At 44.6% G+C, this 67,922-nt stretch overlaps 10 protein-coding genes, 1 long non-coding RNA gene and 2 pseudogenes across 20 annotated transcripts in view; 8 read left to right on the forward strand and 5 right to left on the reverse strand.

The window, feature by feature from the left end:
• The window catches only part of LOC8080370 (eukaryotic translation initiation factor 3 subunit L), a 3,516-nt gene extending 116 nt beyond the window's left edge, over positions 1-3,400 (forward strand). The window contains exons 1-7 of the mRNA XM_002454848.2: positions 1-493; positions 627-958; positions 1,402-1,741; positions 2,250-2,398; positions 2,482-2,575; positions 2,814-2,885; positions 2,997-3,400. The exon at positions 1-493 is cut by the window's left edge and continues 116 nt beyond it. Of these exons, the coding sequence (XP_002454893.1) occupies positions 1-493; positions 627-958; positions 1,402-1,741; positions 2,250-2,398; positions 2,482-2,575; positions 2,814-2,885; positions 2,997-3,041 (1,525 nt within the window). The 3' untranslated portion in view covers positions 3,042-3,400. The remainder of the gene's footprint in view (positions 494-626; positions 959-1,401; positions 1,742-2,249; positions 2,399-2,481; positions 2,576-2,813; positions 2,886-2,996) is intronic.
• On the reverse strand, positions 4,018-10,542 carry LOC8077571 (transcription factor MYB3R-1). 3 transcript variants are annotated; one of them, XM_021457159.1, is made up of 12 exons: positions 10,188-10,542; positions 9,606-9,723; positions 9,446-9,500; positions 9,290-9,347; positions 8,834-8,928; positions 8,565-8,668; positions 8,015-8,143; positions 5,980-7,603; positions 5,657-5,823; positions 5,426-5,516; positions 4,931-5,122; positions 4,018-4,441 (listed from the first exon to the last, which is right to left on the reverse strand). In XM_021457159.1, exons 2-12 carry the CDS (start codon positions 9,716-9,718, stop codon positions 4,295-4,297), a joined length of 2,775 nt encoding a protein of 924 aa, XP_021312834.1. In that variant the 5' UTR covers positions 9,719-9,723; positions 10,188-10,542; the 3' UTR covers positions 4,018-4,294. The 3 variants fall into 3 exon arrangements, with proteins under 3 accessions (XP_021312834.1, XP_021312833.1, XP_021312835.1); XM_021457158.1 differs by having other exon boundaries at positions 10,183-10,470; XM_021457160.1 differs by having other exon boundaries at positions 4,018-4,429; positions 10,183-10,469.
• On the forward strand, positions 17,018-21,973 carry LOC8081354. 2 transcript variants are annotated; one of them, XM_021457799.1, is made up of 6 exons: positions 17,018-17,299; positions 17,407-17,563; positions 18,665-18,752; positions 18,913-20,282; positions 20,770-20,899; positions 21,027-21,914. In XM_021457799.1, exons 4-6 carry the CDS (start codon positions 18,924-18,926, stop codon positions 21,671-21,673), a joined length of 2,136 nt encoding a protein of 711 aa, XP_021313474.1. In that variant the 5' UTR covers positions 17,018-17,299; positions 17,407-17,563; positions 18,665-18,752; positions 18,913-18,923; the 3' UTR covers positions 21,674-21,914. The 2 variants fall into 2 exon arrangements, with proteins under 2 accessions (XP_021313474.1, XP_002454894.2); XM_002454849.2 differs by having other exon boundaries at positions 17,018-17,563; positions 21,027-21,973.
• LOC8077572 (hydroxyphenylpyruvate reductase) lies at positions 23,490-26,204 on the forward strand. Its single transcript, XM_021457331.1, has 2 exons — positions 23,490-24,110; positions 25,280-26,204. Exons 1-2 carry the CDS (start codon positions 23,688-23,690, stop codon positions 25,796-25,798), a joined length of 942 nt encoding a protein of 313 aa, XP_021313006.1. The 5' UTR covers positions 23,490-23,687; the 3' UTR covers positions 25,799-26,204.
• Positions 26,490-26,807, reverse strand: LOC110433982 (annotated as a pseudogene).
• LOC8077573 lies at positions 27,515-30,843 on the forward strand. Its single transcript, XM_002454851.2, has 4 exons — positions 27,515-27,708; positions 29,257-29,905; positions 30,012-30,197; positions 30,309-30,843. The coding sequence occupies exons 2-4, from the start codon at positions 29,330-29,332 to the stop codon at positions 30,603-30,605; spliced, it is 1,059 nt and encodes a 352-aa protein (XP_002454896.2). The 5' UTR covers positions 27,515-27,708; positions 29,257-29,329; the 3' UTR covers positions 30,606-30,843.
• LOC8079385 (protein Mpv17) lies at positions 31,935-35,931 on the reverse strand. 3 transcript variants are annotated; one of them, XM_021457508.1, is made up of 3 exons: positions 35,598-35,931; positions 34,112-34,394; positions 31,935-32,636 (listed from the first exon to the last, which is right to left on the reverse strand). In XM_021457508.1, the coding sequence occupies exons 2-3, from the start codon at positions 34,312-34,314 to the stop codon at positions 32,237-32,239; spliced, it is 603 nt and encodes a 200-aa protein (XP_021313183.1). In that variant the 5' UTR covers positions 34,315-34,394; positions 35,598-35,931; the 3' UTR covers positions 31,935-32,236. The 3 variants fall into 3 exon arrangements, with proteins under 3 accessions (XP_021313183.1, XP_021313182.1, XP_002457081.1); XM_021457507.1 differs by having other exon boundaries at positions 34,112-34,441; XM_002457036.2 differs by having other exon boundaries at positions 34,112-34,215; positions 35,598-35,930.
• Positions 40,195-45,623, reverse strand: LOC8081355 (HIPL2 protein). 5 transcript variants are annotated; one of them, XM_021457334.1, is made up of 7 exons: positions 45,152-45,623; positions 44,988-45,061; positions 44,783-44,854; positions 42,999-43,500; positions 42,561-42,765; positions 41,143-41,452; positions 40,195-41,054 (listed from the first exon to the last, which is right to left on the reverse strand). In XM_021457334.1, the coding sequence occupies exons 4-7, from the start codon at positions 43,269-43,271 to the stop codon at positions 40,469-40,471; spliced, it is 1,374 nt and encodes a 457-aa protein (XP_021313009.1). In that variant the 5' UTR covers positions 43,272-43,500; positions 44,783-44,854; positions 44,988-45,061; positions 45,152-45,623; the 3' UTR covers positions 40,195-40,468. The 5 variants fall into 5 exon arrangements, with proteins under 5 accessions (XP_021313009.1, XP_021313010.1, XP_021313008.1 ...); XM_021457335.1 differs by lacking the exon at positions 44,783-44,854; XM_021457333.1 differs by having other exon boundaries at positions 44,783-45,061.
• Positions 45,998-49,208, reverse strand: LOC8081356 (2-methoxy-6-polyprenyl-1,4-benzoquinol methylase, mitochondrial). The gene is made up of 8 exons (XM_021457336.1): positions 48,792-49,208; positions 48,598-48,724; positions 48,413-48,474; positions 47,870-48,025; positions 47,638-47,782; positions 47,290-47,361; positions 46,501-46,609; positions 45,998-46,293 (listed from the first exon to the last, which is right to left on the reverse strand). The coding sequence occupies exons 1-8, from the start codon at positions 48,913-48,915 to the stop codon at positions 46,192-46,194; spliced, it is 897 nt and encodes a 298-aa protein (XP_021313011.1). The 5' UTR covers positions 48,916-49,208; the 3' UTR covers positions 45,998-46,191.
• On the forward strand, positions 50,684-52,313 carry LOC8081357 (annotated as a pseudogene).
• On the forward strand, positions 57,915-58,453 carry LOC110433413. Its single transcript, XR_002450826.1, has 2 exons — positions 57,915-58,055; positions 58,163-58,453. It is a non-coding gene; the product is annotated as an uncharacterized LOC110433413 (long non-coding RNA).
• Positions 61,698-63,649, forward strand: LOC8079465 (cytochrome P450 71A1). Its single transcript, XM_002454853.2, has 2 exons — positions 61,698-62,870; positions 62,957-63,649. Exons 1-2 carry the CDS (start codon positions 61,938-61,940, stop codon positions 63,584-63,586), a joined length of 1,563 nt encoding a protein of 520 aa, XP_002454898.2. The 5' UTR covers positions 61,698-61,937; the 3' UTR covers positions 63,587-63,649.
• On the forward strand, positions 66,264-67,205 carry LOC8079466 (pollen allergen Phl p 11). Its single transcript, XM_002454854.2, has one exon. The coding sequence runs from the start codon at positions 66,333-66,335 to the stop codon at positions 66,831-66,833; it is 501 nt and encodes a 166-aa protein (XP_002454899.1). The 5' UTR covers positions 66,264-66,332; the 3' UTR covers positions 66,834-67,205.

Below are 67,922 nucleotides of genomic sequence, written 5' to 3' on the forward strand. Positions count from 1 at the left end.
GTCGGTGCCGCCGCACGCGGCCGACGCGTACGACCCCAACTACGTGCCGGACTCCGTGAAGACGTTCGTGGTGCACCTGTACCGCCACATCCGGGACAAGAACGTGTACGAGATCCACCAGATGTACGAGGGCGGCTTCCAGCGCCTCTCCGACCGCCTCTTCCGCGACGCGCCCTGGCCCTCCGCGGAGGCCGTCGCCCCCTACTGCGACGGCGACCACGTCTTCCTCCTCCTCTACCGCGAGCTCTGGTACCGCCACGCCCACGCCCGCCTCTCCCCGCTCACCGCCGCGCACCGCGCCGAGTCATGGACCAACTACTGCGACCTCTTCAGCGTCGTCCTCCACGGCGTCGTCAACATGCAGCTGCCCAACCAGTGGCTCTGGGACATGGTCGACGAGTTCGTCTACCAGTTCCAGAGCTTCTGCCAGTACCGCGCCAAGCTCAAGACCAAGACGGAGGACGAGCTCAGCCAGCTCAAGCAGTTCGAAAAGGTTGCTTTATGCTTCCAAATTATTACTATGTTTCTTTTCTTGCCTGTTCTGCCAGTTGCTTGCCCCCCAACAAAGTCCCAAGAAGTGTCAGTGAATGACTGCTCTGCTCTCGCCAAATCGAACGTACGTGCAGGCCTGGAACGTCTACGGGGTCCTCAACTACCTGAAGGCGCTGGTCGAGAAGTCCATGATCACGCAGATCCTCGAGAGGGAGAAGGAGGGCCTGGAGCAGTTCACCGCCACAGATGGTTACGACTACGAGGGTGGCAGCAACGTGCTCAAAGTGCTCGGCTACTACAGCATGATTGGCCTCCTCAGGATACACTGCCTCCTCGGGGATTACCACACTGGCCTCAAGTGCCTCGCGCCCATCGACCTCAACCAGCAAGGGGTCTACACCATTGTCATTGGGAGCCACATCTCCACCATCTACCACTATGGCTTCGCCAACCTTATGATGCGCAGGTGTGGCAAACCTACTTTTCTGATCAACTATGCTTGGCCTAAGGATGTTTGGGACCTAGTGCATTGAGTTTGGCACATATAGCTTAGTTGACTAATTTAAAGGGATTGGTGTTACGCATCATATGGTTGCAACACTTTGAAGGTTTATATTACAGTCTGGTACTCAGAGCAATAACATCATCAGCTATTGTAGTTCATCTGCCTTACTACCCAATCAATGCTAAATGCTTTATTAATGACCATATTTACAATTGTCCATCTAGGCAAGGCAGCTAGATATTTGAACCTGTAAATTTAATTGCCTCCAAGATTTATTTATGCTTTCTTGGGTTGGAAATCTGACATCTGCACTTGTTTTAGATCTATTCTGCCATGAAATTACCCAAGATGTTAATTCCTTGTCCTCATATATGCAATGTTTGTTTTATGGGGGATAAATCTAGGTACGTTGAGGCCACTCGTGAATTCAACAAGATTCTTCTGTATATCCTCAAGTACAAGCAGTACCATCAGAAGTCCCCTCAGTATGATCAGATACTGAAGAAAAATGAGCAAATGTATGCATTGTTGGCAATTTGCCTATCTTTGTGCCCACAGAACAAGCTCATTGATGAAAATGTTAGCACCCAGCTGAAAGAAAAGTATAATGACAAGATGACAAAGATGCAGAGATATGATGATGAAGCATATGCTGCTTATGATGAGCTATTTTCTTATGCTTGCCCCAAGTTCATTACACCATCACCTCCAGTTCTGGACCAGCCACTAACAAACTATAACCAGGTAACTTTGCCTCATAATGTTGCTGTACCTGTACGTTTGCCTCATCAGTTTATGGTTGTTTTATAGGATCTTTCTGGTTCATTGCCAGACAGTAAATTTTGGGAACTTGTGCTAGTGCAGCTAGGTTTGCCTAGCCTTGCTTTACCAGACAAGCCTAACCTTGCTCCTGCAGGCGAGCTGAATCGCTAGCTTCTTTTAGCAAAGAAATTCTGGAAAGCACAGGTCCCAATGCATTACTGGCCAGAGAACCAAACACATATCTCATGCCAAGTTCTTAGCCAGGCAATATAGTAGCCAGCAGAGAATCCAAACACACCCTTTACTTTAGCTGATGGCCTACTGCAATTGTTGTATTATTGTACTCTTCTTTTACAGGATGCGATCTATCTATGCCCCTTCACTATTGCTGTTACTACTTTAATACTACTACTCCTTTTATGTTCTTCCCTTCATCTATAGGCTCTAGCCTACCACAAGGTTCTAAAAGGTTTTGTGGTTCCTGCAACAGGATGCATACCGCCTTCAGTTGAAGTTGTTTCTCTATGAAGTAAAGCAGCAGCAGTTGCTTTCTGGGATCCGGAGTTATCTAAAGCTATATTCAACAATAACAATTAGCAAACTTGCCCAATATATGGAAATGGATGAAGCAACACTAAGGTCTGTACAATATAATTTACACTTCTGTTGTTGATTCCTTTGGTGGTTTTGTGTATGATAAATTAGCTCAAATACTTGGACAGGTCAATCCTGATGACATACAAGCACAAAATGCATGCAGTTGACAGTGACGGGAAGATAGTATCGAGTGCAGACTTTGACTTCTACATTGTTGAGGTAATGCTGCTTGCTTACCCTTTGCTCACATCATTTTTCTGTAAGCAGTTAGAAAACTGTTAATATGTCGGAATATTTTCTCTTCACGATTTTAGCCTTTTTTGCTGTTTATTATTTATATTGCAGTATTTGGGATTAATTGCCACTTTTTTATGTCTGCAGCTTGTTCTTCCTCATCTAATTGTAATATTTGCTATTCACTAGACTTTACATACATATATGATGTGCAATTATGCAGGATGTTATTCATGTTGTGGAGTCCAAACCTACCAAGCGTCATGGTGATTACTTTTTGAGACAAATTTTGAAGGTATTCACAGAGCCCAGTTTCTGTCAGATTACTCCTCTAGGAGACCAATCCTTTTTTTAATATTTTCTTTGTTGCTGCCGTCGAATCTGACTTGATTCCCATTTATGGCAGTTTGAGGAAATGATTGGTGAACTGGAGAAAGTACAGCTTGACTGAACCTCATAGCGATCATGGAGAGAAATGCCACTGCTTCCTTTTTGCTAATATAGGAAGAAGTGTTTATGATGGATGTCATTAGCAAGTTATGTTTGTGCCTTTTGTACTCCATGCGACTTAGTTGGAAACCCTTTTTTTCTTTTTGCTGAAATCGACTTTGAAAGACCGTTGAGGCCATTAGCTGAGTCGTGATACTTATTTGGGTTGCCCAGTTGCCTGAATATTTCATATCCCATCACGGAGTGGCATGCAAATTGAGCTGTGCCAGCATGCCCTATAGGCTATAGCTAACAAGGATCGGTGCCAAGGTGAACAAATTTGTACCAATGGGAATTTAGATGCGTCTCTCGTCAGCACAACATTATTGACTCTCATCTACTTAGGGGGTGTTTAGTTCTGCTTTTATTCTAAAATTTTTTGGGTTTTGGTTCATCATTTTGTATAATGGAACTAAACACTATGCAATTTTTTTGGAAAAATAATGGTTATTCTCTATTTTGAATTTTGGCTTCAAGAGCCTAAAAAACCCAAAAGAGCCTCAAAAAGGCCCAATGAGGGCAATAAATTCTATATTTTGGATAAAACTAAATATAATCTTGAAACTTTTGGTATTTTGTATTTCACCGTTCTAAAGTAGTTGGCATTTACATTTTGCGTTCTATGGGGAACTAAACACCCTATTAGAACTCCTGCCAAATTTTTTCTCGTGATAAAATGCGATTTTTTTTCCTTGTGAAAGGCAAGACTCGATTGTCTCTAATACCTGATCAAACAAAGGGTCGGGTGACCACGGACAGGCCTAATTGTCTCTAATTTGCTAGTTATTGTCACAAGAAGCTACATGCATCAATCAAGTATACAAAACAAACTGTATCAATCAAGTATACAAAACAAAGTGAAATGGCTGAGTGCAAAATGCATGAACTCGAAAATCGCGAGGGCATTATCAGACTGATCTGCGCGCTGGACTCCGGAGTGACCAATTCACCATCACCATGTTTCATGTACAAATTAAGTGCCAGGAGACATCTCCAGTGTAAGCAACTAATCAATAATAATTTTAATTGAATGATAGGGAAGTTTCAACACTTCACTGATACTGCTGCCTTTTGGATGCTAGTTTCTGGGCTGACTGTACGCTGACATCATGGTAACATAGAGTAATGAAAGAACAATGCGCTCTAGGAACATATACATGTACATATGGCTAATGTATAATTATACCATATCTGGTGTATCTCTCAGAATTCTACCTATCGGAAACTTCTCAGGTTGGGGGAGGGAAGAATGGGTGAGCTAACAGATCTCCCGAGACAGCTGCCAAATTTCTTATCTGCTGTCCTTGCAGGTGTGGAAGATTCGTCGAAATCCAGGACTCGCGCCTCGGCCTGCATATTTACCTGGAATTAGAATGCTTGATCTTTAAAGACAAAAAAAAATACCATGCTGAGTTGCAATCACTGCTACTCCTCACACTTTGGCCTGAAATTGCTATATCCACATTTGTGATAATTCAGACAGATAGGCTATGCACATTATAAGGGAAATTGCTGGAAATGATAAACAGTAAACTATGGTTTCCAAGAGATATTGTTCCGTGCTAGTAAAATTACTCCCTCCATCCTAAATTATAAGGCATTCCAAGAATCTTGTTTTAAGTTTGACCAAATTTATGTGATAAGATAATAGCATTTTTGATATTAACTAAGTATCATTAGGTTCTTTATTAATTATATTTTCATAATATATTTAGTTGATGTCATAAGTTTTTATAATTTTTTCTATAATTTTGGTTAAATTTAAGATGTTTTGACTCTCCAAAATTCTTGGACTGTCTTATAATTTGCGATGGAAGGAGTACTAAACTATAACCAGTTGATGTTACGCACCATGATTTTGACCTGTGATTTTCTTGCCACTGGCTCCTTGCCATCAGTATTATCCTTGTTTTCCTTATCAGAAGTCCTGTTGCCACTTGCTAGCACCTCACAGGCCTCCACTGCAGCAGCAGCACTGTGCTTACTTAAATGCTTCACTAATCCTAATGCGTCATAAGTTCTGTCTGCTGGGCTGACAAAACCCTGGAAGGAGCATAGGAACACAATTAAAGATGTTAACCAAAACAAACATAACAAAAACAGCAGTTGCTAGTCGCTAATCACAGAAGATGCTTCTCTTGCACAGTTCAAAACTAAGAAACATAGGAACTTTTAGGATTTACTTCAAGTTTGAACTAAACCTAGAGATATGGATCAAATTCCCATATCCAATCAAGCCATTAGAGTTAATAATAATTTCCACCAGATTATAAGCTGACTGCAGAATGTTTATATATTTATGAGACAATGGCTAAAAAAGAATGTAAAGGAAAGAAATGAATTTACCTGAAAGTGCATGTGCATATCAATATACCAAGGAGACTTCCATGCAGAAGGAGATTCCAAACCTCTTTTGACACCTGGGGTATCAGCCAATCTAGCAAAAGCAGCAGTTCAGAAGAAAATTTGACAAAGCCCTTAGTTTCATATATATACACTGATGAAGCCTGAACTGATTAACTAACAAAAGAAAAAGATAATTCAAACAAAGGAACACTAGTGAGACCAGTATCTTACAAGTTCACATATTCGTAATCCGCATTGATACATGGTGATGATTTTTCAACAAGTAGTTCTGTAGGCTTTGATTTTGAACTAATTACTTCCTTACAAGATGGCTTTGCACCATGATCAGCAGCAATAAGGTTATTGCTGCTGTGCTCAACAAGAATCCGTACAGGTTGCTGCATTAAAAAATTACCGGTAAGAAGAAATCAAGTGGAAAAAGTACTTAGCCAGTTGGCATGTCATCAAGATGCATTTCTGGAGGCCCCAATCTATGTACGACTCAGAAAATATGGCTACTACCAATCTATGTAAGACTCAGAAAATGTACTTACTATATTGTCTTGCAGATCAGTGTTAGGATTTGCAACGTTTGGCGAGGACTCCTCCACGAGTCGTTTGTTCCCTGCATTTTGTGGATCTTTGGCCTGTTTAGATGCTCCATCAGAGTTTTCCATGTTGATATTAGAGAACTCAAGTTTCTTGTCTAGATGTTTAAAAGAAGGTTGCTCAGCACACACAACTGATTCAGTAACAATGTCTCCATCGTTGGTTGCATTCATGGAACATGTGGTCGTGATCATATAGGAGATATCTGTCACCCCCTTTGCAATCCCAGATTTCTTCTCAATTCTTTTATCTGGAGTAGGGGACAATAGACCTCTCTGTCTTTTCTTCATTATTGATGGTGTGCATGGGAAGCTTTCAGCAGCACTCTTTAGCAAATCTGGGCTTTCATCATGTGTTGGAGAGCCCCATAATCTTAAAGGAGTGGGGACATTCATGGTCGACCGCATCCACTGCCTAATCCCAAGGGGACTAAATTCTTGCAGATCAGCAGAAGTTACAAGATCGCAACTGATAAATGGGACATCCAAACCAGGGAATCGAGGAGGTTCATAGAATAGAGCTCCCTCACCCTTCTTTTCATCTGGCACAGTCTCAATGTCTTTCGATAACTGTTCTTTTGCTGTAGTGGCCATAGGTTCTTCGGCATCTGTTGACTGTTGACCCCCACAGTTTGTAATGCTCTCAGTCATCGTGAAAGCCTCTGGCCTGTCATCACTGCTGCCAGGTATAGCAGATTGATCGCCATCACAAAAAATGTTTGAGGATGTGGCCATCTGTGCTTCACAGTCTGGCATTTCTCTTGGCTCAGATCTATTTTCGGGTGCAACAGACAAACCATCTGAACATATAAAAGAGGGAGAGATTGTCTCCGACGGCATCGGTTCATACACAGTTTCCATCACACCGGATGGATTTGATGTGTGTAATGGGTAGGCCTGTGTCAAAAAATTGGTGTCCATTTTGGAAGAATCTGGATGATTTAATCTTGAAGCATCAGCGTCAACTGTAACTCCTGAAATAAGAGTTTGCAAAGAAACATCTTTCCAAAGTTCAGATTTCAAACTTTCAGCATCAGAGATTAAGTGCAGTTTCTGCTCAGCGCTAGAAACACCTGATAGCACAGAGACAGGCATTTCCTGTGCAACAACAAATGGCACCATAGACTTTTCTTGATTTGATGTGCTACAAAGAGTTTGATCATCTGCAAACATAGAATTTCCTGATCCTTCATCCATATCCATCTGCAGGTCCATTCTTTGAGAAAAAGATGAAGGAACATGGTGGTTCTCATCAGGCAAAACAGATCCTACAGCCTCTGTGGAAGGATAGCATGCCCCTTGACACAAGGACGAGTGAGAGTCTTGTGCTTCTCTCTTGTTGGCATCCACATTTACTTGTAAATCAGAGCTCAAGGCCATGCTAGTGTTCTGAGCATTGCAAACACTATCTCCGTTGTTTTCTTGGTCCATAGATGATAAAGAATCGCATTGTGCAGGATATTCAATCAGAGGGAGGCATGGGACTTGTGAAAGTAAGCCAGAAGATATGTATGAATCAACCTTTTTCTTTACTGAACTGTTCCAGTGATTTTTAATTGCATTATCCGTCCTGTAGGGGAAATAGAAATTACAAATTCAATGATTTTGGTAATCTAAAGAGTCCGTTGACTAACAACAAGAGTGGTTTTCCCCTAAAAAAAGAGTGATTTATGCAATAGTAACATGTAGCTCAACTATTATTTGGTTGTAAACTGAGAAGTGAGAACAGCTTTGTGTTATCAATTGGCAATAAAGCATAAGCAGTGTGCCCTCTATGCTTACTGTAAAAGTTCACCATTATTACTTGATACAGAAAAATACATGTCGATTTTCAGTTTTAACTAACACATATTGGTTTCCAAATTGTCACTGCACGGTATGACATTTACCAGAGATAAAATAGTTCCTGGAAAAAATAGGTATAGTTTTATAATCATATGTAAAGATTTACCGGTGGATATTAAGGAAAACATATAGTTACCTTCCAGGTAAAAATTTCGTCAGTTCAGCCCATTTATTTCCATACATCCGATGAGCATGAATAAGAGTAATCTCCTCTTCTTGCGTCCATGCCTCCTTGTTTATGGCTGGGTTAAGATGATTGTGCCACCTGAATCAGATAAGTTAGTCCATGGTTAGAGCAGCTACAGTTAACATATTTATAGTACCCATAATTGAGTGAATTTACAAAGGCATACTTTATGATGCCTAGAGCACAGTGTGTTAACAAGACATATTTGTAATATCAAAAGCTGAGATGGTTAAATAAGATTGTATTTTTATACACAGTTTAAAAGGTTAGTGTTTAGTAATGCTTCTACTATGGCGTCGCTGTTATTGGCTTGCAAAACAGCTAGTGCCAACAATCCTGTGAAAAGATATCAGAGGTCAAAGCAGCACTCATGAGCTAACATTTGCCATTTCTTTATTGAACACAAAGTATGGACTACGATTGCAAAGGGGGAAAATGTTTTTTCTTACATGCAAGCTTGATGAAACTTAAAGCAGACAAGAAATTTGCTGTGGCATACCGTTCTCGACATTGCTTTCCTATGCGTCCAGGCAAAGCTTGAGCAATGGCCGACCACTTCTTTGGCCCATATTTGTTTACCATCTGAACTATGATTTCATCTTCCTATAAACAGAAAGAGAACAGGTTGATATTAATATGTTGTGTTGAATAAGTGATCATAAGATGCCGAATCAACAAAGACAAAGCCATTTTATCCCAAGCAAGTTGGGGTAGGCTCAATATTAATAAGAAATAAAACCAAAATAGAAAAGCCAATAGGATGCTTACTTCTTTGGACCATGGCCCTTTGACCAATTCAGGGTTTAGAACCTTTTGCCACCTGTGCAAACATTGTACATCGGTTCTGTCTGGAAAACATTCCGCTGAAAAAGTAGAAGGCATTTTGTCAAAGCTTGGACTTAAGGCAAGAGGCAGAGAGAGATTCTTATTGACAGAAGTGGAAAAAAGAAGGCATATGCAATGAAGAAATGCTCTCTTTTTTCCATGAACATAGAGAAGTGAAATTTGAAGAATACGCAGCTTGGTAGATGTTGCGTCATTGCAACCTAAAGATAGTACCGAGCATAGATTTATATAGTCATTTCTGTTTGTGCATACAGAATTCCAAACAGGGACAGAAGCTCAATAGAAGTATAAATGATGAAATACAAGAATACGCAGCTTGACATGAAAGTGAGTAAACTGCTTCATCTTCTACATATAGCATCAATCCATAAAATGTACCTATCTTTTTCCAGTTTTTCCCTTGGTACGTCTGAACCGCGCGGGACAATATAGCATCCTACATTTGAATAGCAAACACGCACCATACTAGACATTCAGTAAATAAACCAAGCAAAAAGAATCTGTAAAAGCAGCATTAAAGTTTGTTTGGCATACCTCTTCGGGTGTCCAATTTCCTTTGGTCGAACGGCGGGTCGGACCAGTAGTCCTCCTGAAGGTAAAGGGCAGGTATCCATAAGAAAATATAGTACTACATACTGTGAATGCTTATATATATATATATATATAAAGGGAAAAAAAGCTATGAGGGCTTTACCCGTTGAGCGACCGTTGTCTCTGTGGCTCATGGCTAATTTCCCCTTCACAAGGAACTGGCGGAATTCCAGGATCCTCCCCACCCTTTGGAGCTTTTGCTTTACCACTCGGCATGATTACTACAAGAACGTTGCATTTGCACACGAAATAGGTTACCATCATATTATGGATTATCACAGACACAACAGCAGAATCAAAATAATCCCTAGATAGACAAGAAAATCCAAAGCCGGATCGCCTCAGGCAGCATCATGAACCTAATCCCGCATTTCAACAGCACGCTACCGACCCACCCCTCCCCTTCCTTCCTGGCTCCTGACATATGCAGGCTACCTCGAGATCCCTCTCTTAAAACTTAAGGCTATCATCATATTTACAGGATCTCCCTTGAGATCCCTCAAATCCGCGATCCCGTCAACCCACCCAACGCCCAGCGGCAGCGCCGATGAGCAAGCCGTCCGACGAATTCACGACCGCCTCCCTCCCTCCCCTCTTCCGAGCAAGAGGAACCAATCCCAGATCATCCTTCATCCTACCAAGAGAGAAATAAACGGAAAGGCTGCGGGATGGGATCTCACCTCACCTCGCCCACGGTCCCGGCGTGGCCGTCGCGACCAGGGAGCACCTCCGTCGGCCGAAGCCGGAGCCGCATCCAACCCCGCGCCCGAACGCGCGCCCAAGTGCGTGCAACCCCCGCGGGGCGCGGCGAGAGACGACGGAGTGGAAGGCGGCGGCGCGGTCGCCCAGACGGCCGTCTCGAATCTCGACCACCGACGCACGCCTTCGCGTCGCGTCCGCCTCGGAGGTTTCAAATTTGGGGGAGGCGGAGGCGATTGAGAGGATGGAGTGGAATGGATGCTTCCAGTTGCGGAGCCCTCGTGCCGCTTGCTTGCTTGGACGTGTTGGTGAGTGGGAGGGGACGGGGAGTCAGGATCGACGGCGGGAGATGGCCACCGGGAGGAGTGGACGCATCGGGGCCGTCCGTACCGCTGACTCGCCTGCCGCTTGGGCAATATTTGAATGCCAACGGGTGGGATACCGGCTGGGGCGGGTGGGCTGCCCGCGTGGCACTCATATTTAACTGGCGTTACCGGTTCTTTTTGGATTTTGGAAATAGGATTAAAAACCATGTCTATGGTGCGCTAAATTGTAAATAAATCTATCTATTATCTTTTATATCTAGTCTTTATATCTGTATCTATACTTATATCTATATCTATAATATCCATATTTATATTTATCTATCTATCTATATCTTTTTATATTTATCTATCTATCTATATCTTTTTATAATACCCAGACCCAGCTCATGAAAATACATGTCACCTAGTAAATTCCGACCTACCTCATGTAAAATTTAAAAATATATGCTGCCTAGTAAATTTCTACACATCTCAGGTATAGTTTAGATACTCTCGTATTTATCTCAATTCATATGTATTGGTGTAGATTAATATGTATTAAGCTAGTTTAAGTTTTATCTTAAATTGTTCTAGTATATGTGGATTGAGGTAGATACAATGATATCCAAATAAGGCCTAATGTCCAGAAATCATCCAACTATATATGTGATGAACAGGTATATATTGATATGGTTGATGGACGGGTCTAAATTCATATGATTGATAGACGGGTCTAGATGTAACCCAAAAATCATCCAACTATGTGCGACGTTGTTCTATTCGACCCATAATATTTTAAAAAATACCTAAAATTTTCCATACATCTTCTGATATCAAAGTTTTGACTAGGTTGACGCAACAACCAATTTGATCACTTCCATATTATAACTGTAATTATGCTGATTCATAGGAATTTTTCCTATGTGTCATTAGCTAAAAAAACATATATCTATTTTACCTGCCATTATAAAACAAAATTTCTGGTAATTCACTCTCCATGATTTTTAATCTCTTTCACATTATTATTGATTATTATATTCTGATAGTTTTAGTTAGCAGGCGTGATTAAAACCAGTTTACACATTTTCTTCCTTGGGCACGAATTTAGTTTCTCCATTTAATTCCCACCAACTAAGAACATTTCAGAGCAGCGACGCTCATTGTTGATCTTTCTTCGAGATTTGGGAATGACTAGTAATAAGGTCTTGTTTTGTTCACCTCAAAAACTAAAAACTTTTCAAAATTCTCCGTCACATCGAATCTTGCGGTACATGTATGGAGCATTAAATATAGACGAAAATAAAAACTAATTGTATAGTTTGCATGTAAATCGCGAGATGAATATTTTGAGCTAGTTAGTCCATGGTTGAATAATATTTGCCAAATAAAAACAAAATGCTACAGTACCTAAAACTAAAAATTTTAAGAACTAAGGCCTTGTTTAGATGAATTTTTTTTTGGATTTTGACACTGTAGCATTTTCGTTTTTATTTGACAAACATTGTCTAATTATGGAGTAACTAGGCTTAAAAGATTCGTCTCGTGATTTACATGTAAACTATGTAATTAATTATTCTTTTTATCTATATTTAATACTTCATGCATGTGCCGCAAGATTCGATGTGACGAAGAATCTTGTAAAGTTTTGGGTTTTTGAATGTATCTAAACAAGGTCTAAACAAGACCTAAGAGCAATACGCTGATGTTCATATATGTTCACTCAATCGTCAAACTCCTTGTTGGCACGTATGAGAACGGTGATACAATTTAGCACTAATAATGACATATGATAATCATGTTTTTTAGATGGCAGCCGAGGAATTCAGGTTTTATGTCATTGGCAAGTAAGATTTTTTTTAATATATCAATTAGTTGAGTTTGAGTGGCACCGTCTATTAACTTTGGAAACCTAGTTCATCGACGGTTCTCGTTGTTCACTTGGCAAAACTTTGTTACATATATATACCTCAGGAATATGATCATCATTGTAGCAAAACTCATAGGCTTCTCGAGAAACAGGGAGAGTGCATGCATGCGCGCTCACTAAACTGTCACGATAATGAACATCTTTGCGGTGACTGTCTGACTGATACACAAACATCTTGGATTTTGCGCGCTTAAATACAAGCATGCTGTATGCATGCATACACACGTGCATCATGGGAGGCTCGTGATCTGAGATTCTTACGAACATATTTATTTATTGGATACGTTCTCAGTTTCGAGACATGACGATAATAAAATTTAGAGTCTGTTTAGATTTGAAATTTTTTGGTCTAAAGAGAAAATTTTTTGTAGAATTGGGGCATGATAACTAAACGGTGCCAAAAAAAATTTTGGGGCCAAAATTTTGGGCTGCAACTGTGCACGCACTTCCATAGAAGCCCACCAATGACAACTTGAGCTGCATGCAGTTGCAGTTGTCATTGGTGGACTTCCATAGGAGTACGTGCACAGTTGCAGCCTAAAATTTTGGCCTCAAAATTTTTTAGCCCCGTTTAGTTATTAGCCCAATTCCACAAAAATTTTTCTCTTTTTTGCCAAAAAATTTCAAATCTAAACAGGTTATATTAAAAAAATGGCCTTCAGGGGCTGTCCCAGTCGCAGTGGGGACAAGCTGCCGATGGCGCCCGCGGCGGCAGCCGGCGGTGACGGGTGGTCGCCTGCTGTGCTGGCGCTCCGATCCGTCGCCGTCGGCCGCCTGCCTCGTTCATCAGTCTCAGAATCGGACCTCCATGGGCCCGCCATCCATGCGTGCTGTGCTGGTGTGCTGCTCCTACGTGGGCTGGGCTGGATTTCACCTGGACGAGAACTGGGCCTGACCTGGCTTCTCTTTAGTCTTCGTGCAAGCAACACAGCATGCAGAAGCGTCGCGGCACTTGGTCCATTTAACATGGGCTGTCTCTACTTAAAAAAAATAACATGGGCTGTCTGACCCACCCATTATTATTTGTTTTTTTCTGGTTTTCTGATATGATTTTATTTTTACGGGACCCGATTACAGACGCAGACGCTTAAAAATATAAGTACATACTTATTCCTATAAACGCACACAAGCACACCTTACACCTATGGATATCTTCTTCGAAGAACCGAGTATTTAAAAAATATATAAATAAAAGTGAAAAATGGAGAGCTAGCTTGTCCCGACCGATCCCTTTGTTTGTTTTCCTCGTTAATGTCAGTGCACACGGTGCGAGTGGTAGGAGGAAACAGGACAGTAGTATACTGGTGTAATAATTCTATTTTTTGAGAAATCAAACGATTTAATTAAAGCTTAACCAAAGTTATTCAAAAAAATATTAATATTTACTATACAAAATAAGTATCACTAAATTGTTATGAAATATATTTTTATAGTAAACTTAGTTTAGGAACATAAATGTTAGAGATTCTCCAACAGTTTTGCATATTGCTTTTGTATTCTTGATTTTTGCCAAAATTCATAAAAACACCTCTCTAACAGTTTACATATTGGTTTTGCATTTTTGAAAACTTGGCAAATTCCAGAAGGGGCTTGGCATTTATGCAAGTCCATCCGCGACTTAGCAAATACCGATCTGCCGCGACTCCTGCGCATGACCACGACTCCCGCACGCGATCGCGATTCCCACGCGCGATCGGAAAACACCGATCACACGGCAGCAGCAAGATGGATCAGCGATCGTGGCTCAGCGGCCACCGGCTAGCGGCGATCGTAGACTACTTGCCAATCTCCAGGGAAACTTGAACTGCTTGCCGATCTCCATGCACTTCTTCCAACGACCAACCGTGGACTTGCCGATCTCTAGAGAGCAGCTACCGAGCCGCGGGACAAAGCAACTGGCGGCGGACCTCCTCAACGCGAGTGGTGGCGAACTTGCTGAACGCGCGAAGGAAGTCAGCGAACAGACCGAGACCGCGCGCGTGCTGAACTTTTGGTAGTTGGATCCACATTTTGGTAAATGGCAAGTTAGATTTGCAAAACTCTTGGAGATGTTTTGTTTTTCTCCTTCTCATTTGCTCATTTGCTTTTCAGAGTTGGTAAACTCCATCAAATGGCAAAAGAGAAAATGTCAAACTGTTGGAGATGCTTGCTGTTTACTACAAACTTGATTGATCAAATATGAGTTAGTTTGACTCGCACAGAGGGAGTAGTATAGAGGGACAGAACCTAATCTTGTTTGCCAAATCAAACGAAAAATTAAACTTGAGAGACGGTGGCAGCGACGTGCTTGCATTGCAAAAGTTGCAGGATCCTATGTATATCCTTGTCGCCTGTGGACGACGTGCAGTGCATGGATGACTGTTAATAAACTGAGAGTCTGAAAGCGAGGGGAGGGCGGAGGGGCAATGCACAGTCTCGTCACCGGCGCCGCCGCAGGAGCCTCTCCGATCCGGAATTCGTGTGCCGGCCAACCACCACAACACATGCGCATGTGCATGCATGGTCGTCGCGCCCCACTGGATCTCGTTCAATTCGGTTTGACCAGACTCTCTAGCTAGTTATTACAAACGAACGTGCTGCGTGCTGCATGCGCGCGGATACACAAACAAACGCAACGTGCTGGCAAGTGTTGTTTCTCGTCCATTCTTAGATTCGATCACTCGGTCCATCAATGACGACAAAAGGGTCGCTACTCGATCGCTACCCGGCCGGCCGGCCGGCCGGAATCGCTAAAAGTCAGTCAGCACCGACAGACGGTCCATTGAGAGAAATACTCCACAGGCTGTGTCATTAGTAGGGATAAAAACAGATTAAATACGGACAGATATTACCGATATTGTATTTATTTTTATATTTTTTTGTTGGATTCGGATTCAAAATACAGATAATGTAAATTATATTGGAAAAGATACGATAGATGTCGACATCACAAATATACGATTATGGTATCAGATATTGAATATTCGAACTCGGATACGGACAAATCAGAATCCCTCTCTCGAATTCGGTCGAAAAATATCCGTACAGTCGCGAAATTCAAAAAGTTTTCGCATCTAAACCAGACTTTTATTTCTCTTTTTTTTAAGAAAAGGAACAATAGATTTATTTTAGGGCGACGGTAAATGTAAATACATTTACCTTAGTTGGCAAAGTAATCGTGAGGGGCATAAAACTATAAGTCTGTACATGCATGTCGATCTGCTGTAGAGCATCAGTGCTGGCCATCTCGGAAAAAGAATTTGGAAAAACAAGTTTGAATTGAAACTGAGGGACTGTGCAGTGTATATATAAGCAAAGTAGCAAACGTGTCTGATACTATTGTTGCGTTGTGTTGCATGCGTTATCTTATCATCAAGTACAGCAGGAGTACGTCCGCTAGCTTGGATTGGTATGGGGATGGGGGCCAGCCATGGATCTGGAATGGTACTGTGCTGCTAAGCTGGGCATTTTAAAAAAAAGTTTTGTCAAAAAGTTTTAGATTCTCTATCACATCGAATCCTACGGTGTATGCATAAAATATTAAATATAAACGAAAATAAAAACTAATTATACAGTTTACCTATAATTTGTGAGACGAATCTTTTGAACCTAGTTAGTTCATGATTGGACAATATTTGTCAAATACAAACGAAATTGCTACGATATCAAAAACCTAAATTTTTGCCAAAACAAGGTCTCAGCGGCTGAGCCACGCACGGAGTTTAGTTCGCGAAAGTTTTTGGATTTCGCAACTGTAGTCTTGTTTAGTTCGCGACCTCTTTCGTTTGTATTTGACAAATATTATCCAATCATAGACTAACTAGTCTCAAAAGATTCGTCTCGCAAATTACAGATAAACTGTGTAATTAGTTATTTTTTTGTCTATATTTAATGCTTCATTCATGTGCCGCAAGATTTGATATGATGGAGAATGTGAAATTTTTTTGCAAAATATTTAGGCCCTGTTTAGATTGGAGATGAAATTTTTTTGGGTGTCACATCAGATGTGTCAGAAGGATGTCGGGAGAGGTTTTTAGAAACTAATAAAAAAACAAATTACATAGCTCATCAGGAAACTACAAGACAAATCTATTAAACATAATTAATCTATCATTAGCACATATGAGTTACTGTAGCACTTAAAGCTAATCATGAAGTAACTAGGCTTAAAAGATTCGTCTCACGTTTTTTAATCAAACTGTATAATTAGTTTATTTTTTTATGTATATTTAATGTTTTGTATATGTGTCCAAAGATTTGATGGTATGGACGAAAAAATTTTAGGTGGGAACTAAATAGGGCCTTAGAGAACTAAACAAAGCCCATATCTGCCAACTGCAACGCATCTGTAAATGTTTTTACTATTTCAGCAAGGTAGTACTAGTAGTACTAACAACAGTAATTAATCCCCCCGTTAATTTATACTCCTACCTAAGATTTTCAGAGCCTATCCTCGAAAGATTTCACACGCTAGTACACGTACATTCTGAATTGATGATCCCTCGTCTTGCTTCCCGTGGTCCGCCCTGCCGTACTTGTCTAGCCTTTATGAGCTCATCATCATCGGATACAATGGCATGGCAATGGCACCCGCCACCTCTAGAGGATGACTGGCCTCATAACCGGACGCGTCTTCTTCATCATCATCCACCAGACCACCATGCCTGTTGCCTGGTCAAAGTAATGAACTCACACTCACACCGAAGGAGCCCCGTGCCATCAAAAGCCGGACGCGGCTGAGCTTTCGCGGCCGCTGTTACTGTAGCAGATCGAGGCGCCAGCGCCCAGAGGTTAAAGGCAAAGCGAGTTTCCTGTACCTGTACTAGGGTATGTGTGTCGCTCAAGGAGGCCACATGCAGATGCAGTTGCAGTACCAGTAGACTAGCAGTAGCTCTCTGCTCCTCTCTCTCTCTCTCTCTCTCTCTCTCTCTCTACTGCTTCCATTCCTCGCCTCATTGGCCATTTGGCCTGCTTGCTACTTCTCCCTCCCACAGATCTTGGCTTCCTTCTCCTACCTGCAGCACAATCACAAGCACTTGCAGCTGCAGGCAGCCAGCAACCTCGCGGACTCGGAGGGAGGGAGGCAGCCGTCGAGAGCGCCGCTTCAGGCGGCTTCAAGTTCAGTTCAGTCCCGCCAAGAGGCGGCAAAAGGTGCCTTTTTTTTTTACTTCTGCTTAGAATTTTTGCAGTTTGGGGGCCGGGAACCCACGCAGCCTGTGCTTCCCCTCAGTTCTTGCCCCTCCACCGTAGCTTGCTTTGGGATTCTTCAGTCGGCGTATGTCAGGGGAAGTGTTCTGTCCATTCAGGCTTCAGATTCAGAGAGGCCAACCAATGTGCAGTTTTGTTGCGATTTCAGGTCGTCTCCTGTTGCCAGTTTAGCTACGATTTTCAGCTGTCTCCTGTTGCTAGTTGGTCCAGGTCCAAGTATAGTAGTACAGTTGGAGTTCATGGCAGGAGAGCTTGCTGCAACTTTGTGAATTAGGGGAGGGTGGTGGACCGGCTGTGTTAGGTTTAGGATCTTGTCCCAATCCAATCTGATAGCAGCAGCAGGCAGAGGGCCCTTCCTTCACTTCTCTGCCTGCCTAGTTTCAAGGAGATCAATCAATGGTCTCTAACCACCACCCTCCTGTACTCCTTCCTGCTGCATCTTGGCGAAAGCAGTGCTCGTGAGCATCTGCTCATCTTTGAGACTTTAACAACATGTCCCATGTGAAATTCCAGCAATCATGGTCATGGATACCTCAGGTGGCTACTGAATGCACAGTGGAACCAGTTCCTCAACTGCTTTCTGTCCTATCCTTGCTTTGCCTGTTTATTTATTCAGCGGTCAACGGCCTGGCTGTTCCTTGCAAATGGCCTTGTTTAGTTCCGAAAACTGAAAAGTTTTCGGAACTGTAGCACTTTCGTTTGTTTGCGGTAAATATTGTCCAATCATAGACTAACTAGAGTCAAAAGATTCGTCTCGTGATTTACAGTTAAACTGTGTGATTAGTTTTTGTTTTCGTCTATATTTAATGCTTCATGCATGTGTCGCAATATTCGATGTGACAGGGAATCTTGAAAACTTTTTGGATTTCGTGGTGAACTAAACAAGGCCTTATTATTTATTGAATGCACAGATATGTTTTTTTTTTGTTGAGCGTGCGACATCATAATTTATTTTTATACCAAACTGCTTCCCCCTCTGATTTTTTCCTTTTTTTTTAAGAATAAGAATTGTCTAGTCTTATCTTCTCCCTTTGATACTGGCAGTTTCCTCTTGAGTTGGTATCATTCGGTCGAATCTTCAGAGCCTAGACAGACACCATCTCCTGAAGCAACCAAGTTGTCTGAAGATAATGCAAGTTTCTACCTTCTTATTGACCAAAATATCATTTCTTTAATTCCATTTTCCGACTCCTGAAAAGACAAGATCACATTTCCTCACATGGAATATTTAAGTGTTCACTAGTATCTGACTATTTCAGTCTATCTATTCCTCCATATTCTGTTTGCTCCAGAAAATACAGTGATGCATCAAGACAGTTTCAGATCAGTGGTTTGCAGATCCCTCTCAAAGAGCCTTCCCCCCAGAAGCAAAGATGGCAGCTGTCCTGAAACAGTCCAGTGTGTTGTCCCTTGTATTGTCACACTGCAACCTTCAGTCTGTCGGAACTGCCAAGGCCAGGAACAGAACACATCGCAAAGCTACAGGGAGGAAAGATCCATGTCATTCCATGGGGACTACCATATGGCTCCCTCTGTATCCAAGCATTTTGCTGAGGACCTCCTAAGAGGCGCCATGGATCTCCAGGAGTCCCTTGTGATGCTTGAGAGATTCCAAGCTGCATCACAGAGCATGAGGCTACCCAACAAGAAGAGAAGACCAGAAACAGGTGAAAAGTCTCCTAAAATAGACACCATAATCCGTGAAGTTCTCCTCAGACCATCAAATGCCAAGCAGGTACTAACTGTAAGTGCTAATGATGGATCAAAACAGCAGTTAAGAAATTCTACGGATGAGTTGAAGAATGTGGTCAAGGATAGTTTCTACAGGAAGAACCACTTGTCGGTGCCCAATAATGAGCAGGCCTCTTTGAGCCAGTCAGCACGGTACTTGCCGAGCAATTATCTCATGTCCAAGCCTACTCAGCAGAAGAAAGTGGTGCCCAGGTCATTGCCATCTTGTGCAGCAGTACAACCTGAAAAGTCCAAAGGCCCAAGCTTAGTAGCCAAGCTCATGGGTCTTGATGGATTGCCCTCACCGAAAGGCAACTCTACCATGAAAGACGATAAGATTAAGACAGCGAGTTCACCAAGAGCACTGTTTGATATTGAGAGGCCCAAGTCACAAAGGCTACTGCCACAATTATTCAAAGAGGAGTCTGGTTTTGATACAGAGATGCCTAGGTCAGAAAAGCTGCCACCAAAGCAATATAATGTTCAAAAGAATTCTACTAGTTCACAGAAGGGCATCGGCACTTCATATAATACCAGAGCCATTAATGAGATTGCATCGATGAAATCGATTCACAGAGAGACAAATGTTGAACAAGCTCGACCAAAATCCCCGAAAGAAATCAAGATAGTCTCTCCTACAAGCAGAAAGCAACAAGCAAAAGAGAACACTGAGGTTAATAGGACCATGGAGAAACAAATACCTTATTTAAGTGAAAGAAACAGACAAGGGAGGAATGTCACAAAGGCGAAAGCAGGATCGGTATCTCGTAATGCAGAAGTAGTGAAACGGCGTGATAGGAAATCAGTTGCATCAAGAAGCAGTCGTACTTGTGACTCAGTGAAGCCCAACGTATCGAAACAATCTAATAATTCCAGAGTGAAGAGAGTGCCCATGAGAAATGTTAAAAGCTCCACCATTGATGAATTAGTGGTATGCATCCTTTGTTATGAGTTTACAGCATTGCTTGGAGATTTTCCATTCAGTATTTGCATATTACACCTCTATATAGCATGCCAAATAATCAGTCACAAGCTAAGAAGTTATTGAAACTGAAATCACTGCTTTTGTCATATTCAGAAAATTAAGTAATTGAGCCTATTCTTAGGTTTAGAATATTTCAGCTAAATCATTTAGATATTAGTGTAGATGAAATCACCTGGATAGTGATTTGCATGCAAGTTAATACATGTGCATATTTTTTTTTCTCGAATACGCAAAAGGTTTGCGTATCATTGTATTAAGTAGAATGGGCGTTTACAAGTGCGCTTTGGCGCTGAGTACAGACGGCAAGGGTGGAGGGTGGTTTAACAGCATCCTACAGTACAATTCTCACCTCCCCCCTCGCAAATAACGCGGACTACATGTGCATATTTTGTTTAACTTGATTCCCTTAGTCATTCTTTTGCTCATAATGTAGGCTTATGAGATAGAAAGAGAGATATTTCATGCTCTGGACCAAATTGACGGTCCATCCACAGAACATAGCGCAACACCTAGTGACGAAGGCTGCCCAAGTGCTGAATGGGATGAAATATCTTCTGTGGGCGGTAAGGAACTGCGGATTCACACTCTTCTAAACACATTGTCTGTTTTTCTTCAAAAAAAACACATTGTCTGTTTCCACCTCTTTTAAAGCTCGACATTTTTGCACTGAACAACCACTTTCTGTTACAGACATCCTGAAAGATTCTGGTGAACCCAATGAAACTTTGCTATCTGCTATCCATGATTACAGAATGAGTTCAGCCGATGGAGAAGCTATTCACCCATCAACAGACAAAATCTCAACAAAGGAAGCTGAAATAAAAGATGATATCATTTTGCTTCTCCTAAGTGATAAATCATTCCTTAGCAGAGCAGCTAAACTCATAGGCATTGATGTGTGTGGGGATCTGAATGACCAATGTAGTAGGATTTCCAAGGTTGAACTGAAAAACCATAAGCTCTATTTGGACACAGCAGGAGAGCAATTGGAACTAAAACACTGCCAGCGAAACAGTCTGTGTTACACTGGATTGCAGGGCCAGAAATGCAGATCATCAGCATGCTTCTCACTGGAGGAATTACTGAGAGAGATCAGCAACGGGATTAGAAATCTGAGTGGATATTGCAGTGAAGATGCCCGTGGCAGCAAAGATAACCTAGACATGAAGCTGGAGAGGGATCTCAGCTGCATAGATGCATTGATCAGTAGTGTTTGGGACATGGGCTGGCAAGGTTTGGTTTGCATGGAAGAGACAGACTGCTTCGTCAGAGATGCTGGGGAAGAAATCCTGTCCTTGCTCATTGAGGAAGCTGTTCTGGACATGTGTCTGCACTGACGTATAAACATACAGTAATAAGTTGCTGCCACCGTGAAGATCTAACTTGTAGGAACTCATCGGCACAACTCGTGCTTGTAGTTGTATTTTATATTAGGTTTGAAAGTAGATTTCACCCATGTAATCATCCAGGTGGTAGCATAAGAACCGGTGAAGTTATGTCTTCATCAAGACATGATTGTAATCTGTGCAAAACAAAACTGTGCGGGAAATCAGAAGGAAAGAAAGAACATGTTTGCACAGTTGATAAATCTTGACATTTCAATTCCTCACATGCTCCAGAACCAACAACAACAACAACAACACAGTTCTGAAAGGTAACCTGGAGTCTATAGCCTGCTCTGATTGTGACATCGTTTAACAACATATTATCGTCAGGCTCTGCTAACGGCTACAGCCGTCTTTATTCTACGCCTCTGAATTTCGCCATCAAAGTGAGGTACTGCATGCCTTTCGCCGGCTCATTTTTTGGAACAAATCTATGAGCTTATCGGTGGCTGACCTCAGTTCGGCAGCGATACCTACTTCGTTGGCTGAGACGCCAAGTGTCCTGCATCAGGCTATTCAGGCACCACCTGCATCCAGTAGAGGAATTATACGCGGTCAAATTTACCAGGGGCTCTGAATGTTAAGGCATAATTCTAAAATTTATAGTGAAATCACCAAGGTTCGTTCTGAATATTTATCAGCTCAATCCATTTGAGCGGATTTCCAGATACCTCACGAAAATTCTGAGTGGCTCGTCCATTTGATCACGAAAAGAATTATGGTCAGCGTTGTCTAGTCTCATGACTTTCCAGATACCGATCAACACTAATGGGAGGGCCGCTTTGGCTATAGATGCGTAGTGACTTGTGAACGTGGGACCCTCAGATAATAACGTGGCTTATTAAGGAGAAGTCAGGAAAATAAGCTATTGGGGATCTCCTATGTATTAGTTATAGTTATACATATTCAGTATCGTAAATGGTTGTATTTTTTATTTTATAAAATCTAAAATTGTTTGACTCCACGCTAAACGAGAAATTCAAGGGGGAGTATATTATACATATATGTATATAAATAACCTGGACCTGGTCAAGAAGCACGATCCTGTAGAAGTCGGGGTCAAAGAATCTCCTCACTCCAGGCCCGTCTCCGGTACCACCGTGGAGGTGGAGGAACACCACCGGCTGCAAGATCGACGAGGCGAGAAGACAAACGATGGAAGCTCGTCTCAGAGGGTCAGCAAACTGGGATTCCCGGACTGCTCGTAGTATGGAGTGGACGCCAGAAACCTGGAGGAGGAACCCGGAGAGCGGCTCCATTGTCCTGCGCGGCAAAATCTACATTGTGAATGCCCTAAAACTATAGTGGTTTTTGCCAAACATTTTTTAAAACTGCTGAAGCTCCATTAAAGAAAAAAACTACTCCACAAACCAAAACCCTTTTTAAAGAAGTAAGAGTCCTACTAAACTAACCCTAACTTCTAGTTCATCATACAAAGATATACTCAATCCATATCAAATTATAAAAAATTTAACTTTTTTGACACTAAGTTTAACCACTCGTATTATTCAAAAAAATTACGTAAAATATCACTTTTTATTCGTGACTTGATTTATTAATAAAAGTTGTTTAAGAATGATTTAAATGTGACTATGTTTATATAATTTTTTGAATAAATTGAGTGGTCAAACATAAGGTTTAACAAGTTAAATGTGTTATAATTTAGGATGGAGGGAGTATATTTTGATTTCATGATAGCAACATTTACAGTACGGCCAACAGGTGAAGCCGGAGCTGACTCACGCCGTGCCAATGCCAAGTGCCCGGCTGCCGGCCGGCGTCTGGATCACTTGCGAGTTGTGACTTGTGAGCACCAACAAAAGGCACATCTCCGCAGATCACAGCCACAGGGGTCACACGGAGCCAATCCATCCTCGTCACGCCCCCAGCCACACCACACCACACCACGACCTCACCTGCCGCCGCCGCCGCCTCCTCCAGTCCTCCTCCAGCGCCCGCCGCGCCGATGGAGTCCCTGGGCGTGCTGCTGCTCCACCCCGTGAACGCGTACCTGGAGCAGGAGCTGGACCGCCGCTGCCGCCTGTACCGCTTCTGGGAGTCGCCCCGGGAGGAGTTCCTCCGCGCGCACGCGGGCGCCGTTCGCGCCGTCGTCGGCAACGCCAACTACGGCGCCGACGCCGCGCTCATCGACGCGCTCCCGGCGCTCGAGATCGTCGCATCCTTCTCCGTCGGCATCGACCGCGTCGACCTCGCCAAGTGCCGCGAGCGCGGGATCCGGGTCACCAACACCCCCGACGTCCTTACCGACGACGTCGCCGACCTCGCCGTTGGACTCGCCATCGCCGTCCTCCGCAGGATCCCGCAGGCCGACCGCTACGTCCGCGCCGGGCTATGGAAGTCCAGGGGCGACTACACCCTCACCACGCGGGTGCGTCGCCTTGTTTTCCCTGCTCCCCTCTTTCTTCTACTTCTTCTTATTAATCATTGTTTACTATATACCGAATTTCATCTCTTCCTTGCTGTACCACACATACTTATTACCTACATGTAGTATGCTTCGTTTTACGAATTTGAAAAAAAAAAGGAATTCAGTATTTGGTACTTCTGCGATATAGTAATATTTTTTAGGAGTGAACATGATAAATTGGGGCAGTATGAACCTCAGTTCCAAAATCTGTGTACTGTTAAGCGTCTATTTGGATAGATTAGTTAATTAAAAAGTGAGGATAGTACTCCCATGAGGACGAGGTTTATCGGGATCACAAGAGGGAGCATTTCACGGATTGTGACTGAACAAAAATAGAGAGAACTACCTGTCAATAAACTGGAGCGCAAGTTCTATGGCATCAAGGAAAAAATGATTTTGTTTTGAGTCATAGTCATATGTTGCCTTTCTCAAATTTGGTTCTCAAATTGAACATTTGTGAATGACATAGATTGACAGCACCTCAGTGGAAGGCGCCTTAAACACCACGTTAAACAGTCACATTTTCGGAACTGGCCTAGCCCTTGTGGGGCAGTAAAATTGAATTCTATCTTTCTGAAATTAAAGGGGTTGTTGAGCTTCGTATAGCCACAAACGTTGCTTGTTGGGATCACGTGCTTTTCAAGTGGAAAGCTTAGATGGGGAGGACCACATCCTTTTAATGTTGATGGTTCTAGTAGGTTGATAATTTTCTAGGGTCTAGAGATGGTTATCACATCTGCACATAAAAACACTGGATGCTGTGGTTTCAATTGAAATCACCTATCACTAGGAGAACCCTATCCGTAGGAACTTTTTTGGCATTGTTCCTGATGACATCACAAGTAATCAGTTAGTCATCTGTCAAACTTAAGCAACGTTCGGTAGGTTGCTTGTTTAGATCTGCATTGCATTCTCACTTGAACTATGCTTATATATGCTGAGGTAATAATCAAAATAGTGAATAATCTGTCCCATCATCTGAAACTACATTTTAGGCCATGCCAATCTGTCACGAGTTGCTTGGCACACTGGACACTGTTACTCTCTTCAGTAGCATCAGGATATATGCATAGGCTGCAGTAATGTGTGGTAGAATAGAAAAGGAAATGACTCCTGTTATCTTCCTGCAGTTCAGTGGCAAGAGAGTTGCTATTCTGGGGCTTGGCAGGATAGGCTTAGCGATAGCAAAAAGAGCCGAGTCATTCGGTTGTTCCATAAGCTATAACTCAAGATCAGAGAAGCCTTTCCCAAACTACAAGTTCTATGCGAACGTTGTTGACCTGGCAGCCAACTGTGATGTGCTTATCGTGGCGTGCTCGCTCAATGCTGAGACCCATCACATCGTCAACCGTGAGGTCATCGATGCGTTGGGTCCAGAGGGCGTGCTCGTGAACGTTGGCCGCGGAGCACACGTGGACGAGCCCGAGCTCGTGTCTGCTCTCGTCGAGAAACGCTTGGGAGGAGCGGGCCTCGATGTGTATGAGCACGAGCCTGTGGTTCCAGAGCGGCTTTTCGGTTTGGATAATGTCGTCGTAGTGCCTCATGTGGGCAGCGACACTGAAGAAACATGCAGGGCGATGGCTGACCTAGTGCTAGGAAATTTAGAGGCGCATGCGTCGAATGAGCCATTGCTCACTCCGGTTATCTGATTGTTGCTGGTAGGCACTTGGTCTGAGATTGGTAGAAGAAGAACATGACACGGTGGTTTGTAATCCCAACTCTGCACTCTGCTATTTTTTGTTTTTGGTTTGCCAGTCAGCAAGCTGTTACTCAGATCAGCCATGATTAATAAGAGTAGCTATCTATGGAGATACTCTTGCGTTGACATATGATTGTCGTTAGCACTTGGTCTGTCAGGAGATTAGTTGAAGGACATGACACCATGATTTGTAATCCCAACTCTGCACTCTGCTATTTTTCGTTTGCTACTTACTAGTCAGGCTGCCATCACTAGGGACATGCTGTTCTCTTTTGTAAGTCAGGCTGTTACTCAGCTTGGCCTTGATTTTATGATTAATAAGAGTACCTATCTATGGAGATATTCACATTGACATATGATTTGGAGTTTCATGATTTCTTCTTATCTTTTGTTGTGTGGTGTGGCCAGAGCATATGATGCATTCTTCACTTTTTTATTGTCATGGATATTCCAACTCTGATTTCCCTGACTTAAAGAATCCTTCGTGTGGTCACTGCATTGCAGTTCAGCGGGAAACGAGTGGGCATCATCGGGCTGGGCAGGATCGGGCAGGCGGTGGCGAGGCGCGTGGAAGCCTTCGACTGCCCGGTGAGCTACTACCAGCGGACGGAGCAGGCGTCGGTGTACCCAAACTACACCTACTACCCGTCGGTGGTGGAGCTGGCGTCCAACAGCGACGTGCTGGTGGTGGCGTGCCCGCTGAACGCGTCGACCCGGCACATCGTGAGCCGCGAGGTGATGGAGGCGCTGGGCCCGAAGGGCGTGCTGATCAACATCGGGCGCGGCCCCCACGTCGACGAGCCGGAGATGGTGGCGGCGCTGGCGGACGGCCGGCTCGGCGGCGCCGGGCTGGACGTGTTCGAGGACGAGCCGAACGTGCCCGAGGCGCTGCTGGCGATGGACAACGTCGTGCTCGTGCCGCACGTCGGGAGCGGCACCTACGAGACGCGCAAGGCCATGGCGGACCTGGTGCTCGGGAACCTCGAGGCCCACGTGCTCAGCAAGCCGCTGCTGACGCCGGTGGTCTGACTGCGCGTGGTGGTGGACTGGTGGTGGTGTTTTACACGTACGTGTGTGTAGGAGAGGGGAATGGATGGTATGTTTCCGTTCGTTCCGATCCAGGGGAAGAAGTCGGGGTGGGGAGGAAGAAGCAGATGGGTGTGTTGCGGTTTCCTTGTTTTATGATGATGATTTACGAATAACAGCAGGTAGCGAGGCGCAGCAGCGCGCCAGCGCCTGATGATGAACTCTCTCTCTCTCTCTCTCAGCTAGTGGCGATTTGAAATGTATTTCTCGATCATCAACGGGGGATTCGAAATGTTTGGATGTGTCGAAATGATCGCATGTGAAACGAAACTGAAATGTTGTAGATTGTTCGTGACAACAATAACAATGAAAAAAAAAGATGTAGTGAGGTGACGAGACGAGAGAGTAGCCAGTGCACATGACTTTACACACGAATGAGGGGATGGAGCCTGGAGGAGATGCGGACAGCGGCGGTATCTGACGACCCGGGCCGACGACCAGCCGGTGTCTTGTACGGGCGGGCGGGCGGGCAAGTGGAGAAGAAGGCAAGAGAGTTCCACCCCCCACTGACGTGTGGGGTAGCATGCTAAGGGACGTGGGGACCCAACCGCCTAGCGGCCCACCACACCAGGACGTCTGTGCCGTGTGGTCACTCTGTGGATGACCCTGACCCTGAGCCTGACCTGAGCGACCCTCCATCTCCATTTGGGTTTCCTTCATCCGGGATCTGGCGGCGACCAAGACGAGACGACGCACCAACCACCAGAGAGGAGGAAGAGCTGTGTGTGTGTGTGATGGACAGAAGAAGACTGCAGGAAGGAGAACACGGGAGAGGTAACGCCCTCTTAATTCGTCCTCGTCCATGGATCCAGTACATTGTCCACATCATCCATGCATCTTCCTTGTTCCTCCCTCCTCTCCTCTGAGCCATGGCGGTTCTCCGATCCTGACTCGGCCGCATATATCTGATCCACACCACACCACACCACACACCACACGGCGGTGCGCCATCACCGGAGGAGCCTCCTCGTCGTCCGTCCACGGCCCAGCGATTGTTTGGTACGGTTCTTGCCGCATTGCATTCAATTGCATTCCAAGGTTCATCACTCATCAGCTGTGCATGCATGTCTCCTCCTCCTCTTTTGGCATTCATCTTGTCTTGGCGATCCAATGCCCACTGTGAATTTTGGTACAGTTACGACCTTTCTTTTCTTCAACTTTTTTTTTTTTACCTACGGCACGTACAACGTGCACCCGGAACAGAACATGCGATCCGTGATTCTGCACCTTCTCTTGTGTGCTCCACGGCCACACACGTTCCTCGAGGAAGCGTCCTGTGCCGACACGTGTCCGCCTCACCTAGCAGCGACGCCACGCTCCACTCGCCACCTGGCTCCTCCTATCTCTACTGCTCGCCACGTGCCTTTTCGGCCCTCCCCCCAGCCCACCTGGCTACAGTACAGGTGGTAACAGTGTGACTGCGGATCACCCTTTTCGTCCATTCTTCAGGCCTGTTTAGTTTCCACTTAAAAATTTTTACTTTATCACATCAAATATTTAAACATATGTATAAAATATTAAATATAAATAAGATAAAAAACTAATCGTATAAATTAATTGGATCTTGTTTAAACCTAATAATCTATGATTAAATACTAATTGCTACAATAAATATGTGCTAATGACGAATTAATTAGGTTTAATAATTTGTCTCACAACGAATTCTATAATTTATTTTTCTATTAGTATGAACACCCACAGAACACCCCTACATGACGTCCAAAAACTTTTCTCGAACTAAACCGGGCCTCATTGCAATGGCTTACAAGGTATCTCTCTTTTTTTTGGCAATGCAAGTCCAAACAAAGCACTTCTTGACGAATGACGACTATCATATCAATTTCTTTTTTTTTTTGCAATTTTCTTAGTCTGGAATTGACAAAAACACGGAGTTTCTCTGCCAAAAGCGGTGTGTGATTGCGGTATGGTTTCTATCTCTAGCAGCCTTAATCTCTTGGATTGGATGGACTTGATATCTCTAGCTACAATGCCTTTGCCTGCCCAGTTTCTATCTATAGCTTTGTGCATAAGTTGCAGGCATAATGCACATGCAATTTTCAACAAAACACAAACTGAAAAGAAAGGCATCAATGGCATTGCCTCACTTCTTTCAGAAAAAAAAAAATGGCATTGCCTCACCAATCTTATATCTCTTCTTCTTCCACAGTGTCTCCAAAACCCAGCTGGCTACCTTCCTTCCTTGTTCTTTCAGAATTCAGAGCGCAGATTTTGGCAAAGCTGTAGAGTGTAGTAGTAAATCTTCAGAGTTCATCCGAGATCAGACCACAGACCCATTTGTTTTTCTCAATTATTGTATTGCAGGTTGTTAGTCTCACTCTCAGCAAGAAGTCAAGAACGAACTGCGCGTCCGTCGGACCACCACCGGCGCGATACGATGAAGCGCGGGGCGTCGGAGTCGTCGGACGCGACGAGCCAGTCGACCACGACGCCGCCGCGGACGCCCAATACCCCGAACAACATGCGTCGGCCGGCGTACTACGTGCAGAGCCCGTCCCACGATGGCGGCGGCGACAAGTCGTCGTCGGCGACGACGGCGAACACGACGCCGGTGTACCACAGCCCGCTCGAGTCGCCGTCGCACGCTTCCTCCACGGGCCGCCACTCCAGGGTCTCCTCCTCCGCCACCCGCTTCTCGGGCACGCTGCTCGGCCGGTCCTCCTCGCCCGCCACCAGCAGGACCGCCGCCGGCGCTGGCGCCGGGCGGAAGCTGCACGGCGGCGGCTCCGGCCACAAGAAGAAGAAGAAGTGGCACGAGGTGAGCGGCGTCATTGACGAGGAGGCGGCGGACGACTACGACGAGGACGACCAGGAGCAGCAGGAGGACGAGGAGGAGGATGAGCTCCCGGTGTGCCTCGGAGTGGTCTTCTGCGCAGTGGTCGTCGTGTTCGCCGTCGTCTGCCTCATCGTCTGGGGAGTCGCTCGCCGCTACAAACCCAACGTCGTCGTCAAGGTACATTAATTACATCGATCATTGTGCATGTTCAGAGCAGAAATGAATTAATTCCAAGCTTGCTGTTGATGTTCCGGCCATGCATCGATATCATGTGTATGTGCAGAGCCTGACGGTGCACAACTTCTACGCCGGGGAAGGCACGGACAGCACCGGTGTGCCGACGAAGCTGGTGACGCTCAACTGCTCGCTGGCCATGTCCGTCCACAACCCTTCCACCATGTTCGGCATCCACGTCTCCTCCAGCTCCATCCGGCTCATGTACTCGGAGATCGCCATCGCCACCGGTCAGGTACCTATACGTGCTGCAACTGCAAACCATCTCTGTTTCCACCGTCGTATCAGCCCAGTCCCTAGCTTCCTGAATGCATGGCTCTGTCTGTTCTCTCTCTGATCCCTGCAGCTCCACAAGTTTTACCAGCCGAAGAAGAGCCACCGCGCCGCCGCCGCGATCCTACACGGCGAGAAGACGCCGCTGTACGGAGCCGGCGCCACGCTCGTGGTGACTAAAAACGCCGGAGCCGGAGGCAATAAGGTGCCGCTGACGCTGGAGCTGGCGGTGAGGACGAGAGGGCACGTGATCGGGAGGCTTGTGAGGGTGAAGCACGCCGTGCAAGTGAGGTGCCCCGTCGCCATCGACCCCGGCAGCTCCAGGCCGGTCAGGTTCCGTCGGAGCGATTGCAGTTACAGGCGACGATGAGCTGAGTTTGCAGCGGCTTGCATTGATCAGCTAGAGAAGAGAAGGAACTCGATTGCGATGCACACCAACACCTTCTTCTTCTTTGTTCGTCGTCGTCTTTGGCTGGATTAATAATGGTTGTCAGTCATCTTGTAGATAGTTGCGGCTATATATATGTGTAGGCTGTTGCATGTGTTCATGACCTGACTGTGGAGATCAACTAATAATCAGAGAAATAACGCTGCAGTTTTCTGGGATACCTTGAGATTTATAGTAGTGAACAGGAACGACGCCATCGCCATCCGGATAATTGAGCCGAGCGCGGATGCTCCGGTTGTGCAAATCAAGCTACCTCCCTGATGGCTGATGCTTCCGCGGCATGTTGCCTGGCCTGGAGATCACTTGAGCTGACTGAAGAAGAAAATGCGTGCAGTGCAGACTGTAAGACAAATTCGGGATGATCGGTGGACCATCATGGATGGAGGTGGAGCAGGCCGTCCCACTTTTTGGTTGTTCCCGCCGCCGGCCGGACCTGAGCAAAATAGGCCCGGCCCGGCCCGGCAACATGCTGGGTTTGGCCCAGCCCGCGTATGTTACTGGACAGGTCCTGGCCAGTGAGGGCCCAGGCCCTCGAAATGAGGAGCAACATGCATTGCGTTGAATATTGAACGACATTTACAGTCAACTGCTCTCATTCAGCTCATGCACAAACGTTTTGACTTGTGCAAGTGCTAGGACCTAGGAGAGAGCTGGCCTTTGATTGATCACCTCAGTTGGAGACGTGTGGTGTGAACGCAATCCATCACAAAATCGCATCTCACCAGTAAGACCTGGAAGTTACGGCCATAGTGTACATTCTAAATTCCTCGCCAAAAAAAAAAAAAAACTGTGTATTTTAAACTTTAAATTTAATACTAGCGCATGTAGCTGTTTCCATTTACAATTTAGCCGCTATAGCGTGAATTAGTCAACGATTAGCTATTTGAGGAAAGTCAAGGTATTTGCTCCCATTTACAATTGAGCCGCTATATATAAGCATGGTTTAGCCAACGATTAGCTAACTGAGAAGACAGGTCTCTTAATTGAAAAGACCGGTTGTAACTGATTTATTTCACTTCGTGCTTCGTTCAATCATTCATCATGGTCTAGTTAGTGCTCAGCACGCAATCAGATTGCCTCTCAGCAGGTGTTTTGACTGATCACCACTAAAATACATCCGCCTTATTAGATCAGGTGCCGGAAAGAAACGCTTAATATTTCACGGTTAAAGCTCTGCTTCACCAGCACCTGATACAGCAGAATGCAGACGGGCGTTTTCTCTAGCACTGCACAGTGCAGGTATGCCGCGAATTCAGAGCATCCCAAAGCATCTTCAGCTTACCAATTTGAATCAATTCGAGATCAACATACACTCCACACGAAAGTTAACACATCACTCGAATTAACAGAGCAATTCAGCAACCGTTTCCTCCTGTCAAAGATTAAAAAGAATTCTCTACAACGCCATCAATGTTTAGCTTTGCTGGGATCACAATTTCGCTTTAACAGCTGCTGCCAAATACTTCTCCTTTTTACCATTATCTTCCTGGATCAACCAGAGTTTAGAGGTATTGATCCAGACAACGAACCACACATGACTCAAAGTAGCCAAATCAAACCTTACTCTTCTGGTCTTCGATTTTCTGGAACGATGTGAACCACTGCTTCCAGGAAGCGTCTCCCTGCTGCTCAATCCATGACAAGAAGCAACTGTCCAAGAGGCAGAACAAGTTCACATACAGGAGCTGATACCGCACGGGGATGAAGCGGAAGTTTGCGATTTGCACAGCAGGCCAGATGGTTCCACCTAACACCAGAGCCGGAATGAAGTCTCTTTTCACATCTTCCTTCACCTGCTCTACGCTCCTTCCTTGACCAAGACCAACATATGAGAAGAACAGGAGGAGGTCTAATGGTCCAAAGAGGAAACCATCTGCGGCAACTTTTGAGGCAACAAATTTGAACGTATTAGGCTGAAATCTCCGCCGGATGAAGCGGTCCAGGTATTCATACCTATACAACAAAACCAAAGCCTTAGTGACAGATATTAATGCAAGCAACATCTCATATAACAGCTCAACTGACAATAGTTCGTATTGTTTACTCCTAAAAATAAGGAGGGAACTGCTTTCATCTGCAAATCACTAAATTTATGAAGCATCCATGCTACAAAATCTTAACTGCCTTTTGCAAATGAACAACAAAGTGCAGCAGATAAGTGAGGAGATTGTGGAATCAACATTCATCACAAATGAATAAGTCAACATGAATAGGACTGCAGGGGTTTTTGTTCCCACAGCAGATATCTCATTAGATTATTTCTCTGTCCAAAAACGAAAACCTGTATGATCATATTGTTTATCTGCATTTTCATATAGTATAGCAGAACATAGTCCAGTGGCGAACTACTAACTCTCCAAAACATAGCATCGTTACAGCACGTGACATGGTGGAAATCAAATCACTGTTGAAGTGGACTACTGAGCATACAAATGAACAAACAAGGATGTTCAACTGTGAAGTACAGCCCAAGATACTTCTACTCTTAATTAAAGTTGATGCTTGGCCCTTGTGAAAAGTCAACTGCCTGACCACATAACTAAATAGAGGGGCAAAATTCAGTGAGACAAGAACCACTTGTGCACTCGTGTTGTCATGCATGGTATGTGCTGTTGGTAATACTCCATCCCAAATTGTAAGTCATTCCAAGAATCTTGGAGAGTCAAACTTTTCTAAGTTTGACCAAATTTATATGATAAAATAATTATTATTATGATACCAACTAAGTATTATTAGATTCTTCCTTAATTATATTTTCATAATATACTCACTTTACGTTACAAATCTTAGTATTTTTCTCTGTAAGTTTGGTTAAACATGAAAAAGTTTTGACTCTCCAAGATTCTTGGAATGACTTACAATTTGGGATGGAGGGAGTATTATATTGTGATTTACTATATTGAAAGAAACACATGCATTTGTATAAATGCTTGCATCCATTGGCTCTTTCAATTACACCAGTAGTCAATAACTATAGTAGTAAATATCCAGGTTTCCAATGAACCTGTTAAATCTAGAAAGTACCCCAGCATATTCAAGCAAACAATGTGTTCTTAGGTCTATTCAATTTTCAAGAAGCAGTCACCAAGTCCTTATTGATAATATGACACCATGAACTGCCACTCATACTATCACCTATATACCTAAAATGGAGAACAGCAGTGCAGAATTGGGATTACATCCTCTATGTTCTCTATTATCCTATAATTTGATTATTTTATCTGAGTGTGTTAATGTGTTTGTTGTTCTGTATTTGCCTTTCATATGTGATGTGTGGTGATTATGTGAGACTGAGAGCGTAGGATTATGGTTATTACTTACAAGTTTTTAAATGTTAATAATTGGAAGACATGAACCTATGATTCTAAAGAAAATATACACATAAACAGGTAGACGTAACAACATGTGATAAAATACAGGGAACTAACCAGTAATGTCCAACTGGACCAACAAAAGCAAATCCGAAGGAGCTTGTGACGCCCACCCTCTTCCAATCAACTTTAAACTCTTTATTGTCTTTATTATCTTTATCCTGTAAGGAAACAGAGCTTTGTTGAATGGGGTAATAGTGAAGTTGAAGAATGAAGAAATTAGGGGTAGACAGACAAAGAATAATTGATAGACTGCCCATGGAGGCACAGATAGTTTATATGGGGTCTCCAAGACCAAACGAAATGCCAGTCAGGATTCCTTGAATTTCCAATCTCGTATCTGAACAAATGCACCATGAACCGCGATAAATATCTTGTTTCAATTAACTGGCCAATACATAGCAAACATAATCAGCCCTTCAGCTGCACTGCACTGACTTTATTTTATTAAAAAACCTAACAAATGAATGCTAGCTACAAGTAATTCAAAGGCTGGTTTGCTTCTTAGAAAGAAGCCAAGCATGTTATGTAAATCACATATTAATAAGCTCACAATGCTGGCAATGCTCAGAGTTGAAAGAACAAACAAGGACATCTGAAGCTAAGACAACCAGACAAATGACTAACCATTACTATCAAAGAAAGAAATGAAAAAGTGTAATTCTATTAGTATGTATTGACAGAATACAAGGAAGCCCACCCCAACTTTATTTTGCCATACCCATCAAAACGGACAGCAAACTATAACCGCCCTGAAGGTCACAGCAACCAAAGGTCGACAATAAATCACATGGACGGAACATTAACCCGTTTTGCAGAATAAGCAATTTAGCAGGCAAACCTCTATCTTTGGAAAGGGGGGAGGGCGGCGGCTTCAACATCTCATTCCATTACCCATTTACTCCTCTTAAAGTCACAAAACAAAAGGCTTCAATACTAGTACTACCCCAAAGGGAGTGACATCAGACATCACTGACGATTCAGACCTCCTATCCCATGTCTGATGCATTACCACATAAGAGGACTATCAGTTCATAAGTTGTCACTAACAGCACCACAGAAGTCTATAGATATCCACAAGAATAGATAGATTTGACAAGACTCTTGGCATTAGAAACGAAAACTCTTTAACATATCAAGGTGTTCCCGACCAAACCACTAGTTTCTTGGGTAGTATCCACACACACAAGCCGAAGAAACAAGGCACAAATCCAGGCATTATCCGCAGCATTCAGAGTTGACTGGCTAGACACTGATTGAGGTTACCGACCAAACCCACGGCTCCTCCGAACCGATAAAACATCACATCCCCTAGGCGGCTAGGCATCAACAGCGGGTTATATGCTATATGGTAGGTCACAACAGCACGCAAAAGTTCAAGGAGCCACCAGGTCCGGGGCAAAAATCCAAATAGGAACAGCTAGCAAAATCCGGGGAGGCGGCCCGGTCCAGGAACCGGCGGATGAATACGCGTATCACGAGCACGGACCGGGAAGGGAGCGGAAATAGGGTGGTGGCCGATTGGGGCTGTTGCTGCTGCTACCTCAGGAGGGCTGCTGCGGCGGTCGGGGCGGGCGGAGTAGTGGGTGACGGCCTGGGCGCCGATGTCGCCGAGGCCCCAGAGGATGCCGGAGCTGACGACCTGCGTGCGCACCGGGTGCGTGGCCAGGCACTGCTGGTACCACCGCCATAGCTGCCGCATCCCCACCGCACCACCACCGCCAAGCGAAGAAGGGGAGAAGAGAGACTACAGCGGGGGAAGGACGAAGGAGGAGAAGAAAGGAAGCAAGTGTGCGCGCCGCGTTCCTCCCACACCTCTATTTTTTAGGCCTTTTTCGCCAATTTTTTTCCCCCCAATCGGATCATACGAGTTAGGGTTAGGTGGTTTTTAGGGTACCTGATGAAGCCAGCCCAACCAGACGAAGAGAATATTCAAAGTTTTGATAAAAGAAAAAGGGTCAGCCATTTGACGATTGTGTGATTGGTTGGTGCTATTTTCGAGACAAAATATTTATTTTAGTAGTATAGATGTCAAAGAAAAAGACATATATTGTTTTTGGTCGGTTAGTAAAAGTGATGCTCACTCATGGACTTCTATTGTGAAGCAAGATGTTACTATCGATCACTTTCTTTACAATTTAGACGAATTTAGATAGAGGTTTCAATCATCATGATCAGAGTTTTCATGTTTTTAATATGATTTTGTTCGTATAGAAAAGATGTAATTTTATTTAAGAAAGACTAGAAATTTGATACCACCTCAATCCCAAAAAAATGTATTTAGAGAAAATAGTATGAATAATATATATCTTTAAATAGATTATAATATAGAAAAATATCTCATAATTAATCTAATAATGCTTGTTAAACACCATAAATATATATGTCATTTTAACCTATTTTATCAAATCTAAGATTGGGACTCGCAAAAAATGAGAATTGTATTTTTTTTTAAAATAAGCGAGTACGTTCCAAATTCTCAAGTGCACCCATACAGAGAGAGATACACGTTACATTATTCAATTCAAACTAGTCAACAGTCCCATGAGCAACTTTCAGTTCAATCCTTGCAATTTTCAAACGAAAATTCACACATTTAAATTGGATTAGAAAATGATGATGGTTTGTGCAATGATTCCATTTTGGTACATCGACAATCTGAAAAAAACGATGATTCCATTTTGTTTTGTTTTTGCAAATCTTCAAACAAAATTCACACATTTAACCTAGATCGAAGATGTTAGAAATTATGATTTGTACAGTGTATTTCCCCTCATTTGCGCCCGCGCGGCAGATAACCTAATCTAAACACATTGGATCCCTACTAGACCACCGATTCTTGTTTCTCTTTCTTTCTATAATTTTGGTTAAACTTGAGATGTTTTGACTCTAAAAAATTCTTAGAACTTATAATTTAGGATGGAGGGAGTATATAATAATCTAACAAAACTTAAGTATGACCAACTCCATGATTTCATTGAAGATAAATAACTGGAAAGCTCGTGGGAGCTCTTCAAATAGGTAACATAATCTTGCTTAAAAAAGTAGTAGTACAAAATGCCTTTTAGAAGTAGTAGTACAAAATCGTATGGCATATTAAATGAATATTATTATTATACCACACACAATAATTTGAACATATCACACCTGGTGATCAGAGAGGATGCAGAGGATGCTGTACAGCTGAACATAATCTTTTCATTTCATAATAATCTAACAAAACTTAAGTAGACCAAATCCTGATGAATCTGAAAAATTTTCATTGAAGATAATTCAGAAGATTCTTGCTTGTTCTGATTCTTGGGATACTAACTTGGAAGAGGTGGAGAGTAGCATGTATCGCAGCCGTGCCATGACCGATTCTTCCTTTTTGATCTGACGTCACTTGGATTCCATTTATTTATTCTGTTCCTTGGATAATAACAGAACGGAGATAAGGATGAGATCGAGTGTAAAGTTGGAAGGTTTGGACAATTGGATGCAATAATTCCAAGCCGCCTTCGTCGATTTTGTGTGCACGGCTGTGCTACCTGCAATAATAATCGCACGAACGTGCCTACAGTTTAGTTTTTGTGATGTTCCATCAAAAGTTAATTGGATGGATCATGCTAAACTCTAACTTCCGATGAACCTGCTTTGCGAGATGTTCCTTTTCAAAGTCCCTTCACAGTCGGAACATGGAACTTGGAAGATTTTGCCCTGTTTTTTTATTATTATTTTCTGAAGAGTCACGAACAAACTCTAGATTGTTAGGCTTTGTTTAGTTCACAAAAAATTTCAAGAATCCCCGTCACATCGAATCTTTGGTCGTATGCATGGAGCATTAAATATAGACGAAAATAAAAACTAACTACACAGTTTACCTGTAATTTGTGAGATGAATCTTTTGAGCCTAATTACTCCGTGATTGGACAATGTTTATCTAATAAAAAAGAAATGCTACCGTACCCAAAAACAAAAAATTTTGCGAACTAAACGAGGCCTTAGTCCATCAAGTTTCCTCTCCATGTTCTTCTTCTTTTTTGTCTCATATATTTCTTATAATTTCTGACACGTTCAGGTGGTTCCCAACTACTCTGCTAATACTTCATATAATAAGCTATTAAGTTTAAAGTTTAGACACACATTATGGCCCTAACTTCCATACAGTACAGGGACTACCATTGTCTGTTGTTGTTGTTGTTGTTGTTGTTGATGATGAGATATGATCTTTCATCTGTGATGAATTGCACGTCTCCACTACTCTAGGCTACAACTACAGAGGAAGGAACTATTTCTTGACGACGAATGCGAGGAAGAGGAGCGGCGCGGCCATGGCCCATCACGACTAGGGAGACTCTGTTTTCGGGCCAGGCCCAGACTGGATGGCCTTCTGTTCTTTCCTTTTTAACTACTAGCAAACAAAGTACTTTGAGCTTGCAAGTTGCAATAATAATATGTATTACAGAGATAGAAAAATATATATTACATGCATGCATATGCATATATTCTAGTAGACAATAAATGTACGCAATTTTGAGTAGGACAATCTCTAGTGTCTGAGATAGGGGCTAAGGAAGAAAATATAATTCATACACGTTAAGAGGCCCAAGATTAGTTTTGGCCCAATATAAAGAAAACTCCATAAAACAACATAATAATAGTACCATATTGTTATTCCAATGGGATAAGACCACTTCTACTCCCTATAAAATAAAATAAGGACTATGGCATATTGAAATGTCCAACAATCCAATCATCTTTTACATCTGTATATATAATGCAATTTCTTTATGTCGTCTTCTAAATCTAAAGCTTATCAGCTAACCTAGGGCAACCCGCCATTGTCCTTTGCCCCAATGGGGTTCCTCGCGGACTAGAGCTTGGTGATTTACTCGTAAACCTTTTCGGTATTCATCATGTGTGATCCTCACTGTGTTCTTCCTTTGCCCCAATGGGGTTCCGTGAGCTTTGCGCCAATGGGGTTCCTCGCGGACTAGAGCTTGGTGATTTGCTCGTAAACCCATTTATTATTCATCATGTGTGATCCTCACTGCGTTCTTCAGTCTCTGACAAGTGACAACACAGGTCTAGCCCTTGCTGGTATGTGATTCAATTCGTCGTCAACACAAACCTATCAACACACGCACGCAACAAGCCCAGGACCCTAAGCTCAGCCTGGGCAAAAATAACCGAGAACCGAAACCGAAAATTTCGGTTAGCTGTTCGGTTCTCAGTTCTCAGGAACCGAACTAACCGATCAAATTTCGGTTCCCAGGCTCGGTTAACCGAAAGAACCGAAATTCATAAAAAAAGCCCAATAAACCTTACAACATAGGCCTAATACCACCTTAACCCTACATATAAAAGGTGAATGACACCCTCTCATAGCCTCACATCTTCACATTTTTTAAAATAACGACATCTTGCTTTTTAAAAAATATTTTTTTTCCTATTTTTCTATTCTTTTTTTATGCTTGTGTAAATTTTCGGTTAGTTCGGTCGGAACCGGAACCGAACCGAACTAACCGAAACCGATTTTGCTCAGTTCCAAGATTTGTGAAGAACCGATCGGTTCCTATTTATAGAGAACCGAATTTGTGTCAAAAACCGAAGAACCGAACCGAACCGAGGAACCGAACGCCGAGGAACCGAACGCCCAGGCTTACCCTAAGCTACATGTCCTCTATGGCACGTGTCTTATACAGAGGCTCCAAAAGCCGTAAACCCCACCTCCAGTCTGTCATCTCTTTCACTATCCTTTCCCCAAACAACTATAGTTCTCCTCTGACCCCAAATAATTTTGCCTCTTTTACATGTTCGATGAATATCCTCATATTTTGTGATCTTGCTCATCTATATCAATAGGGCCATAGTCAAGAAGAGCTTTGTACTTAGCAGATTTAACCATGGATCAATCCTGGCATAGAGGTTTTGGATTAGGACACATCAACTCCACATCATACGCAAGCATCAATTGCATCTAGATCGGGAGGCCGGCGACGGCAGCGACATCCCTACTGCCGGACAACATGAACAGCAGGGCTGGGAGTCTTCCTCGGTTCCTCCTCAACCCAGACAACACATCATCTACAGCACTTTTATGTTCAAGCTAGAATAACAGGATCCAGTCGGTGCTCATGGCTGCAGCAGCTGCCCTCTGCCTAGCAGCAAGAGTGGCAAAACAATTCTCTACCTTAGTGAACTTTCTCACTGATAATCAGTCCCGCAAACTTCTACAATTCAAGAGATCTCTTCAACCCTCTACACTGGAATATCAAAACCTATACCTTCTTGGGGCTGCGCAACAAAAAGACTACAGTTCACAAAGTTTCACGCCTACTGAACCTTACAGCCCAGCCCATACTTTGGCACACCCGGCGTTTACATCTGCTGCTCAAAAATACTATTTATTCTTGCACTTGTATCCACATCTTAGATGACCAAGTCTGAAAGCAATTCACAATGTAATTTGGGAGCCTTTCCAGCTCCTGTTTGTACACTGCACTTAAGTTGAATGAAAAAGGCTATGTGTATCCTTACCAAACCTACTAGGAGCAGCTCAGCAGCAGGACCAAATGCACGTGTTGGTGTTGTTGCAGCATGAGCAGACGGGGGAACACTTGATGCTGATGGAACATGGTGAATCCTTACCATCTTCTTGTTTCTTCCAGAACACCCACGCCAAACCGTTCCCATGGCACCCGCTGATCCAAATACTGCAGCCACCATCTTGCCCAACGAGTGACGACGAGGCGTAGGCGCCGGCCCCAGCCCCAGCCCCAGTGGGCCGCCGGCGCAGAGGCTGGATGCAGCGATCCTATACACACCATCTGTGGCGAGTATAATGCCCTCCTTGTTTTGGTCCTCAGCAAAGGAGACGACGATGGGGCTGTCTTGGCAAGGCATCGGGGTGGTCCTGGAGCAAGCCACGACCATTTGGGTGAGGGTGTAGCGACCGCTGCTTGGCTGCGACTCCATAGTGACCGACCAAAGTGCAGAGTTGTATGCATAGATGTACCTATATATTATGTATAATATATGCATTAGATCCACAGAAAAGGTCGTCATCACTAAAGATGCAATCTTAGGTGAAAATTACAGAATACCTCCCGCTTAGAGAGGCGTCAGCTGAACCGTGGTACTGGAGACCCCAGACAATCGACCCTGGCGCCATTGGATGTTTGAGGTCGAGGACGACGACTGAGGTGGCTGAGGATGGGTTGTTGTCGAAGATCAAGTATACCAGCTCTCCTTGTGTCTGCAGATCAATAGTCGTTTTATTTATTATGTATGTACATACAATGTACATATGTGTACATACCTCATCGATGTTGGCGCAGAACAGACTTCCAGAATAATCCAAGGCACACCCCCTTGGGATGTTGAGACCAGAGAAGAAGACCTCAGCATCAGTTCCTGAAATTCATAGAGATTATGGGTGTCTTTTCACTTATTCATCACAAGCTAATCATTAATATTTGCATGAGGAACATATTGGTTCTATCAAAATTTACCGATTAATTGATTTGAAGGATAAGCATTATACTTTCTTGAATCGACAACAAAATGTAACTGATGATATATACAAGCTCAGATAGCATCAGTTGGTTCCTCAAAACAAACACACCTATATTCATCAGGATTGGGGGAACTAGTTCAGAAATCATTTAGTGTACTACTACTAGTTGTAATTATGGCCTTACTATATATATTATATATATATAGTCCTATATACACAGTAAGAGCATCTCCAAGAGTTTGTCAAAATTAACTTGGCAAATCTTATGATTTGGCAACTCCCTAAAATATATGGCAAATGAAATAATATAGGCTCTCCAATAGTTTGCTATTTGGACTTTGTAAAATTAAAAAAATAGGCCCCCAAGATGATCGGATCCAACTGTTTTCAACCTTGACTATTTGCCTGCAGCGACACAATACTACTACTTCGATGTCTTCAAAATAAATACGTATATATGTTGATCCAGAACTATGTATATGAATAACTCTAGAGATCGACTACCAAGATCGAGTACAAACAGACCTGAGGACGAACCTGATCACCAAGCAGCGGTCGTCGGAATCCATGAGGGTGACGCGAGTGCGTCGGATCTGCTGATTGCCTGGGCACCGGTGGGTCTTCTGTGCGTCCGCGCGTCAAGGAGCAGGAGCTGCCACGTGATTTGTCGAGATGAATAGATGCCGCGTGAAGTAGACGAAGAGATGGATACGCGAGGAATCTGTCGAGACCTAGAACAGTCCACCAGGGGTCCGAGGAACTTTCATAGCCTGCGCGGGAAAGGCTCACAGCGGCGCGCGACACGCGATGCGCAGGCGATACGCGCGCGCAAATATGCGCGTGCGGAGGCCATCGATGCCAACTTCCTAAAAATGCCAACCTCATTTGCCAATCCATTGGAGACTAGAATTTCTTGTTTTGCCAAATTATCAAGGATGCCAACCTTATTTGGCAAACTATTGGAGATGCTCTGTATATGGGAAGAAGTGAAGTTGCGGTGTTTACCAGGCATGTCGTGGTCCACGTGGAGCCGAAGGATTTTCCCTAGCAATGAGCTCTTGTTAGATGAGATGAAATCTGTTGAAACGCCATGCCCAGTGACGAGGTAAAGGGATGGATCATTGGGCCGGAAGAAAATTTGGCCTCCATGGTCAAGCAGTGAAAACCCAGCCTGGGCCGCAGGTACGTCCATGGAGAACACCGTGGTAGCCTGATTGAGATGGAAATGAAAGCAGGCAGGCAGGATGAGCAAACATTAAAGAAAATTCTAATGAGTGTACTGCTAGTAGTACTGTAGTAGTTGACAATGAGTGGAAATATAATCATGACCTTGATTTGCATCTGATTCATCAGAACATATTCATTGCCATTAGATATTCAGATCAGGAACTCAATCACAATGCAAAGGCGGAAAAAGATTTGCCGGAAAATTAAGCTACGCACCTTGAAACCACCTTCTCTTGGGGAGAGCTCCTTTACTACGAGGATGGTGCACCAGCCTGTTGACGCCTCCACAGCTGTGTGGCCACAGTCGTCGTTGGACTTGGTGGTGTAAGACACAAAGAGCCGGACATCCATGCGTGGGTGAAAAACCACACTAACCAGGCCACATAGGCCACGCGCCTCATCATAGCGTGCAAGGCTGGAGAGGTCAATGAACGGGCTGTCACCCACCCGCATGGGCATGGCAGCCCCCATCTCCTCTGCTGCCGGCATGGACGCCAACCACACCTTGCCCTGCTGGTTCCAAACGAGAGCACGTCCAGACCCATCCGGGGCCACGATCAAGCCGCTGTAGCTCACCGCTGCAACCTTCTCAAAACATATGCTGTCGCTAGGTGACGCAGGGGCAGAGCTATGAGACAGGTGCTCGGTGGAGCTCGACAGCAAAGCCGGAGCCAAGGCGGCGCACGGAGCAGGAAGTGTGGTGTCAGTGGCATCCTAGCTGCATGAATGTAAATTTCCCGTAAGTTTCTACCATTCATGATTCATGATTCCAAAATCGTGCACGCATGGGCTGATGATGAGCTACCTAGTATCTCTAAGTAGCCTATATCTTAATCCTAAGAAGACATGCATAACAATTCGTACCTTTTTACTTAACCATTAATTAGGCCTCTTGATCGTACAGTGGAGTTCGAACACCAAACTAATCTATAAAGCATGTAGTTTGCTAACAAGAAACAAGAAAAAGTAACATACACAAGGCACTAATTCAGAATAGGAACATAATAATAACAAAAGATGGTTATTTATAGACACAGGCATTTCAAAAGATGTTATATTTTCCCTTAATACTTAAAAAAAAAGATATGGTTAGCCTGTCCACTTGCACGGGTTTGATATATAGAATAAATCAAATATCACACAAGCAAAGAATGAACAAGCAAGCTCCCCTCCAGTTAACCCTAACTCATTTTCCCCTACTTCTTTGTCTCCTGTATTTCCCCAAAACAATCCCCTGCTGTCTTATCAGGCAGCTAACTTTTTTTTTCATATTTCGATTACTTTTTTATATGTAATCCACTAGTTTTTAGTGGTAAGTTGCCAATGATCAATATAATTGAAGTTTTTCACCACGTCAGTCAAGTTTATTGTAGTGTGGCTTGACTAACTTTTCATCAATATCAGTCAGCTCTTTTTAGCTGCGGATATCAGTCAGCTCTTTTTAACTGCGGATAGAAGCCCTGACGAGCAGTAGAAGTTCTCCTGTTGGCCATAGCATCACTAGACGAACATAACAACAAACTTGGGTTCTAAAACGTTTTTCAGTGAGTAAGCTGCTGCAGCATAAGAACAAATGCATTTCACCAATAGGTTTGCCAAGAAAGAATAAACAAGGCAAACCAAACCACTTCGATAAAAAAAGGAAAACATACGCACACACAAGTTCAAACTTGAAGGAAAACTATTTAAGACTGTGTGTCATTAACGACACTGAAATATTCACTGTTATTAGAACCAGAAAGTTTCGAATATGATATTCACTGTGATTAGAACCAGAAAGTTTCAAATAAGCTAGCAGTTTCCTAGAAAACAATTTACAATCTTTATTACGAGTGTGACTAGACTAATACAATCCAATAGACGAATGTGAACGAATTTGGTGGGTCAATATAATCAAAGAACCAGCAGGTCTGATATGATATGCAAGAACTACTAAGAAGTAAGTCACCACCTAGGGAACAAGACTAGAGCGATATAACATCCAAATTAAGGAAGTTAACCTCTTTACTTGTAGAAGCTCCTAACCACAGCCACATGGCAGTTATAGGAACATCTCGAAATCACATATGTATCTGTAACCAAATACTAACAAGTTTTTGAGTCTAACTCAGACCAAATTTGGGAAATCAGTTAATAGCACAGATGCCTCTTCACCTCTATTAGACAAACGCTAGAACGATAACATGGAAATTAATGAAGCCGGACCTCATCTTAGTGAAGCTCCTAATCACTCAAGCCAAATGGCAATTGTATTGTAGGAACACCTGGGAATCACAGATCTAAAAATAACCAGATCAAGAGGAGCCCTTTGAAGTTTGAACGTAGGTGCACACCAAATTAATTTGGGGAATCATCGATGCCTCACTCACCCGCGGAAGGCGTCGATCTGCCGTCCCAATCCCATTCGCCGCCGACCTCCGTACAAGAGGTGGCCGTTGACGGCGGCCGCGGCCCACCTGCCGCCGCCGGGAGGGAGCCCGTGGCCGCCGTCAACGACCACCTCTTGTACGGAGGTCGTAGGTCCAGTGCGGGAGGCAGCTACGCGCTGAGTCTGGGAGCTGATCGGAACTTGCATTGCAGTCCTCTCCACTGGCAAACGAACTCTTGTGCCTCGCCCGGCTCCCCGGCCGTCACAAAACCCAAATTAGGTACAGAGTAGTATCGAACAGGTTGGGTGTCATTTGAAGCTATTTCAACTCAGAGTTCAGGCACGGGACCACCCTGCCTTTGCCCTTTGCCTGCCCTCCGGCGTCGTTAGCCACCACCACCACCGGTAAAACTTATGCACATGCACTGGCGGAGCCACCGCCCGGCCACGCCGGGCTCCCCGCCAAAATGTAAAAGAAATCTTCTTTATATTTATATAGAATTCTGTAATTTTATAGTTAAGTATTTTTGCTTAATGAGAATTATCCGGACTCCTCAAATCTTCAGGCTTCGCCACTGTGCACATGATGCTGTCTGCAGATTGCACAACAGCAGAACTGCACGCATCGAATGGAATTCTAGTTTTCTGGTGTTTGTCGCATGGTGAGAGTGATACTGATACGCCTACCTGACCGCTGGCCATGGCGATCTCCGACTCCGAATGGAGGCCCAAGGAGACGTGGATGCCGATTGCCCAACATTGTACCCTGGTGCCTTCCCCGGCGTACAAGTTTCAGGCTCTGCAGCACACATGCATGTAACAACAAGAACGGACGCGACAGCATGCATGATCAACACGTATTCTTTATACAAGGCAGGGAAAAAGGAATTTTATTTCGGTCTCTCCATATGAACAATAAGATCCGTACATACAAAGTTTTTGAGGAAGACCACCACAGGAGAACAAAGTAGGCTGCATCTAGCTATCTTTCCTTATTTTCTGAGAGATCAAATGCACGTTGCACACGTCACATGATTCAGCTTACAGTTTCAGCCCAGAATGAATGGCAACTACACCACCTACGAGGTTCTCATATTCCACCCTCTGGAATCCGGCTTCCTGAATCATCTGAGCAAACTTTTCCTGCAAAGGTACAAGTCATTAAGTCACTCACCCGTCTTATAGCATAACATCTATCCCAGCAAAAACACTATGCCTGTTTTGCAAGGTACTAATTAATCTTGCATAAACACGAAGATGGTTGAAGTAGAAAATGCCAAAAAGAATGTAATCATATGTTCATGTTTGTTGGTAAAAAGCAAAAGTGCTAATAATTCACAGCACCATTACCTGATTTGGAAATCGACGGATGCTCTCAACCAAGTACTGATACGACTGCCGATCACCAGCAACCAGCTCTCCAATAGTCGGAATCACAGAAAATGAGTAAACATCATAGCTGAAAAAAAGGCCAGCAAATTTGAAAGAGAACAGAAAAAGATATTGTAGGACATAACACTTGTTCTACTTTGTTCCACTACCGATGAGAGAAAAGAAAAGCTCACACTGTTCACACAAGGCCCTAGGCAAGGGCAACATTAGCAATTTTTTTTCAAGGAACAAAATAACTACATCACTGTCAGGGACGAAGCCAGGAAAAAATTTAGGAGGGGCTGAACAAAAGTTCTACCTCAACTTAGCTCTACTATTACTCCTCGTAAATATAGATTAATGATGAAATTCAAAAAATATATCTAAAAAATAAAGTGTTCAGCCCACCCTACCTTATAAATTTGTGTCTAAAATTAGAAGAAGAGCACTAAAAATTCCACTGGGCCAGCAGCGGTAGGGGGGGCTGGAGCCCCCCTAGCCCCACTGCTGGCTTCGTCGCTGATCACTGTCCTTTCCAATTAACAGTAATAGACAGGAAAAAATGATCACTTTCGGAAAACCTTGAACATCATTTAACACAGTGCTACAGGTGGCAATTTGTGAACATGGTTGGCACGAATTGTCACTTTTTGGAAACTAACTGTAAGATACTTGAAAACATTGTAGCCCATGTCTTTTGTTTTTTTAACTTTATCTTTTCTATCTTGCATGGAGAAGAATATTAAAGGCATGATTGATGAAACCTACATCTCTTTAAAAACAGGGACATCCACATGACTCAACTCCAAGCATAGGAACCTGCCCCCTCGCTTTAGAACCCTGAAACAAATCAATTGATGTGACAACAATAAGATTTTAGGACCATCAACTGAGCAAAAAGACTTGAAATATGCCAATTGATGTGACAGTAATGAAATTTCAGATCCATCAACTAAGCAAACATGGTAGAACATGGAAAGCTTAATCCATGATACTGCGCATGAAGACGAAAAACTTAATCCAGCACATGAAGAATAGAGCAAATATTGAAGTTGAAACAGTGGGGACATCCAGCTGACAACATACTTGAAACATGATAGGTTTCTATGAGCCAACCTGTAAGCTTCTGATAGAGCTTTCTCAATGTGCGTCACATTTCTGATCCCAAATGCAATAGTGTAACCATCCATAGATCCATCCTCAAAACTCAGAGCTTCTGCATCTCCTTGTATCCAGCTAAGACAATGTTCTTCGCTATACCCTGAAAATAAAAATCAACTGTTGAACAACGTAACCCACACTTGAGGTAGAGATGGCAAAATATAATTACAAAGCTGATGCTCGAGACCTCTTTCTGCAGCACGCTTCTTCCCAACATTTAGCATATTTGGATTAATGTCACAGACATAAATGTGGGTGTCTTCTTCGTTTTCAGTAAGAGTACCCTGCATAGCTCTGTGACCCACGCTCTTAATTCTTTCCAGTACACGAAAAGCAACATCGCCTGAAGTCAAAAAAATGACATCAACAGTCATTAATTTTTTTTCCTACTACAAATTTCTGCCAGTACAAGAACTCCTGGGCCCTGGCAATAGAACCTTTCAACAAAAAGCAGAAAACAAGAAGAATAACAAGACACATGGTAGCATGTTTCAAAAAAAAAAAGACACATGGTAGCAACTGAAAGGACTATGATAGCATTGATTAACATTTGTATGAAAATAATGCTGGTCTCAGAAGGAACTACCATTATATACTGATTATATAGATAGATTGAATGGAAGATTATTAAGATAGAATTAATAATGTTTATGTTACTGGTAAACGTTTGAATATTTTATTTCCATCGTCCAGCTGAAAACAATGAGGAAAGGGGATAGATCTGAATTACCTGTTCCACCAGCCACATCGAGATGCTTCATCCCCGGAAAGGGATTCAGCTTGGAAACAAGCCTGAAAGAAAAGAAGCAGAGTTTCAGTGATAAAGGGAGTTGGTTGCATTGTGAAGATAAAATAAACGGAAAGAGAAACAGAGTTTCAGCGATAAAATAAACGGAATGAGTAAGCAGCAGCAACCTGTCCTTCCACAGCCGATGCAGTCCCACGCTCATGAAATCGTTCATGAGGTCGTAGCTGGAAGCCACGCTGCTGAAAACGTTGCCAACCAATTTGCTCTTTTCCTCTTCGCGCACCTGTTTGTACCCTGATGAACTACGAGATTTCAGGATCTATCTATATAAGCGGAAACAATGGATACGAGCAATGTGTACCGAAGCTGGTGGCGTGGGAGTGGAGGAAGGCTGCCGCCGTTGGGATGCTTGGGGCCTGAGCCTGAGAGGGAAGGAGTAGGCGTCGTTGGAGGCTCCAACACGCTAGCCTCCTTGCGGCCTGCATCAGGGGCGGATCTAGTAATAGGACCTGGTGGGCGCTCTTCGCCGGCGAAGAGATAGGCGAAAGCCTCGGCACCTGGCGCAGGGTGGCGGCGGCGGTAGCCCACCCAGTCGTCGCAGACAGAGAGGAAAGGAGGGAGGGAAAGAGAGGGAGCGAGCGCACGCTGTGTGAAGGTGACGGATGCAGCGGCAGCGGCGGCGGCGGCGAACGGAAGGGAGGAACGCGAGCAGGGAGAAGGAAACGGAAACGAGGACGGTTGGGCTCGAGATGGATTTTTTTTTTCAATTTGCTACTCCATCTTTTCCAAGCTGTGTAGTATATAGTTTTTCTATGAATTTGTTAAATATACATACATAATAAAAGTTACTCTTTCTATTTTAAATTATAAGCTATTTTGATTTTTCTAGATAAATAAAATTTTGCTATGTACTTAAATACACAATATCCAGATATATATATATATATATATATATATAGTAAAATAACATCTCTAGAAAAACCAAAACACTTTATAATTTAAAATCAGGAAAGTATGTGTTTAGGAAAGTTATTAAAATAACTTACAATCTAAAACGAATGTAGTACCACTAGTTAAAAACCAACTGGTCTCAACATTGTAGCACAATAAAACAAAACTTAGTAATATGGATACATCTATAAAGATTATATGAGTCATGCATATTATTCTTGTTTTTTTATCCTAATAACAAGTTAAATGTCCATCCCGACTCGTTTGCTACCTTGAGTCGGTTCGTGATCAGTGAGAAAGTAAAAAATTAGAATCAATAATAGAGTATGATGATCAAACTACCAACACGACTTCATAGAAAAATAGAAGGAAAAAAATTAATTGAATCAATACATGTAGGTATATATCTGGATCCATATATGCACTTTACACCAAGTGATGAAGACTTGGCTAGGAAGATGACAAACTAATGTCCGTACACTACGGTTTGGCTAGGCCTATAGTGGATCTTGGGCGTCATGGCATTGATGTGATAACATTCGGTGGCTGCCCTGCTAGTGTTTTTAAATCATGCTATAATGTTTTAAATCGCGGCCTATGACACTTAGTGATGTGTCTCCTCAATTAGCTAATTGTTAGCTAAAATGCTAAATTATGCTACCACAACTAAATTGTAAATGAGAGCAAATACCTAGACCTTCCTCAAACAGTTACATCAGAGATAGCAGGAGTCGAAGCTAAAGATTTAAAACTCTGATTATATATTAATAAAAATATACAAATCCCACCTCTATACCATGTAGGTCTGGTAACTAAAGACGAACAAAAGACTCAATAAGACCTGACAACATAAAAAGTACTGGTGTTGTAGAAACATAAGTACCAGCGAATAATACTCTTACGAGCGGTAATGTCTTCACTGGCTGCATTAATATGATGATGGTAGTTTTAATAATTCTTCTTTTCAACTTGTAGAATTAGTGTAAATTTAAATATTGATTTTTTTTTACTTCTCCTTTGTCTTTGCAGGTCCAGTGACCTTGATGATATGCCAGTTCGATATTTCCTTTAGGACCCTAATTGTTGCTACATGGGAAGACTTTTGTTCTTTTGGGTGGAATGTGGTCATTGGTTAACACTTGCTTTTGGTTAAGCTGTGCAATTTGATGTGCTGTAATAGCGTATTTTCATGGGGGTTATTTTGGTTGTCTCGAGCATGAACGTTTCTGTTTCATCCCACATCAAGCTGGGCTTATTTCTTCTAATCTGGGCCTTTTTTGGGCTATGTTCTTCCTGTATGTGGGCTAACTGCGATACGTGGAGAAAGTTGAGACGAAGCCGCCGAACCGAACGACCGCCGGACGGCAGCCAACCAAAGCCGAAACCGCCGACGAGGAGCACTGAGACTCGGCAAGCTACACCCACAGCAACGGAGAAGCAGAGGAGATGCTTCTCGAGGAGCTCCTCCGGTGCCAGATCCACGAGTGGTACCCCGCCTTCCGCGGCTACTCCATCCGCACCGTCATCATCCCACTCCCCGCCGCCTTCCTCCGCTACCTCGTCGGCCAGCCGGCCTACCCCGACCTCGACGCCGACGCTGACGCTGACGCCGACACTGACACTGACGAGGAGCCGCTCCCGTTTCTCCTCCCCGCGATAATCTCCGGCCGTCAGCCCTTCGCGCTCATCCACGCGCACCACCCCGACCCCGTCTCCCTCCTCAACTCCGACTTCTTCTTCGGCTCCAGCAACGAAGACGTCTTCGACCCCGACGCCGACCACCCGCTCCGGCCAGAATTCCCGGAGCTTGAGGCGGCCATCGACGCCGCCATCGCCGAGCTAGGCAGCGCCGCGCTCCCCAAGCTTAACTGGAGCGCGCCCAAGGATGCCACCTTCATGTCTGCCGATGGCACGACTCGGTGCACGTGCTTCGCCGAGGTTGCCATGTTGCTTCGCTCCTCCGACTGTGTGGCACACGACCTTGCCTCAGCGAGACAATCGTGCGAGGATTTCGTGCGCCCGGAGGGTGCTCGACGGAATGCCCAAAAAGTTAGTGCCAGTGCCGAGGAAGGTGATGAGACTCGTGGCAGCGAAGGCACCATTGAAGCTCTAAGCAAGATACGTGAGGAGGGAGGCAAGACAAATGATGAGGACTGTGATGTTGAAGCTGCAACAGAAGAACGGATGTTTTTTTTTTTGACAAAAGAAGAACGGATGTTGAAGCTGCAACAGAGGAACGTAACGAGAATACTTGGGTGGATGATGGGTTCCAATACTACCTTGCCCTCCGCAAGTGGTACCCAGGCCTACGCCCTGAGTCAGAGTTCTGATGTTTCGTTTGGGAGAGGAAACTGGTTGCTGTGTCCGAGAGAGATCCATCAGCTTACTACCCATCACTGGCTGGATGGAGTTCCGAGGTGCAACCGAAAATTGAGGCTTTCTTTGATGAAGTGATTGAGCCATAGTTTGCTTCAAACAATTATACTATGATGTGTATATGAGGACAGATGGGCAGGTCAAGCTGTTAGGTTTCAATCCATGGGGTGGTTATACCTTGCCACTGCTGGGAGGAGCTTGAGGAGAAGGGGAGAGGGCCTGAGCTGGAGTTTAGGGTGGTCATGCAGCAGGGTGCAGTGAGGCCTGGATTAATGACACTATGAGCAGTGCCATATGATATGCTGGATTGGGGGGAGGGGAGTGGCTGGGATGTTTTTCTGAAGAAGGCTGACGAGGAGCTTGACAGACAGATGAACTCTCTAGATGGTATGATTGTAATTCAGAAAAAAAAAAAAGATGTTTGAGGCTGTCAAGTGTCCTTTTGTTATTGCTTATTAGTAGCTAAAGTATATAAGGTAATAAAACGATGAAGGGGAAAATAATACTTTTTATTTTGTAGACTCTATACTTCACTGATACTCTCCATTTTAGCTAACCATATCTTGGTGGCAATATGAATGGTAGTTTATGGTGTCTTCTAATATTTATGAGTAATTTAACTATTTCTTAAAATTTAAGACATCTAAAAACATGTGACTTGCTTCAATAGTAATGATACTTTCTAGTGATCACTGGCCTTGCTGAGATTTGGACGATTACTATTATGTTTTTCTATTACTGTTGAAATTTGGAGAGACAATGGATGCAGACATGTGTAGTAATAAATTTGTTCTTTCAACATTATAGAAAGCACCAAGCCACCAACAGAGACCCAAGCACGAATCATGCACTGCAGCGAGAGACTGCGAGAGTCATGCACTACTATGTGCTTGCAGCCTTGCACCCATTTGTCACTTGTCAGGAAGGGCCGAAGGGGGAGAATGTGAGTAGCATTTCAGCTTTCCTCCAGCAACTGGTACCTTAAAACCTATCCATTGGATCCTCAGCTAACGGCTGAGATCCAACTGTTCATCTTCATGTGCTAGCTTCTCGTCCATAACTCTGAAACAAGTGTTTCAGCTTCGTCAGACTTGCTTACACAATCTAGTCTTTTTTTCTTTCTTTTTTTTTGGTGAAACAATATAGTCTTTTTTTAACTGATCTGAAATACATATGCCATGTTGGGTGTTTGAAATTTGCAATGTGATGGACGTGGTACAAAAATTATGATTGATTATCTGATCCTTGTTTTTTAAAAGCAAAAAAAATATGTTTGCAATGTGGAAGTGAGGTGGTACAATATACTATGTTATTGTCAATTTGCTATACAGAAGCATACGAGGTTCATGTGAAGCAGGAAAACTCAGAAATTTCATGTTTCCTTTTTTTGTTAGCCTAGCTGCTGATGGTCACCTAGCACAGCTGCTGCGTTATTATTGGTCCAGGATCTCATCTTCTGCCAGACAAGCATGGGTACAAAAGGCAGTGCAAGCATAGGTAGGAGGGCCAGCAAAACTAAAACTGAGCATCACTGTCGTTGTAGAGAATCCTTTTGAACCTCTGACTGATGTGGAGGGGAAAACGTTGTTGAATTCCTATAGTGGCTCAGTGAATTGTCAATTTTGCTGACGCGTGAGATCGAGTGTAAGTTCATACATGCATACGGACAGGATGTGTTTCGGTGCAGGGGTATCAGGTATGGATGCTGTTGGCAAGCTGAAGATAGGTTGTTCCCTGAATCTTTTGCTGGCTGAGACACTGCTAACTTTCATTTTTTTTTGTTTTATGTTTTTGTGAAACTTACAACCAGCCTTCCATTTACGTAGTCCAGGCCTCTCACTGGACACTATACACTAGCACAGATGTGTTCAGGTACAGACTGTAGATGAAGTGACACAAACAGTGTAGCTGAAGATATTGTTTTATTATCAGTATTGTAATACTAGTAGTATTCATAAATGTAAAAGAAATATTCATACATGAATATTGTGATATTGGCGCCAAATGCAAGAAAGGATTGGGGACAAACGCTTTGCGCAAGCAAAAGCAGTGCTGTGACTGTGAAGCGTGAACCACACAAGATGCTCAATTTGGTTTTCAGGGCAAGCAGAGCTGCAAAGCTGAACTTCCTTTTGCTCAGTTTTAGAACGGCCAGACACACACAAAAAAAATGAGAATCAAAACTCAAAGGACGACCGTGACTTGCCTGCTCATAGTCGGTCGCAGTTAGATCTGTAGTCACAGTCACAGCTTGAGTTCATGCTTGCCTACTCCACTTGTTTTCACAGAAAATGTGGTTGTCCTTGCCATGACCATGATCGATGGATCCGTGGATGGTTGAGCACGTGATAGCTGGCAAAGACAATGACAAGTGAGATTGTGGCGTTTGCGAATTGCGATGTACAATGTACGTGTACCTACGATTACGTCCATCTGTTACGGTTTTTTTCTCTATATGTACGTGTTGCGTCATGTCAATGCCACTCTGCCCATCGTCAAATGGTTGGCCATTTCAAGACTTTTGTTCGGCTGGCCGTAAAAGTGGCTGATGCTAATGCTGATTTGTTGCTATGTAAACACTATTTTGCAATGTCAAATGGTGAGAGGCGGGGGGGGGGGGGGGGGGGGAGTTCATTTCTGGGGATGACGAATCTTTTAAGCCTAATTAGACTATGATTCTTGAGATGGCAAATCTTTTAAGCGTAATTAGACTATGATTTGATAATGTGGTGGTATAGTAAAGCTACAGTAAATACATGCTAATGACGAATTAATGAGTCTTAATAAATCCGTCTCGTGGAGCATGGAGGACTTTTATAATTTATTTTATTATTACTATCCAAACTCTCATGTGACATCTCCATATGACACTCTACCATATGACACTCTAAACCTTTACAATCTGAATTTAAACAAGGTGTAAAACAACTTACAAATTGAGGTGGATGGTGTGTTTTCTAACTAACGATGGTTACGATGTCCATTATTACCTTGTAATTTTTGAAGTGAAAAGTTAACTTGCACGATGAGAATTGAAAAGGAGAAATCATATTATGGGTTATCAAGCAAACTGAAACAGTTAAGAGGGACAAAATGAGTACAAAATTAGCCTATCGAATTTACACAAAGACAACGTTCATATGTGGGGTTAGTGAACAAGAGCTTTTCTAAATATGATTTAGGTCTAAGTTTTTAACATTTCAGTCAGAGGAACCTTAATCCTACCGATATAAATTCTAGTCCACTTGAAATGGCAATCGTGGATAAGCAGTGGGCTGTACAAAAGGGCGAAAGATGCATGGAGAACTCAAACATGGCTCTCGGACAAGAAGTTGCACACGTCACTCTCCTGCTCACGGTCCTCATCGCCGCGCCGCTCACGGTTCTCCTCCTCCTCCTCGCCGTCGCCGGCAACAAGAACCCCGCTAGTGCTGCTGCTCCCTGTTAGGTTGATCTCAGGCCCAGCCCAACGGCTGGGGCCTCTTACCCCCTGGATCGCGCCCTGATCGGGGGCGCCCAACCGATCCATGGTTGGTGGGCCCCCGACGCGCTGCGCTATATAAACAGGAGTGGGGGCCGCAGGCACGTAACCTGAAGTTCGCCGTGCACACATCCCCACTCGACAAACCCTAGGCCTTCCGATCGGCAGTGCGCAGTGGCGTCGGAAAGCACCACCGCGCCGCCTCCGTTCTACTCCTGCCCCGTCGTCGGTCAGTGCCGGTGGAGGCCCGAAGGACGACGTGATCTACATCGGCGCAGCACCTACACTCACGCCATGGACGTCTCCGGATCTGCTCCTTCCGCCAACGACGGTCGAAACCCTAAACTATTGATCTATATGTTTCTACTAAATTGTAATAGATCTAGTGTATGCACATATATATAAATGTCACTGTATGCATTGTTTTATCCCGAAACCCCGTTCATCCTATTGCTAGTAGATCCTGTAGATCTATCAATGGTATCGGCCGATCTAGTAATAGATCGGGGTTTTCGGGTTTTACCCAGCAAGAACAGCAAGTAGAAGGAGAGGATTTTCGAATTCCTAACCCTAGCGCTCAGATCCAAAACCCCAACCCTAGCACAAGAACCAGATCAGGGAAGGGGATTTCAAAACCCTAACCCTAAACAGCAAGGGGAAGGAGTACCCTTACCTGGGACTCACCTATCCCGACCTCGTCTCCGGCCGTTTCTCCATGGCGGGCGGGACGCATGGGCAAGCTCAGGGCACCGCACACGAAACGCTCGACGGCGGCGCGCTCCGCAGTGAGCGAGCGCGCGCACCGGCGAGCGACCCGTTAGCGGCGCCATCTCCTTCTCCGGCCGGTAGCGTTCTGCTGTGGGGCGCGGTGTGGGCTGGGAAGAAAAGCACAGAGAAAGAGAAAGAAAGGCACCAGCGGCTCCTTCTCACCGGCGTCGGGCCACCTCGGCCGCGGCTGCTGTAGGCGCTGTGCGCCGTCAAGAAGCAAGAGAGAGAGGGCGACGGCGGTGGCCCTGCTGCCGGGCACGGTGCCGGCGGCGGCGGCTCCCTGCTGTCCATGCGCTGAGAGAGAGAGACAGAGAGAAGAGAGAGAGGGTGCAGGCAAGAATGGCTAGGGTTTTCGGGTGTAGCAAGCTGGATGGGGTTTTTGATCACCCGATATCCAAGCACAGCCGTCGGATCTCATCCAATGGCTGAGATTGGCCAGAAACGATGTTGGGCCGCTTTCGGCCCAGGCGGGGGCGAGCTTTCCCGGCCCAGGCCCAGGTTGCGGCCTGGGCGCGGGGGAGGAGCGAGCGGGTGGGCCATTTCCACTACTGGGCCGCCAGCCGAAGCAAACAAAAAAAAACGGCTGGGCCTGGGCACTGCGCGCTGCTGGGCCAGCGCCTGAGCTGCTTGCCGCGGGCCGCAAGTGGCCATGGGCCAAATGGTTGGCCGCGGCCCGTCTAAGCATGTAACTCCTTTTTACATTCTATTATATTTTCAGAAGCATTTAAATATTTATTTAGCTCAGTTTTAAATTCTATTTAATTTGCACCAACGTGTATATTAATTAGAAAGCACAGTCAGCTAATTATGCTTCTGAAAATAGCAAGTAAATTAATGTTTTTCCGCTGCGCAAGTTATTATTTCGTTCTCATATTAAATTGAACCAACGAGATATTTAATTTGAGACACGAGTTTTAAAGCCTAGAATCTTTTGTGATGTTGTTATTTTTTGACCAACGTTAATAATAGCAATATTGCAAATTCCGAGTTCTATTTTTATGCATTTATTCTATTCTGCCCAACGGTGATTAGAATTTTATGTAGAGAGTTAATTTTTGTATATCTTGATTTTGACCAACGTTAAATTAAGATATGCAATTATTTTTCCTAGATTTAATGTCAATGTTCTCACTATTTTCTCATATTTAATTTCAGACCAAGCACTCAATGCGATGCACTTCATTAGTGCAATCCCAAAGCTGACGGGACAGAACTATGTTCTGTGGCGCGAGGAACTTGATGCTGCTCTAGCACTTGCTGAGATAGATTTGGCTCTTCAGGAGCCAAAGCCCACTGAGCCAGAGGAGCCCGAAAGGGCTCAGAATGAGACCGACGAAGCTTTTGCTAATCGGAAGCGAGACTTTGCTCCCATCAGAGCAAAGTATGATCTTGAGAAATACAAGTGGGAAAAGTCAAACCGCAAGTGCAAGATTGTCATCAAGAAAACCATCACAGAGGGCCTAAGAGGTGCCATCCCAGAATGTGAGACAGCAAAAGAATACCTTGAGAAAGTGAAGAATCAGTTTACTGGTTCCACCAAAGCCCATGCTTCCACCCTGATCCAGAAACTCACTAACATGAGGTTCACAGGGGGGAGTGTGAGAGAGCACATTCTGAGCATGAGCACCATGGCAGCCAAGTTAGAGAAGCTAAAGATGCCCCTTGCTGATGGTTTCCTCATTCACCTAGCTCTAAACTCACTTCCTAAAGAGTATGAGACATTTGTTGTTAACTACAACACACAGCCAGAGGAGTGGGATTTAGAGAAGGTGATTGCTATGTGTGTGCAAGAGGAAGAAAGGCTCAAGAATGCAAATGGTGGTTCTGTGAACTTTGTGAAAGGAAAGAACAAGAAGCCATTCTACAACAAGAAAGCTCCAGATGCCTCCACCTTCCAGAACAAGGGAGGAAGCTCTTCACAGCCTAAAGCACAGCCAAAGCAAGACAACCAGCACAGGCAGGAGGACCCGGATCGCTGTAGATGGTGTAATGAGACAGGGCATTGGAAGCATGACTGCCCTAAGTTCATGAAACATTGCCTAGTGAAAGGTGAGGACATTATAACTTTTGTTGATGAATCCTTATATCTAAGTTATGCTAGATCCACATGGTGGATTGACTCAGGTGCAACTGTTCATGTTGCAAACTCTTTGCAGGGATTCAGTGGAGGGAGAACCCTTCAAAGAGGAGAAAGACAGATTAAGGTGGCCACTGGTGTTGAAGCTGAAGTTCAAGCTATAGGAAATTTATCTCTAGATTTAGCTAGTGGCTTCACCCTTGAGTTGCATGATGTTCTTTATGTTCCCTCTTTAGCTAGAAATTTAATTTCAGTTTCATGTTTGTCAGACTATGGTTTTGATTGCCATTTCAGCAAGAATGATTGTAAGCTACAGTTAAATAATAAATGTGTGGGTCTTGCCTTCCGACAAGACAAACTTTATTTATTATCTTTGTCTGAGAATGTGAATGCTGAATGTAATAATGCTGAGAATGCAATACCCGCAGATGCTAGCAAGAAAAGAAAGAGAATTGATTCCTCATCGAAATTATGGCACTGCCGTTTAGGCCATATTTCGAGGGGGAGAATAGAACGCTTAGTCAAAGAATCAATCCTCCCACCATTAGAACTCTCAGAGTTAGAGCAATGCGTTGATTGCATTAAAGGCAAGTTAGTAAAGAACATAAAGAAAGGCGCTAAGCGAAGCATGGGAGTACTAGAATTGATCCACACAGACATCTGTGGACCTTTTCCAGTGACATCTGTGGATGGTTTTGATTCCTTCATCACATTCACAGATGACTACTCTCGTTTTGGATACATCTATCCAATCAAAGAACGCTCAGAAGCTTTAGACAAATTTAAGATATTCAAGGCTGAGGTTGAAAACCAACTAGACAGAAAAATTAAAGTAGTAAGATCTGACCGTGGGGGGGAGTACTACGGTCGACATACCCCTTATGGACAAGTTCCTGGACCTTTTGCAAGGTTCTTACAGGAAAATGGCATAGTAGCCCAGTATTCAATGCCAGGGGACCCACAGCAGAATGGAGTAGCAGAAAGGCGTAACCGTACTCTAATGGATATGGTGCGCAGCATGATGAGCTATTCCACTCTGCCACTGAGTTTGTGGATGGAGGCCTTAAAAACCGCCATTCATATTCTCAACAGAGTTCCAAGCAAGTCAGTACTTAAAACCCCGTATGAGTTGTGGATCGGCAGGAAACCCTCAGTCAACCATCTGCGTGTCTGGGGGAGCCCCGCTGAAGCAAAAGTGTTTAACCCAAACATAGGAAAGCTAGACCCCAAAACAGTAAGTTGTCATTTTATTGGCTATCCAGAAAAGTCGAAAGGTTATCGTTTCTACTGCCCTGGTAGACATACCAAGTTTGTGGAAACGAGACACGCTAGTTTTCTAGAAGATCAGATGATCAGGGGGAGCAAGGCAGCGCGAGAAATTAACCTTGAAGAGAAGCGGGTGTTCGTGCCCATTCCCATGGTGCAAGAACCCTACTTTACGCTGCCCGTTGTTGTTGGATCTACACCAGTAGTGACAACACCTGCTACTTTTCCGCCTATGGCCAATTTGGAACCTGTCCCTCAGGAGCCGAATGAACCCATAGTCGAAGAACAACAGCCCCAACAAGAGCAACCTCAAGAAGAAATGCCAGTAGCAGAAACTTCTGGCAGACCTCAAAGAGCGAGAAAGTCTCCTATTCCAGATGACTATATAGTCTATGAATGCGAAGAGTTTCAGATGGAGGATGAACCCACTTCATTTGAAGAAGCCATGAGGAGCACCGAAGCATCTAAGTGGCAAGAAGCCATGGAAGATGAATTAAAGTCTATGAGTACCAATGAAGTTTGGGACCTAGAGGAAATTCCTGAAGGAGCCAAAACAGTAGGCTGCAAATGGGTCTACAAGGTGAAACGTGACTCCAAAGGGAACATAGAAAGGTACAAAGCAAGACTGGTAGCCAAGGGTTTCACTCAGCGAGAAGGGATAGATTATAATGAAACATTCTCTCCTGTCTCGAGCAAGGACTCTTTTAGAATCATAATGGCCCTAGTGGCACATTTTGATCTAGAATTGCATCAAATGGATGTGAAGACAGCTTTTCTCAATGGGGATCTAGAAGAAAGAGTATACATGGCACAACCAAAAGGTTTTGTTGTGACAGGCAAAGAAAGAATGGGCTGTCGCCTGAAGAAATCCATTTATGGATTAAAGGAAGCATCCAGGCAGTGGTATTTAAAGTTTGATAAGACAATCAGAAAGTTTGGGTTTAAAGAGAACGTTGAGGACAATTGCGTATATGCAAAGTTTAAGAATGGGAAATACATTTTCCTAGTACTGTATGTAGATGACATTCTACTAGCCAGTAGTGATGTCACTCTACTGTAGGAAACCAAGAGATTTTTGTCCTCAAATTTCGATATGAAAGATTTAGGTGAAGCTTCTTTTGTCTTGGGCATAAAGATTCACCGAGATAGAAGTCGAGGGGTATTGGGATTGTCCCAAGAGGCATATATAGAGAAAATATTGAAGAAATTCAATATGCATAAGTGTAGACCTTCACCTGCTCCTATTGTAAAAGGTGACAAGTATGGGGAACATCAATGTCCCAAGAGCAAGTTCGAGCGCGATCGCATGCAAGCCGTTCCATACGCTTCAGCTGTCGGAAGCTTACAGTATGCTCAAGTGTGCACACGCCCAGACCTGGCTTTTGTGACCGGGTTACTTGGTAGATATCAAAGTAATCCAGGTATGGAACACTGGAATCTAGTAAAGAAAGTCTTAAGGTACTTGCAAGGCACGAAAGGGCTCATGTTAACCTATAGAAGATCTGATGACCTACAAATAGTAGGGTATTCAGATTCTGATTACGCGGGAGATGATAGAAAGTCTACCTCAGGGTATATATTCACTCTCGCGCAAGGAGCCATATCATGGAAGAGCTCAAAACAAACAATAGTCACTGCATCGTCCACAATGTATGCTGAGTTTATTGCTTGTTATGAGGCATCAGGACAGGTGAATTGGCTTAAGAAATTTATACCCAGTTTAAAGGTGGTCGACAGCATCGATAAACCACTAAAGTTGTATTGTGACAACGAGCCAGCAGTGTTGTATGCTCACAACAACAAGTCAAGCAATGCAGCCAAGCACATTGACATAAAATATTATGTTGTCAAGGATAAAATCCGGGATCACGTCATAAGTCTTGAACATATAAGCACAGAAAAGATGCTAGCGGATCCGCTTACCAAAGGCTTACCGCCCAACGTGTTCAGAGAACATGTAGCCGGCATGGGTTTAAGGGAAAGCCTGTGATTCCTGGATAGTAAGGGGCCCAAGGCGAGAATTCATCTCTAAATAGAAAAGTGTTTGTGGCTGTCTAATCTAGCAGTGATAACTGTCAAGATGAAGCATGCTCAATACACTGATTTGTGATGGGGTGAGTTGACAAAGCGAGATAGCACAGTTGAGATCAAGGGGGAGAATGTTAGGTTGATCTCAGGCCCAGCCCAACGGCTGGGGCCTCTTACCCCCTGGATCGCGCCCTGATCGGGGGCGCCCAACCGATCCATGGTTGGTGGGCCCCCGACGCGCTGCGCTATATAAACAGGAGTGGGGGCCGCAGGCACGTAACCTGAAGTTCGCCGTGCACACATCCCCACTCGACAAACCCTAGGCCTTCCGATCGGCAGTGCGCAGTAGCGTCGGGAAGCACCACCGCGCCGCCTCCGTTCTACTCCTGCCCCGTCGTCGGTCAGTGCCGGTGGAGGCCCGAAGGACGACGTGATCTACATCGGCGCAGCACCTACACTCACGCCATGGACGTCTCCGGATCTGCTCCTTCCGCCAACGACGGTCGAAACCCTAAACTATTGATCTATATGTTTCTACTAAATTGTAATAGATCTAGTGTATGCACATATATATAAATGTCACTGTATGCATTGTTTTATCCCGAAACCCCGTTCATCCTATTGCTAGTAGATCCTGTAGATCTATCACTCCCACGTCGCGCCGGGATGGCCGGAGGCTGCCGCTGCCGCCGTCGCCGTGGGGCCTCCCGCTGCTGGGCCACCTCCACTTGCTGGGCGCGCTGCCGCACCGCTCGCTGGCGTCCCTGGCGCGCGCGCACGGCCCGGTGCTGCTGCTCCGCCTGGGCCGTGTGCCCACCGTGGTGGTGTCCTCCGCGGCCGCCGCCGAGGAGGTGATGCGGGCGCGCGACCTGGCGTTCGCGAGCCGGCCACCCAGCGCCATGGCCGAGAGCCTCCTCTACGGCCGCGACGTCGCGTTCGCGCCCTACGGCGAGTACTGGCGCCAGGCGCGCCGCGTCAGCGTCGTCCACCTCCTCAGCGCGCGCCGCGTCGGGTCCTTCCGCCGCGTCCGGGAGCAGGAGGCCACCGCGCTGGCCGCCCGGGCCAGCACCGGCGCCGGAGGCGCGGCGGTCGACCTCAGCGAACTCCTCACCGAGTACGCCAACGCCGTCGTGTCGCGCGCCGCGTTCGGTGACGAGAGCGCGCGCGGGCTGTTCGACGAGTTTCAGTCCGGCCGTCGGCAGAGGAAGGTGTTCACCGACTTCCAGAAGCTCATCGGGACGGTGCCGGTCGGGGAGCTGCTGCCGTGGCTGGGCTGGGTGGACGCCATCACCGGGCTGGAGGGGAAGATCAGGCGGACGTTCGAGGCGCTCGACGGGCTGCTCGAGAAGGTGATTGACGACCACCGCCGGCGGCCTCGCGGAGAGGGTGACGGCGATGGTCGGGATTTCGTGGACGTGTTGCTGGACGTCCACAAGAACGACAAAGAGGTCGGCATCCAACTAGCGACCAACGAAATCAAGGCCATCATCTTGGTAAATTTATAACATATCCATCCATGGATCCATATCCATACAAATTTGTTATTTGTTTCATGATTGCTCATTTAAATCGAGGGCAGGACATGTTCGCGGCAGGCACGGACACGACAACCACGGCGATGGAATGGGCCATGGCGGAGCTCGTCACGCACCCGCGCGCCATGCGCAGAGCCCAGGACGAGGTCCGCGCGGCGGCGGCCGGCTCCACCGGCGTCAACGAGGACCACGTCGCGCAGCTGGACTACCTGAAGGCTGTGGTGAAGGAGACGCTCCGGCTGCACGCGCCGTTGCCGCTGCTGGTGCCCCGGGAGCCGGCGGCGGACGCCGAGATCCTGGGGTTCCACGTCCCGGCGAGCACACGCGTGCTGGTCAACGCCTGGGCCATCAGCCGGGACCCCGCGACGTGGGAGCGCGCCGAGGAGTTCGTGCCGGAGAGGTTCTTGGGATCCGCCGTCGACTTCAGGGGGCAGCACTTCGAGCTGCTGCCGTTCGGCGCCGGCAGGAGGATGTGCCCCGGGATCCGGTTCGCAGAGGCAAGCGCCGAGATGGCACTGGCGAGCTTGCTGTATCATTTTGACTGGGAGGCCGCCGGCGGGCAGGGGAGCCGGGAAGGGACGCCGACGCCGTCGTTGGACATGACCGAGGCGAATGGGTTAGCCGTGCATATTAAGTCCGGTCTGCCGCTTCTAGCTAAGCCGTGGGTCCCTTAAATTGTTGTCATTTATCACTGGGAGGACTGCACGATAAAAGATGAACTCGTACTCCAGTCATCATTCATCTCCTCCACACTTAAGCTGGATGCTCTATCTATGCTTGAGCTTTGATGCCCTCTTTGTGCTGACGTATCCAGACTCTAGAGTCTAGAACATGTAATATATTAATGTGTGATACTATATAATATGGCCTTGTTTAGTTTTTAATATTTTTTGTTTTTTTGTAATATAACATTTTTGTTTTTATTTGACAATTATTGTTCAATCATAGACTAACTACACTCAAAAGATTTATCTCGCGATTTACAGATAACCTGCAGTGCAATTAATTTTTATTTTTGTTTATATTTAATACTCTATGCATGTACCGTAAGATTTGGTTATGATAAAAAATCTTGAATTTTTTTGGTTTTAGAATGAATTAAATACTATATGATATATATTAGCCCTCATATATAGAGGACGACCAGAAAACTTATCAGTCGACTAATCATCCTCAACGACCATCCTCGACGAGACGTGCCGTATTGAAAACATTGTTTTTGTACGAGCCAGCAACAGTGCCGGAGTGGCCAAAAACACTGTTTGGTGGGTAGACCGGTTGACACTATAACAGTCGGACACGGAGGCACCCATAGATAGGAGGTCAAAAACAGCTCGATTCAAAAAACAAAAAACAAAATCATATTCCTACATGTACTAGCTTCTGTTACGGCACCCTTCTGGTCGGCAGGCAGCGATGGCGTTGCAGCAGTGGATATCGGAAGGGATGCGATTTCTGCACTCGCCCCAGCATGATGGTCCGCTCCGCTATCCTCTGGGGGCTCGGCGACGTCGGCGCCCAGGCCGTCACCCACTACTCCGCCCAGGTACTTCGATCTGCCGCCGCCGCCGCCCCAAACGCTTCTTTTCCCCCGCGGTAGTTCAATGTTACTGCTGTAAAGGTTGCGCGTCGCCACTCAGTTCATGTTACATTTGCATGCAGTGACAGATTTCATTATTAAGAGGAAGTAGAGTTGTTAAAGTACAAAGCTTAGTGGTATTACTGGGATTACCACACCAAACACAACAACCCAAATTAACAATCAAAGACTATGAAAACACGCTAAATGGCGACCAAAGGAAGCAACTAACTGGCGCAGGTGCCTGAAACACGCCATGTCCCAAAGCTTACACTGCTCAACGATGGCGACCTGTAAGAAAGTTTGTGTTGTTCTAGACTCATTTCTGAACGTTCTCTTGTTCTCTTCCTTCCAAAGCAGCCATCGAACCAGCATAACCAGTGAGTCGAATCCCTTCCTAGAAACTTTGGGATCCTATATTATTGGGATCCATGCATGAGAGAATATGCTAGCAATTCTTGTGTCATCTAACCTTGCCTCGTTATTTAGCTGTGAGTTGAGTGCATAAGGGGCAACCTTGGAGTTTAGGGCTTATCAGTTGAAGTAGCTTGGGCTGCACTTTTGCAGTAGTGACATCCTTTTTCCGTTCATCTGTGTTTTACCCAGTAGGCCGATTTTAGGACTGGACGGGTGATTTCTAGATGCAGTGATCTGCTGTTGAAATTAGAGGGAGGTGTACTTAGCTTGTGGGTGTATAAACATCTGTCGTAGGAAGTGCATGTATGGTGAAACTTTAGAACTAATCACTGTTTTTATAATTTTTGGGGGTTGCATTTGCACCCCTTAGTTAATACGTAGCTTCGCCAGGCCAAGGAAGACACGAAGAGGGGTTTCGCCCCTGCTCTGTGCTGCCAGCCGTGGTGTTGACAAACTGGCGCTTCGTCCCCGCGCCATACCAGCTTCACTGTGCCAGCTTGTTCGCCTTGGTAGGCAGCTGTTCCCTCTCATGGATTGAGGCCTGGTTCAGTTTGCAAAAAATTTTGGGTTCGGATACTGTAGCACTTTCGTTTGTTTGTGGCAAATATTGTCCAATCATAGACTAACTAGGATCAAAAGATTCTTCTCGCGTTTTACAGGTAAACTGTATAATTAGTTTTTATTTTTATTCATATTTAATGCTTCATGCATGTGTCGTAAGATTCGATGTGACGGGGAATCTTGAAAATTTTTGGTAGTTTTTGGGAACTAAACAAGGCCTGAGCTTGAGCAGCACAAGGATGATGCAGCGGGTCCGGAAGATGGAAGGAGGTTTGTTCTGACGACTGCTTAATTTTGAGTTAGTTGTAGTCATGTAGTATGTTCGTACATCTGTAAGATCTGGTTCATCCAGGAAGAATAAAACGGGTGAAAAAAAGACAGTCTTATCTGCAGCAACTGTTTAGGAATTTGGATTGGTAGCAAAACTAACTAAGCATCGATCAGATCGTTGTAAAGAATCGACCTTTGATGAATTGCTGAAATGCTGATGTGTGTGTCCGTCTTGCTTTGCTGCAGTCCAGGAATAACAAGCTGGGCTGGGCACGCATGCATGCAATGCAATGCAATGCGTGAATGGGGATCATGCATATGGACGGCGCACAGGCGGCGACGGAGCCGGGAAACGAGCTCCACCTCCCCTGTTCCTGTCCCCCTCTCTTTTTTTTTTTTTGATCCTAAAAAAAAATGAGAGGGACAGGAACAGGGGAGGTGGAGCTCGTTTCCCGGCTCCGTCGCCGCCTGTGCGCCTCGATGTACATATATATATAAATGGCGCCCGGCCCCTCGCCGGAGCTCACGAACGACGATCCTCTCCGTCCCGTCCCCAAGCAAAAAGCTAGACGTAGAACACGAATAGATAAAGAATGACGCAGCAGTCGATGGTGGCGCTGGTCGCCGCCGGCGTCCTCCTCCTCGCCGGCGTGGCGTCGGCGGAGAAGGCGGGCGGGTTCGTGGTGACGGGTCGCGTGTACTGCGACCCCTGCCGCGCCGGGTTCGAGACGAACGTGTCCAAGAGCGTGGCGGGCGCGACGGTGGAGGTGGTGTGCCGGCACTTCGAGGCGAGCAAGGAGACGCTCAAGGCGGAGGCGACGACGGACGACTTCGGGTGGTACAAGCTGGAGATCGACCAGGACCACCAGGAGGAGATCTGCGAGGTGGTGCTCAAGAAGAGCCCCGACCCGGCGTGCGCCGAGATCGAGGAGCAGCGCGCCCGCGCCCGCGTCCCGCTCACCTCCAACAACGGCATCAAGCAGAAGGGCACCCGGTACGCCAACCCCATCGCCTTCTTCCGCAAGGACCCGCTCAAGGAGTGCGGCGCAATCCTCCAGAAGTACGACCTCAAGGACGCATCCGACACGCCATGATCATGTGTATCATATCGATCGTTAAGCGTCCATCGACGACGACGACGACGTCGTCCGGCCATCCGTTACGTACCTCGATCGATCGAGCAACTAACTGAACTGTCATATATACATATATATGCATATATGGTAGTAGTAGTAGTAGTAGGTCCCGCGCCCGGCCGGCCGTTGTTCGCCGGCGCCGGAGAAGATGGTAGTAGCTAGCCACCAAGTGTCTTCCTCGTTTTTTGTATTGCTTGTGTTGTGTGTATGTATATGTACTCCTGCATGCATTCCAAGGCAACTATACAACGATCAGTTTCTCTTGTTGGGCCTAAATCTGCATGCATGCACAGATAAAATGCAAGCTCTGCAATGTTTGTTTCTGGCTTCTATAGATGGTGTTATTAACAACCAAAAGTGTCAAGAGAGGTTGAACCTTAAATTTCCATCGGAAAATAGGCTCTAGCAGGTTTTCTATACCGGCGAAGGCAGTTTTGGTACTGTATCAAAATGTATTATAGACTTTACCAATGTGTTCCTCTCGTCGAGACAATGAAGAACATACATGGATTTTCCAGCAGTTTAGGGCCCGAACAAAGAAAACACAATTTCAAAAGGGTTGATGCATGAAAACAGGCCTAGCTAGCTGGTTTCCAAAACCCGATAGACGAGTTCTTTTTTTTTTTCCCTGAATTGCAAAGCCATCCACACATGTGACACATATATGTATTGCAAAACTTACACAGTATCATTATTTTTTTGATCCAAATGAAACAGAGAAGCGGCCGGCAAAAAGAGCTAGCATTTAGGTCGGCATAAGGCGCAGTTGGCCCTGCACTCTTCTCTGGTCAAGTGGCAATACTCTCTGCGGCCATTGTGGGGGCAACAATAGCAAGTACTCCAATTGGGATCAAAGTAATCGCATTGCCCCTTGGGGCAACCAATGAAGGTGAGCTTTGTTTCATCTAATGAGGTAGTGGAGTTGATAGTCGTAGTAGCAGCAATACTAGAACTATTACTAGCAGCATCCACCAGTTGTCGACCTGCGAATGACATCATTTGCCTCGTATTTCATCAGGAAAACAAACAAGCAAATTAAGCAATCGA

Source organism: Sorghum bicolor, chromosome 3, assembly GCF_000003195.3.
Source record: "Sorghum bicolor cultivar BTx623 chromosome 3, Sorghum_bicolor_NCBIv3, whole genome shotgun sequence".
Classification (NCBI taxonomy): domain Eukaryota; kingdom Viridiplantae; phylum Streptophyta; class Magnoliopsida; order Poales; family Poaceae; genus Sorghum; species Sorghum bicolor.

Bases quoted from the DNA above. Each gene is read 5' to 3' on its own strand.
- LOC8079465 (XM_002454853.2), top strand. From the start codon at position 61,938: ATGCACATATATATAAATGTCACTGTATGCATTGTTTTATCCCGAAAC. The intron at 62,871-62,956 runs GTAAATTTATAA...AATCGAGGGCAG, and splicing joins AAATCAAGGCCATCATCTTG to GACATGTTCGCGGCAGGCAC.
- LOC8081354 (XM_002454849.2), top strand. From the start codon at position 18,924: ATGCATCAAGACAGTTTCAGATCAGTGGTTTGCAGATCCCTCTCAAAG. The intron at 20,283-20,769 runs GTATGCATCCTT...CTCATAATGTAG, and splicing joins CCACCATTGATGAATTAGTG to GCTTATGAGATAGAAAGAGA. The intron at 20,900-21,026 runs GTAAGGAACTGC...TTTCTGTTACAG, and splicing joins TGAAATATCTTCTGTGGGCG to ACATCCTGAAAGATTCTGGT.
- LOC8077572 (XM_021457331.1), top strand. From the start codon at position 23,688: ATGGAGTCCCTGGGCGTGCTGCTGCTCCACCCCGTGAACGCGTACCTG. The intron at 24,111-25,279 runs GTGCGTCGCCTT...ATCTTCCTGCAG, and splicing joins ACTACACCCTCACCACGCGG to TTCAGTGGCAAGAGAGTTGC.
- LOC8077571 (XM_021457159.1), bottom strand. From the start codon at position 9,718: ATGCCGAGTGGTAAAGCAAAAGCTCCAAAGGGTGGGGAGGATCCTGGA. The intron at 9,501-9,605 runs GTAAAGCCCTCA...CTTTACCTTCAG, and splicing joins AGACAACGGTCGCTCAACGG to GAGGACTACTGGTCCGACCC. The intron at 8,669-8,833 runs GTAAGCATCCTA...TTCTGTTTATAG, and splicing joins AAGGGCCATGGTCCAAAGAA to GAAGATGAAATCATAGTTCA.
- LOC8079385 (XM_002457036.2), bottom strand. From the start codon at position 35,756: ATGCGGCAGCTATGGCGGTGGTACCAGCAGTGCCTGGCCACGCACCCG. The intron at 34,216-35,597 runs GTAGCAGCAGCA...GTTTCCTTACAG, and splicing joins GCCGCAGCAGCCCTCCTGAG to GATAAAGATAATAAAGACAA. The intron at 32,637-34,111 runs GTTAGTTCCCTG...TTTGTTGTATAG, and splicing joins GGTCCAGTTGGACATTACTG to GTATGAATACCTGGACCGCT.
- LOC8081355 (XM_021457332.1), bottom strand. From the start codon at position 43,271: ATGCCGGCAGCAGAGGAGATGGGGGCTGCCATGCCCATGCGGGTGGGT. The intron at 42,766-42,998 runs GTGCGTAGCTTA...CATCTCAATCAG, and splicing joins CAAGAGAAGGTGGTTTCAAG to GCTACCACGGTGTTCTCCAT. The intron at 41,453-42,560 runs GTAAACACCGCA...TATGAATTTCAG, and splicing joins CGTGGACCACGACATGCCTG to GAACTGATGCTGAGGTCTTC.
- LOC8081356 (XM_021457336.1), bottom strand. From the start codon at position 48,915: ATGCAGGCCGCAAGGAGGCTAGCGTGTTGGAGCCTCCAACGACGCCTA. The intron at 48,725-48,791 runs GTACACATTGCT...GTAGTTCATCAG, and splicing joins CTCCCACGCCACCAGCTTCG to GGTACAAACAGGTGCGCGAA. The intron at 46,610-47,289 runs GTAGGTTTCATC...CCTTTTTTTCAG, and splicing joins GTCCCTGTTTTTAAAGAGAT to CTATGATGTTTACTCATTTT.
- LOC8079466 (XM_002454854.2), top strand. From the start codon at position 66,333: ATGACGCAGCAGTCGATGGTGGCGCTGGTCGCCGCCGGCGTCCTCCTC.
- LOC8077573 (XM_002454851.2), top strand. From the start codon at position 29,330: ATGAAGCGCGGGGCGTCGGAGTCGTCGGACGCGACGAGCCAGTCGACC. The intron at 29,906-30,011 runs GTACATTAATTA...GTGTATGTGCAG, and splicing joins AACCCAACGTCGTCGTCAAG to AGCCTGACGGTGCACAACTT. The intron at 30,198-30,308 runs GTACCTATACGT...TGATCCCTGCAG, and splicing joins TCGCCATCGCCACCGGTCAG to CTCCACAAGTTTTACCAGCC.